Genomic DNA, 71,205 nt, shown 5'->3' on the forward strand with positions numbered 1-71,205 from the left:
AAGTATCAAGTTCAGCTTTATTAAAATCAATTAAGTATAGTTGACCCTCTAATACTCCCTTAAATGCTATTGAATCATCACTTCATCTAAAGACAGTAACACCTGAATCCGTAAAAAGACAGTTGTAGCCTATTTTACATAATTGAGAAACAGAAAGCAAATTGTAATCTAAAGAATCTACAAGAAAAACATTGGAAATAGAATGGTAAGGTGATATAGCAATTTTACTAAGTCCTTTGAGCAAACCTTGATTTCCATCCCCAAATATGATAGCTCGTTGGGGATCATCGTTTTTCTCATAGGAGGAGAACATTCTTTTCTCCCCTGTCATGTGGTTTGTGCATCCGCTATCAATAATCCAACTTGAGCCCCCAGATGCATAAACCTGCAAAACAATTTAGGCCTTGTTCTTAGGTACCCAAACGGTCTTGGGTCCTTTCACATTAGAAACAAGCACCTTGGGTACCCAAACACAAGTCTTTGACCCCTTGTGTTTGCCCCCAACATATTTGGCAACTACTTTGCCTGATTTGTTAGTAAGCACATAAGATGCATCAAAAGTCTTAAATGAAACATTAGTCTCATTTGATGCAGTAGGACTTTTCCTTTTAGGCATATTAAAATGGGTAGAATGCCTAGAGCTAGATGCCTCATTCTTGTACATAAAAGCATGATGGGAAACAGAATAAGACTTCCTAGCATGAATTCTCCTAATCTTGTGTTCAGGATAACCAGCAGGATATAAAATGTAACCTTCGTTATCCTGAGCCATGGGAGCCTTGCCCTTTACAAAGTTAGACAATCTTTTGGGGGCATTAAGTTTGACATTGCTTCCTTGTTGGAAACTGTCGGTACCCAGAATCAGGGGTACCCCTTACTACAGTATGAAGGTACGGTGTCCATGCGGCTATCTTTAGTCGCACGACAAACAGCGCCCAACCCCACCACGTGGGTGGCTCCGGGGCCACCACATGGCCAGAGGAGACAATCTACTCTATGGTATCAACGGTGGGTCCGGACCTCTACGGGAAGTGCCGGACCCCTAGATACACAAGTTTGAACTTCCTGGCGGGGTTCAAAACCTCCACAGATACAAACCAGATCCCTAGGACGGGTCCCGGACCCCTCAAGAGGGGTCCGGGCTACTCATAGTAGGGTCCCAGGATTCCAAGAAAGGAATACCCAGGCCTTAATCAAGGCTAGGCGGGGGTCCGGTGCTGACACGTGTCTGGACCATACCGCGAGCGCTCCCACTCCCCGCTTAGGCGGAGACCCGATGCTGCCACGTGGCCTACTGTCCGTGACGTAAGCCAGCGGGCGGAGCCAGACGTAAGGCCTCTGGGCCGCGCATTTATTGCGAAGGAGGCACGCCGCCTGTCAAGCTGGCAGGTGATGTGCCGCCTCAGCATTAAATATGCCCTGTCTACTCCACTGACAGGCGATGTGCCGTCTCAGCATTTAATGTGCCCTATCCACTCTGCTGACGGGCGGAGGCCAGGCCATCCTGCAGGCGGCGTGCCCGTCCGCTCCGATGGCAGGCAGTACGCCAGTGCCGCGGCATACACTATGCTCATCATCACTCGTACGTTGCTCCAAGTATTACATCCGGTATGTCCCTGGGCCCGCATGTCGGGGCTCAACACCCTTGTACGTGCCCCCTTCAGCTATAAAACGGGAGGCACACAACGTTAAAACTCAAGCTCACTTAGACTCAGACACACTTAGAAACTCACAAGTTCATACAAGCTCTCAAGCTCAATACAGCACACAGTGGAGTAGGGTATTACGCTCCGGAGGCCTGAACCACTCTAAATCCTTGTGTGTTCTTGTGTTCTTCCCGTTTCCACCTAACAGGCAAAACGCTTAGGCCCCTCCTCACCTAAGGATGTAGGGCGGGTGCATTCCGCCACCCGGTCGGAGATTTCCTCTCCGACATTTGGCGCGCCTGGTAGGGGGTTAGGCTTTAGGTTTTTGCTTGTTTTCTTGCTCGGCATGATGGTGCAAATCATTGAGCACCGCGCCGACACTTTGGAGGATTTCGTGGTGGAGGAAGAAGCTGCATCCAACCGCCCTGTGACTGTGGGCTGCTGTTGTGCACGTTGCGCGGCATCACACGCCTGCACAGGCGTCCCAGACTCCGTCAAGGGTAGCGCCCGGGGCGTTGTCCGTGGTCAGAGAGTTGCTGCGCCACCCTACAAGCTCCACAGCCTCATCGGGGGCCATGAAGCAGTGGTGTGACAACGTCGACCGGCTGCTCGGCATGGCACATTCTACCTTGATCAGGTCTAGGCCACGGTCATCCCGGCGCCAACATGCGGTGACGGCATCTGTGCGCTCACCCTCTGTGAGGGGTGCACAGACCGACGACCTCCGGGCAGAGCTCAATCGCAGGCGTGTGGGAGAGGATGCCCGGGTCTCTCTGGAGAGGGCGCGGGAGCCGACAAAACTTCGAGGGTCGCAAACACGCTCGAGTCTCTCTAGAGAGGGCGCGAGAGCGCCGGCAAAACATCGAGGGTCGCAACCTCGATCAAGACTTTGTTGCGGTACCACCGCAAACCTCAGTGGGCGCCCGGTTCCAAGCGGGTGTCCCTTGGCCGGTGTGGGTTGCGCCGCTCTCGCGGATCATCTCCATGCAGCGTCCTGGCCATCCAAGTTCCGGCCACAACTGCCGGAAAAGTACAACGGTACGTCAAATCCGTCGGAATTTCTGCAGGTGTACGTCACCGCTATCACAGCAGCAGGTGGAAACACCGCTGTGATGGCGACATATTTTCATGTCGCCTTGTCTGGGCCTGCCCAGACTTGGCTCATGAATCTTGCCCTAGGATCAATCTATTCCTGGGAAGAGCTCTGCGCACGGTTCACTGTGAACTTTGCCAGCGCTTACCAATAGCACGGTGTGGAGGCCCACCTCCACGCAGTGAGGCAGGAACCCGGGAAGACTCTCCGGACGTTTATCTCCCACTTCACCAAGGTGCAAGGTACTATACCTCGCATTTCCGATGCTTCCATCATCACGGCCTTCCGTCAGGGAGTACGTGATGAAAAAATGTTGGAGAAATTGGCCACGCATGACGTGGAGACTGTCCCCACACTCTTCGCTCTAGCCGACAAGTGCGCCAGAGCCGCCGAGGGCCGGGCATGGCACTCGGCCCCACAAACCAGGGTTGTCCAGACGGGTGGCTCAGGTGCCGTCTCCCGGGACGGTAAAAAGAAAAAGAAGAAGGGTCGCGGCCACGAGAGGTTGCAGTCTACCGTGTTGGTCGTCGCAGCTGCGACTGGGGGCCGGGGCAACCGCAACAAACGCCCACGGCCGCAGAGGGGTAGCAGCGGCTCATGCCCTGTGCACCCCAACAGTCGCCACAGCGCCGCGGAGTGTCGCGAGATCATCGGCCTCGCGAAACACGTCAGTGAGCGGCGCGAGCAGTCTTCCAAGGATGGCTCCCCACCTCGTCGCCGACCAGGCAAGGAAAAGGTCGACGACGGCGAGGTGGCCGCGGCTGAGCGGGGCCTCGGGTATCAGTCACCCGAGGGGTCCTGAAGGATGTCATCACCGGAGACTCCTACTCCGGTGGCGACAGCAAGACGGGCCACCGGGGGGACCCGTACTCCCCGGTCTATGGGACCAATCCACCGGAAGAAGCCTGAACAATCACCCAGCAAGAGCTTTATAGGATGTTTCCTTTCTTAGTCTTAATCGAGGTTCTTACAACGTGGCTTGATGCAGTGTAGATGTTTTGGTAGTCCAGTTCAGAGATATCAATATCACCGTTATGAGCGGTACGTTTCAACCAATTAAACTATAAGCCCAATCGGATCTCTACATGCCAGGAAGAGCGGACAGAAAGAGGAGACCCTTTGCTCTATCTCCTTCTTCCTCTTCCCGGGGCCCCGGAGGGCAAGCCCTATTAAAGAAGCTAAGTGACTTTCGTTCCATTCTTCTACCCTTTCCGGGTAGCCGATGGCTATTCACAGCTACTACCTTAACACCAAAGAAGAGTTCGACCCAATGCTTTATTTCTGTCTTAGTGAATCTCGATTCGACATTAAAAGTATATTGATTCTTTCCCAGTAAACGAAGACTCTTTTCTGTAAATACCCGAAGTCTGCCTTCCCCCGGAAACCCTTTTGGACTCCCCACGGGTCCAGTCTTTTTGATAAGTCTGTGCAGGAGTGGCCACAGCGTAAGGATGAGGACTCCATCGACGAACGCAAATGGCAAGCATCGATCTGAAATGCACGTTGCAATGAGGCACCTAGGCGCTACTAACGGTTCGTGCATAGTAGGGAACCCAGGGTCGGGACCTAGCCCTATGGCGAGTACTGAACCAAGAAGGGTTCCGTAAACGCTCCCCCAGCTAGGAGGAACCCTTCAACGTGACGAAAATGTGCCGACCCGGGGGTAACCACCTTGCTACAGCTGGAGTACCTCTACCTAACCCCTGGAGCACCTCTGTAAGTTCTATCCATAGAAGCAAGTCTGAGGGGTCGAGTTTCTCTCCCTTTTGTAACTAGGTAGTGCATACGTGCACGCCAGCCCGGTGAGGTCCGCCCTCATAAGCCCGGCATGTTGGTCTGCACCCATGCATGTCAAGTTATAAAGAGAAGACTTACCCCCTCAGATACACTCCTATGACAGTTTTATCCCCCTGCCTCCATGGTTTTATCCTGCAGTTTCTGGATATTATTTTTTATCTAACCCACCCGTGCAGTTCCATCCTGTCTGACATGATGACATCTGAATTGAATAGCTAGGCTTGCAGTTTAGGACCCCACTGCAAAAGCAGGAGGGTCCGATAGCCTAGGGGTCGGTTCTAAAGAATGGGAGCCCGTTCCATGGGGTGGTCCGAAACTGTGTGGCCGCTTAGCCTGGTTCCGTACCCAAAGCCTGCACACTCCACCACTCTGTGACGGGTACCCTAGTATTTGGAGCTATAGTCCTATGGGTCCGACAACCTGAGGTCCGACTCTAGAGAATGGACACTTGTCTCCTGGGGTGGTCCAGAGCCGTGTAACCGCTCAGCCTGGTCCTGTACCGTGAGCCTGCACGCTCACCACTCTGCGACGGGTGTCCTAGTATTTGGAACCGCGGTCCAGGGGGTTCGGACACACAACTTGGCTTCCCAGACTAAAACCTGCAGGTCCCATGCATATATCAAAGGACGACTAATGTCAGACGATGGGTCCTATGGGTGTACTTAGGACTGGGCATAAAACCCGAGCCCGAAGCCCGTTACCCAAAATACCCGAACCCGTACCCATTTAGCCCGAGGCCCGTTACCCGAACAACTCCAATGGGTAACAAAACTGAATACCCGAACTAAGTTCGGGCCTAATCGGGTATTAACTCGCGGTACCCGAAGTACCCATTTTACCCGAAATTCGTCAACACGCGCAGGCCGAGCGCTAGCCACTAGCCCAACTACGGCATAGCCCACGGGCCAGAGCCCAGTTGATAGCCTACTACGCAACCCAACCCTAGTTCCCTGACCATGGAGTCCCTAATCCCTAATTCCCTATCCAGCACTCCGTCGCATCAGCGGCGGCGCCCCCAGCGACGTCCTCCCAGGCGGCAAGAGCAGCCGGCTAGGCCGCTGCAGGCGCACCGTGCGCACCACCTACAGCTAGTCAGCAGGGCAGCAGGCGCAGGGCGGCAGCAGGGCACAGGGCGGCAGCCGCCAGTCGGCCAGGCGGCCAGCCAGTCCCAGGCGGCCAGCCGTGCGGCACTACAGCCACACGCCCATGCGTCGTCAAGCCTCCACGACTTGGTTTTTTCCTTGTTTGTTGTTGTTGTCGTCCTCCACGACTTGCTGCTTGGAGCCTTGCAGCCTTGGAGATGCTAGCCTGCTACGCCGAGACGTCGAGTTGCCTTAGCCCGTAAATCTTGTGCATGATTTATAATAGCGGGTACCCGAATTTTACCCAAACCCAAACCCGAATTTGCGGGTACCCGAAATTACGGGTACCCGAAATTTCGGGTACGAGTACGAGTTCAGCTGTTAGAAACCCGAAATATAAAAAACCCGAAAAACCCGACCCGAAATTTCGGGTAAACCCGAACGCCCAGCCCTAGGTGTACTACTAACGCTCCCTAGCCGAAGCTGTGTTCAGGTCCAGGTCCCAGTCGAGGCTGCCTCCTGGGGGTCGTTCCCAACTCTTTTAGGTATGCTGGTATCCAGTCTTGACACATTGAGCCTACATCCCAGGGGGGCCAGGTACCAGGGAGGAGTCGGCAACACCACACACAACAGGGGCAAATAGTATGCAGATAAGTGCTAATACTGCTCAATAAATAGTACTCAAAAGTACCTTACAAAACAAAGTTATTACATCCGCCTTCAAGCGGGGCCCTAGCCTTGTGTCTACAGGTATGACCTACTCATCATCAGTAGGGTCGCGCTGGAAGCCCGCGGCCGCCATCTCCGCCACGCTGGAAGTGCGCGGCCGCCATCTCCATGGCGTACGACGTCTTGTACGACCTCCTGGGTGGCGTCTTCGGCGGCCGGGCCAGCAGACACCATTGGAGGCGGCACCGAAGCCATCAAAGCCAAAGAGATGGAGCCGCAGCACGGCTCGCTTCCCACCCCATGGAGATGAAGCTCACGTGGGGGATGGAGCCGCAGCTCAGCCCGCTGTCCACCTTCACAAGGCTGGTGAACATCCTTTCCTCCGAATGCTGGAGGAAGAAGCGGGAAGAAGCGTCGCCTCCACAGACACCTTGCAGAGGTAGGCGATGATGGCTGCCTAAAGGATGAAGCAGGGTGTGAAGTGCTGAGGTTGGAGGCTAAGCTCATCCAGCAGCAGCACGAAGAAAGACGAAATCGGCAGCGCTAGACCGCTGGGGAGGTTGGAAACAAAGAGCGTGAACTCTCTAGCGGTGAGATCGTTGTGAGGAGAGACACCGACATAGATCCTTCCGGCGAACGCCGGCGCACCCCATCCGAGAAGGTTGCGCACCAAGTTGAGTGCCACCTCGGGCTGGAGACGCTCGGGAGGATCTAACAAGGCCATGGCGGCTAGGGCGGCAGAAGAGCCCCAAGACACCGCAGAAGATCTCGCCCGACGCGCGCCAGGGTGACCCAGCCTCTGACACGGGGGCCCGGGCCCACGAGTCATACTCCTTGGGCATCGTCCTCCGTGTGCGGAGAGGGTGAACCGCCGCGTGTGGAGCACGCTACCGTCTGCGGTAGTGCGCTTCTTCGTCTCCGCCGAAAGCAGCAGCATTGCCTCTTTGTCTCCACCGAATGCAGCGGCCTAGCCTATTTGTCTCCGCCGAATGCTGCGGTCCAACCTCTAACACGGGGGCCTGGGCCCACGAGTCATACTCCTTGGGCGTCGGCCTCCGTGTGCAGAGAGGGTGAACCAGCGCGTGAGGAGCACGCTACCGTCTGCGGTAGTGCGCTTCTTCGTCTCCGCCGAAATCAGTGGCCCGGCCTCTGACACGGGGGGCCCGGGCCCACGAGTCATACTCCTTGGGCGTCGACCTCCGTGTGCGGAAAGGGTGAACCGTCGCGTGAGGAGCACGCTACCGTCTGTGGTAGTGCGCTTCTTCGTCTCCGCCAAAAGTAGCGGACCAGTCTCTGACACGAGGACCCGGGCCCACGAGTCATACTCTTCGGGCGTCGGCCTCCGTGTGCGGAGAAGGCGAACCGCCGTGTGAGGAGCACGCCACCGCCTGCGGTAGTGTGCCTCTTCACCTCCACCGAAACCAACAGCCCAGTATATGACACGAGGGCCCAGGCCCACGAGTCATCCTCCTTGGGCGCCAGTTCCTGGGTGTAGAGAAGTCGAACCGCTGCTCGCGCCAGTATCGCGCCTCCTCGGGGCCACCGCAGAGGACAAAGAAGGTGAATTTCCAAAACCAATGCAGCGGTATCGAGGCACCCCGTGCATGGCCTAGCAAAGCCATTAAGTGTGGAGGTCACGGATCAGTCAGCTGCTGGGACAAGCGTGGCAGTTGGCGTGACCAAGGGCGGACTGGCAATAATTACGCCAGCGAGCGCACGGAAGCAGCGCGCCAATCAACAAAACCAGCTTTGGCCCCACCTATAGGCTCGTATCCTCCCCTGAGGCGGGCCCGGGGGCCACTGTCGGTACCTAGAATCAGGGATACCCCTTACTACAGTATGAAGGCACGGTGTCCATGCGACTATCTTTAGTCGCACGGCAAACAGCGCCCAACCCCACCATGTGGGCGGCTCCGGGGTCGCCACGTGGCCAGAGGAGACAATCTACTCTAAGGTATCAACGGTAGGTCCGGACCTCTACGGGAAGTGCCGGACCCCTAGATACACAAGTCTGGACTTCCTAGCGGGGTTCAAAACCTCCACAGGTACAAACCAGATCCCTAGGATGGGTCCCGAACCCCTCAGGAGGGGTCCGGGCTACTCATAGTAGGGTCCCAGGATAATAAGGAAAAGAATACCCAGGCCTTAATCAAGGCCAGGCGGGGGTCCGGTGCTGACACGTGTCCGGACCATACCGCGAGCGCTCCCACTCCCCACTCAGGCGGAGACCCGATGCTGCCACGTGGCCTACTGCCCGTGACATAAGCCAGCGGGCGGAGCCAGACGTAAGGCCTCTGGGCCGCGCATTTATTGTGAAGGAGGCACGCCGATGTCAAGCTGGCAGGTGATGTGTCGCCTCAACATTAAATACGCCCTGTCTACTCTACTGACAGGCGATGTGCCGTCTCAGCATTTAATGTGCCCTGTCCACTCTGTTGACGGGCGGTAGCCAGGCCATCCTGCAGGCGGCGTGCCCGTCCACTCCGATGGCAGACAGTACGCTAGTGCTGCGGCATACACTGTGCTCATCATCACTCGTACGTTGCCAGTGAAGCTTCCGCTGCACGCCAATACTACGTAGGCTGCGGATATCAGGGCGCAAGGAGATTGCACTGGCGACCAACATTAGTTGCTCCAAGTATTACATCCGTTATGTCCCTGGGCCCGCATGTCGGGGCTCAGCACCCTTGTACGTGCCCCTTCAGCTATAAAAGGGGAGGCACGCAGCGTTACAACTCAAGCTCACTTAGACTCAGACACACTTAGACACTCACAAGTTCATACAAGCTCTCAAGCTCAATACAGCACACAATGGAGTAGGGTATTACGCTCCGGCGGCCCAAACCACTCTAAATCCTTATGTGTTCTTGTGTTCTTCCTGTTTCCACCTAACAGGCAAAACACTTAGGCCCCTCCTCATCTAAGGATTTAGGGTGGGTGCATTCCGCCACCCGGCCAGAGATTTCCTCTCCGACAGAAACCAATGCCATCCTTGATGCTAGGGCATCTCCCACTATAGAGCATGCTTCTAGCAAATTTAAAATTTTCATTCTCTATCTCATGCTCATTGATTTTAGCAGTTAGTTGAGCTATGTGATCATTTTATTGTTTAATTAAAGCAAGGTGGTCATGAATAGCATCAACATTAATGTATCTACATCTAGTACAAATAGCAACATGTTCAACAGTGGATGTAGAGGGTTTGCAAGTATTTAATTCATCAATCTTAGCATGTAAAATAGCATTCTTATTTCTAAGATTGGAAATAGAAACATTGCAAACATTCAAGTCTTTAGCCTTAGAAATTAAACTAGCATTTTCAATTTTAAGGCTAGAAATTGATTCATTTAATTTATCAATCTTAGCAATTAGACTAGCATTATCATTTCTAAGATTGAAAATTGAATCATGACAAACATTTGATTTTTCAACCTTAGCAATTAAACTATCATTCTCAGTTCTACGGTTGGAGATAGTGTCATGGCAAATGCTAAGCTCCCTAGACAAATTTTCATTTTTCTCTACTTCCTGAGCATAAGCATTCTTTACCTTAACATGCTTTTTATTTTCCTTAATAAGGAATTCCTCTTGGCTATCCAAGAGTTCATCCTTTTCATGAATAACACTTATTAATTCATTTAATTTTTCCTTTTGTTGCATGTTAAGGTTGGCAAAAAGACTAAGCAAGTTATCTTCATCATCACTAGAACTACCCTCATCACTAGATGTAGAATATTTGGGGGTGGTTCTAGCTTGTACCTTCTTTTTCTTATCGTCCTTTGCCATGAAGCATTTGTGGCCGACGTTGGGGAAGAGAAGTCCCTTGTTGATGGCGAGGTTGGCGGCGTCCTCATCGGAGGAGGAGTCGGTGGAGCTCATGTCGGAGTCCCATTCCTGACACACGTGGGCATCGCCGCCCTTCTTCTTGTAGTACTTCTTCTTTTCCTTCTTCCTCCCCTTCTTGTAATTGTCCCTATCACTATCACTAGACATAGGGCATTTAGCGATAAAATGACCGGGCTTACCACATTTGTAGCACACCCTCTTGGAGCGGGGTTTGTAGTCCTTCCCCCTCCTTTGCTCAAGGATTTGGCTGAAGCTCTTGATGATGAGCGCCATCTCCTTGTTGTCGAGCTTGGAGGTGTCGATGGGGATTCTACTTGACGTAGATTCCTTTTTTTCTTCCTCTGTCGCCTTGAATGTGACGGGTTGCACCTCGGGTGTGGAGGTGCCGCCTTGCTCCAAGTTGACGATATGTTTGGAGCCTTTGATCATCAACTCAAAGCTCACAAACTTTCCTATTACTTCCTCGGGAGACATTAGTTTGTATCTAGGATCACCACGTATTAATTGAACTTGAGTAGGATTACGAAATACGAGTGATCTAAGAATAACCTTGACCATTTCATGGTCATCCCATTTGGTACTCTTGAGGTTGCGCACTTGGTTGACCAAGGTCTTGAGCCGGTTGTACATTGCTTGTGGCTCCTCTCCTTGGCTGAGGATGAATCGACCGAGCTCTCCCTCGATCGTCTCCCGCTTGGTGATCTTGGTCACCTCATCCCCTTCGTGTGCGGTCTTTAGTACATCCCAAATCTCTTTGGAACTTTTTAGCCCTTGCACCTTATTATACTCCTCTCGACACAAGGAGGCAAGGAGTATAGTAGTTGCTTGGGAGTCAAAGTGTCGGATCTAGGCGACCTCGTCCGAGTCATATCCTTCATCCCCTACGGATGGTACCTGTGCTCCAAACTCAACAATATCCCCTATGCTAGCGTGGAGTGAGGTTAGGTGATGCCTCATTTTATCACTCCACATACACTAATCTCCACCATAAAAAACCGGTGGTTTGCCTAATGGGACGGGAAGTAAAGGAGTGTGTTTAGAAATGCGGGGATAGCGTAGGGGGATCTTACTAAACTTCTTGCGTTCATGGCGCTTAGAAGTGACGGACGGTGTGTCGGAGCCGGAGGTGGAGGGCGACGAAGAATCGGTCTCGTAGTATACCACTTTCTTCATTTTCTTCTTATTGTTGCCACTCCAGTGCGACTTGATGCGGGGAGGTGATTCCTCCCTTCCTTTGGCGCTGTACTCCCTTGATGGAGCCTTCTCGTGGCTTGTGGCCGTTTCTATCTCCCTCTTGGCGTGATCTCCCGACATCACTTCGAGTGGTTAGACTCTAATGAAGTATCGGGCCCCGATACCAATTGAAAGTCGCCTAAAGGGAGGGTGGATAGGCGGAATCTGAAATTTACAACTTAAACACGCTACAAGCTGGGGTTACCGTTAGAATTAAATCTGAGACCGGGAGAGGGGAAAACAAATCAACCAAGAAAATAAAGCGGATGAACATGGTGATTTGTTTTATCGAGTTTCGGTTCCAAAGAACCTAGTCCCCATTGAGGTGGTCACAAAGACCGGGTCTCTTTCAACCCTTTCCCTCTCTCAAACGGTCACTTAGACCGAGTGAGGTTTCTCCTTAATCAAATGGTCACTCAGACCCCGCAAGGACCACCACACGCTTGGTGTCTCTTGCTTTGATTACAAGTCACTTGGGAATAAGAATGGGAGAAGAATAAAGCATGATTGCAAAAGCCAAGCGACAAGAGCGACAAATAACACATAGATCTCTCTCTCTCTCAAGTCACTAATCACTAATGGTCACTTGTCTCAATTGTGGAACTTAGAGAGATTGGAAGCTTTGATTGTGTCTTTGAATGGATTGCTAGCTCTTGTATTGAATGTGAAGGATTGGAGTGCTTGGGTGAAGTGAATGGAGGTGGTTGGGGTTGTATTTATAGCCCCCAACCACTTCCTAGCCGTTGCTCCTTTTCTGCCGACCGCGGACGGTCCGCCCCTGCACATCAACGACTGAAATAGCAACGGTCAGCAGTAACGGCTATATCAACGGCTATTATGCATTAAATGTGTCGTCAGATGTCAGATAAAGTAGTCGCGGACGGTCCGGTCGTGCACCCGGACGGTCCGCGAGGACACTAAAATTACATTTTACCGAACCCGTCACCTTTGGGGTTTTGTGGTTTTCACCGACCGGACGGTCCACGCTTGGTCTTGGACGGTGCTCGCTTCTCCGTCAGACGGTCCATAGTGTAGACTTGTGTTTTTGCAGTGTTCCTGTCCGAGGGTACCTTGGTGCCACGGACGGTCCGCCGCAAGGGCCCGGACGGTCCGTGCGTAGGTGTTTTTCCAAAAAACTTCTCATGTCCGGACAGTCGATTTAGAATAGTTGTAGATGAACTTATGCACCTGTGAAATGATCAACTAGGCAAACTGGTTAGTCCAAAAGGTTTGTGATGGTCGTCAAACACCAAAATCGATTATAGGAAATGTTTGAGACTATTTCCCTTTCACTTAGCTCTTTCGGGTTGCTTCCAGGTTCTCGCTTTGACACTGCTCTTCCTTCTAGTGACCTTGTTCAAGTCTTAAGCTTCATCTTGAGCCTTGTGACTTACACCACATAACCATAGTATTACCTCATTAGTTATAAGTCACGTTCTCAGGTCATGATCCTTGATGCACCATATTTCTTCTCAACTCGATCAACCTTGACTTTGCAAGTCTTCTTCTTCACCCCTGGATTTGGGTTCCTCGACCCCTTTGACCTTCTCTTATGCACTTCGTACCTCGAAGCTCTTCTTGCCTCCATCCTTGGCTTGATCAGTTGTCTCCTAGTTATGCACACCGAGTCTCACTTAAGCAATGTCCATCTTACTTGTGATGACCATTATCTATAGATATTCTAGTCTTTGGACCATCACACTTGTTCACTTGTGTTGAACCCTGTAAGCTTTGCATTAAGCACATGTTCAATACTTAGCACACATGTTAGTCCTTTAATTGAGTTGTTGAAAGGGAATTAGGCTTACACCTATTTTCCTAATTAATTTTGGTGGTTGAATTGCCCAACACAAATAATTGGACTAACTAGTTTGCTCTAGTGTATAAGTTATACAGGTGCCAAAGGTTCACACTTAGCCAATAAAAAGACCAAGAATTGGGTTCAACAAAGAAAGCAAGGGATAACCGAAGTGTGCCCTGGTCTGGCGCACCGGACTGTCCGGTGTGCCACCGGACTGTGTCCGGTGCACCGGGGACTTCACGCAAAACTCTTCACCTTTGGGAAAATCCAGAGGCGCTCCGCTATAATTCACCGGATTGTCCGGTGTACACCGGACAGTGTCCGGTGCCCCAGAGGAGAGCGACTCTGGAACTCGTCAGCTTCGGGAATTCACTCCGCTATAATTCACCGGACTGTCCGGTGAGCCAGCGGAGCAACGGCTACTTCGCGCCAACGGTCACCTGCAAAAGCATTAAATGCGCGCCAGAGCGCGCAGAAGTCAGGCACGCGCGAAGTGGCACACCAGACACTTTACAGTGCATGTCCGGTGTGCCACCGGACATCAAGGCGGACCCAGCAGTCAGTGCTCCAACGGTCGGAATCCAACGACCTGGTGACGTGGCTGGCGCACCGGACACTGTCCGGTGTGCACCGGACTGTCCGTTGCACCATGCGACAGACAGCCTCCACCAAACGGCTAGTTTGGTGGTTGGGGTTATAAATACCCCCAACCACCCCACATTCAAGTCATCCAAGTTTTCAACCTTCCAACCACTTACAAGAGCTAGGCATTCAATACAAGACACACCCAAGTGATCAAATCCTCTCCCAATTCCACAAAAGCTTTAGTGACTAGTGAGAGTGATTTGTTGTGTTCTTTTGAGCTCTTGCGCTTGGATCGCTTTCTTCTTTCTCATTCTTTCTTGTGATCAATACTCAATTGTAACCAAGGCAAGAGACACTAATTGTGTGGTGGTCCTTATGGGGAAGTTTTGTTCCCGGTTGATTTGAGAAGAGAAAGCTCACTCGGTCCGAGGGACCGTTTGAGAGAGGGAAGGGGTTGAAAAAGACCCGGTCTTTGTGGCCTCCTCAACGGGGAGTAGGTTTGCAAGAACCGAACCTCGGTAAAACAAATCCGCGTGTCACACTCTCTATTTGCTTGCGATTTGTTTTGCACCCTCTCTCGCGGACTTGATTATATTTCTAACGCTAACCCGGCTTGTAGTTGTGATTAACTTTGTAAATTTCAGTTTCGCCCTATTCACCCCCCCTCTAGGCGACTTTCAATTGGTATCACAGCCCGGTTCTTCATTAGAGCCTAACCGCTCGAAGTGATGTCGGGAGAACACGCCAAGAAGGAGATGGAGACCGGCGAAAAGCCCACTACAAGCCACGGGAAGGCTTCATCGGAAGAGTCCCGCAAAAAGGGAAAGGGGAAGGAGAAGAAAGCTTCTTCCCACAAGTCGCATCGGAGTGGCGACAAGAAAAAGAAGACGAGGAAGGTGGTCTACTACGAGACCGATACTTCATCACCTTCCACCTCCGGCTCCAACGCGCCCTCCGTAACTTCTAAGCGCCATGAGCACAAGAAGTTTAGTAAGATCCCCTTACACTACCCTCGCACTTCTAGACATACTCCATTACTTTCCGTTCCATTAGGCAAACCGCCAACCTTTGACGGTGAAGATTATGCTAGGTGGAGTGATTTAATGAAATTTCATCTAACCTCACTCCACAAAAGTATATGGAATGTTGTTGAGTTTGGAGCACAGGTACCATCCGTAGGGGATGAGGATTATGATGAGGACGAGGTGGCCCAAATCGAGCACTTCAACTCCCAAGCCACAACCATACTCCTCGCCTCTCTAAGTAGGGAGGAGTACAACAAGGTGCAAGGATTAAAGAGCGCCAAGGAAGTTTGGGACGTGCTCAAGACCGCGCACGAGGGTGATGAACTAACCAAGATCACCAAGAGGGAAACGATCGAGGGGGAGCTCGGTCGCTTCCGTCTTCGCCAAGGGGAGGAGCCACAAGACATGTACAACCGGCTCAAAACCTTGGTAAATCAAGTGTGCAACCTCGGAAGCAAGAAATGGGATGACCACGAGGTGGTTAAGGTTATTTTAAGATCACTTATTTTCCTTAACCCTACTCAAGTACAATTAATTCGTGTCAATCCAAGATATACACTAATGACTCCCGAGGAAGTAATCGGGAATTTTGTGAGCTTTGAGTTTATGATCAAGGGCTCACGAAAGATCAACGAGCTTGACGATCCCTCTACGTCCGAAGCACAACCAGTCGCATTTAAGGCGACGGAGGAGAAGAAGGAGGAGTCTACACTGAGTAGAACACCCATCGACGCCTCCAAGCTCGACAACGAGGAAATGGTGCTCGTCATCAAGAGCTTCCACCAAATCCTCAAGCAAAAAAGGGGGGAAAGATTACAAGCCCCGCTCCAAGAAGGTTTGCTACAAGTGTGGTAAGCCCGGTCACTTTATAGCAAAATGTCCTATTTCTAGTGACAGTGACAGGGGCGACGACAAGAAGGGGAGAAGAAAGGAGAAGAAGAGGTACTACAAGAAGAAGGGTGGCGATGCCCATGTTTATCGCGAGTGGGACTCCGACGAAAGCTCTAGCGACTCCTCCGACGACGAGGACGCCGCCAACATCGCCGTCACCAAGGGACTTCTCTTCCCCAACGTCGGTCACAAGTGCCTCATGGCAAAGGACGGCAAAAAGAAGAAGGTTAAATCCAAATCCTCCACTAGATATGAGTCTTCTAGCGATGATAATGCTAGTGATGAGGAAGATAATTTGCGTACCCTTTTTGCCAACTTGAACATGCAACAAAAAGAGAAATTGAATGAATTAATTAGTGACATCCATGAGAAGGATGATCTCTTGGACTCCCAAGAGGACTTCCTAATCACGGAAAACAAAAGGCATGTTAAAGTTAAAAATGCTTATGTTCTAGAAGTTGAAAAATATGAAAAATTATCTAGTGAACTAAGCACTTGCCATGAGACTATAGACAACCTTAGAAATGAGAATGCTAATTTGTTAGCTAAGGTTGATTCTATTGCTTGTAATGTTTCAACTCCCAATCTCAGAAATGATAATGATGATTTGCTTGCTAAGATTGAAGAATTGAACATTTCTCTTGCTAGCCTTAGAGATGAAAATGAAAAATTGCTTGCTAAGGCTAAAGATTTTGATGTTTGCAATGCTACCATTTCCGACCTTAGAAGTAAAAATGACATATTGCATGCTAAGGTTGTAGAATTAAAATTTTGCAAACCATCTACATCTACCGTTGAGCACACTTCTATTTGTACTAGATGTAGAGATGTTGATATTAATGCTATTCATGATCACATGGCTTTAATTAAACAACAAAATGATCATATAGCAAAGTTAGATGCTAAAATTGCCGAGCATGAACTTGAAAATGAAAATTTTAAATTTGCTCGTAGTATGCTTTATAGTGGGAGACGCCCTGGCATTATGGATGACATTGGCTTCCAAAAGGGGGACAATGTCAAACTTAATGCCCCTCCTAAGAAATTGTCTAACTTTGTTAAGGGCAAGGCTCCCATGCCTCAGGATAACGAGGGTTACATTTTGTACCCTGCCGGTTATCCTGAGAGCAAAATTAGGAGAATTCATTCTAGGAAGTCTCACTCTGGCCCTAACCATGCTTTTATGTATAAGGGTGAGACATCTAGTTCTAGGCAACCAACTCGTGCTAAGTTGCCTAAGAAGAAAACTCCTAGTGCATCAAATGATCATGACATTTCATTTAAAACTTTTGATGCATCATATGTGTTAACTAATAAATCCGGCAAGGTAGTTGCCAAATATGTTGGGGGCAAGCACAAGGGGTCAAAGACTTGTGTTTGGGTACCCAAAGTTCTTGTGTCTAATGCCAAAGGACCCAAAACCATTTAGGTACCTAAAGTCAAGAACTAAACATGTTTTGTAGGTTTATGCATCCGGGGGCTCAAGTTGGATAATCGACAGCGGGTGCACAAACCACATGACAGGGGAGAAGAAAATGTTCTCCTCCTATGAGAAAACCAAGATCCCCAACGAGTTATCACTTTCGGGGATGGAAACCAAGGTTTGGTCAAAGGATTGAGTAAAATTGCTATATCACCTGACCATTCCATTTCCAATGTTTTTCTTGTAGATTCTTTAGATTACAATTTGCTTTTCGTTTCTCAATTATGTCAAATGGGCTACAACTGTCTTTTTACTGATGTAGGTGTAACTGTCTTTAGGAGAAGTGATGATTCAATAGCATTTAAGGGAGTGTTAGAGGGTCAGCTATACTTGGTAGATTTTGATAGAGCTGAACTCAACACTTGCTTAATTGTTAAAACTAACATGGGCTGGCTCTGGCACCGCCGACTAGCACATGTTGGGATGAAGAACCTTCATAAGCTTCTAAAGGGAGAGCACATTTTAGGATTAACAAATGTTCATTTTGAGAAAGACAGGATTTGTAGCGCATGCCAAGCAGGGAAGCAAGTTGGTGCTCACCATCCACATAAGAACATCATGACGACTGACAGGCCACTGGAGCTCCTACACATGGACCTATTCGGCCCGATTGCTTACATAAGCATCGGCGGGAGTAAGTACTGTCTAGTTATTGTGGATGATTATTCTCGCTTCACTTGGGTATTCTTTTTTCAGGAAAAATCTCATACCCAAGAGACCTTAAAAGGATTCTTGAGACGGGCTCAAAACGAGTTCGGCTTAAGGATCAAGAAAATTAGAAGCGACAACGGGACGGAGTTCAAGAACTCTCAAATTGAAGGCTTCCTTGAGGAGGAGGGCATCAAGCATGAGTTCTCTTCTCCCTACACGCCACAATAAAATGGTGTAGTGGAGAGGAAGAATAGAACTCTATTGGACATGGCAAGAACCATGCTTGATGAGTACAAGACTTCAGATCGGTTTTGGGCCGAGGCGGTCAACACCGCCTGCTACGCCATCAACCGGTTATATCTACACCGAATCCTCAAGAAGACATCATACGAACTCCTTAGCAGTAAAAAGCCCAATATTTCATATTTTAGAGTCTTTGGTAGCAAATGCTTCATTCTTATTAAAAGAGGTAGAAAATCTAAATTTGCTCCTAAGACTGTAGAAGGCTTTTTACTAGGATATGATTCAAACAGAAGGGCATATAGAGTCTTTAACAAGTCCTCCGGACAAGTTGAAGTTTCTTGTGACGTTGTGTTTGATGAGACTAACGGCTCTCAAGTAGAGCAAGTTGATCTTGATGAGATAGGTGTTGAAGAGGCTCCGTGCATCGCGCTAAGGAACATGTCCATTGGGGATGTGTGTCCTAAGGAATCCGAAGAGCCTCCAAATGCACAAGATCAACCATCCTCCTCCACGCAAGCATCTCCACCAACTCAAAATGAGGATGAAGCTCAAATTGATGAAATAGAAGATCAAGCAAATGAGCCACCTCAAGATGACGACAATGATCAAGGGGGAGATGCAAATGATCAAGACAAGGAGGATGAAGAACAAAGACCACCACACCCAAGAGTCCACCAAGCAATCCAACGAGATCACCCCGTCGACACCATCCTCGGCGACATTCATAAGGGGGTAACCACTAGATCTCGTGTTGCACGTTTTTGTGAACATTACTCTTTTGTTTCCTCTATTGAGCCACACAAGGTAGAGGAAGCACTCCAAGATTCGGATCGGGTGGTGGCGATGCAAGAGGAGCTCAACAACTTCACTAGGAACGAGGTATGGCATTTGGTCCCACGTCCTAATCAAAATTTTGTAGGAACCAAGTGGGTTTTCCGCAACAAGCAAGATGAGCATGGTGTGGTGACAAGGAACAAAGCTCGACTTGTGGCCAAGGGATACTCCCAAGTCGAAGGTTTGGATTTCGGTGAAACCTATGCACCCGTAGCTAGGCTTGAGTCAATTCGTATATTATTGGCCTATGCTACTTACCATGGCTTCAAGCTTTACCAAATGGACGTGAAGAGTGCCTTCCTCAATGGACCAATCAAGGAAGAGGTCTATGTTGAGCAACCTCCCGGCTTTGAAGATAGTGAGTACCCTAACCATGTTTATAAACTCTCTAAGGCGCTTTATGGACTCAAGCAAGCCCCAAGAGCATGGTATGAATGCCTTAAAGATTTCCTTATCACTAATGGATTCAAAGTCGGAAAAGTCGATCCTAACTCTTCACTAAAACTCTTGAAAATGACTTGTTTGTATGTAAAATTTATGTTGATGGTATTATATTTGGGTCTACTAACGAGTCTACATGTGAAGAATTTAGTAGGATCATGACACAAAAATTCGAGATGTCTATGATGAGGGAGTTGAAGTATTTCTTAGGATTTAAAGTGAAGCAACTCCAAGAGGGCACCTTCCTAAGCCAAACGAAGTATACTCAAGATATTCTAAGCAAGTTTGGGATTAAGGATGCCAAACCCATCAAGACACCCATGGGGACCAATGGGCATCTCGACCTCGACGAAGGAGTTAAATCCGTCGATCAAAAGGTATATCGGTCGATGATAGGTTCTTTACTCTATTTATGTGCATCACGACCATATATTATGCTTTCCGTATGCATGTGTGCAAGATTCCAAGCCGACCATAAGGAAGCTCACCTTACGGTCGTAAAACGAATCTTGAGATATTTAGTTTATACTCCTAAGTTTGGGCTTTGGTATCCTAGGGGATCCACATTTGATTTGATTGGTTATTCCGATGCCGACTGGGCGGGGTGTAAAATTAATAGAAAGAGCACATCGGGGACTTGCCAGTTCTTGGGAAGATCCTTGGTGTCTTGGGCTTCAAAGAAGCAAAATTCCGTAGCTCTTTCTACCGTCGAGGCCGAGTACATTGCCGCAGGACACTGTTGCACGCAACTACTTTGGATGAGGCAAACCCTTAGGGACTACGGTTACAAATTAACCAAAGTTCCTCTTCTATGTGATAATGAGAGTGCAATCCGCATGGCAGATAATCCCGTTGAGCATAGCCGCACTAAGCACATAGCCATTCGGTATCACTTTCTAAGGGATCACCAACAAAAGGGAGATATCGAGATTTCATATATTAACACTAAAGATCAATTAGCCGATATCTTTACCAAGCCACTCGATGAACAAACCTTTAACAAACTTAGGCATGAGCTAAATATTCTTGATTCTAGAAACTTCTTTTGTTGATTTGCACACATAACTCATTAATATACCTTTGATCATGTCTCTTTTTTATATGCTATGACTAATGTGTTTTCAAGTCTATTTCAAACCAAGTCATAGGTGTATTGAAAGGGAATTGGAGTCTTCGGCGAAGACAAAGGCTTCCACTCCGTAACTCATCCTTCGCCGTCGCTCCGAGCCACTCTCCATCTTTGGGGGAGAAGGACTCCGTCTTTGGTATAATCTTCACTCATTTATTTATGACCAAAGGGGGAGAAAGTAATTCGAAGGGCTCTAATGACTCCGTTTTGGCGATTCATGCCAAAGGGGGAGAAAGTATTAGCCCAAAGCAAAAGGACCGCACCACCACCTAATTTTCAATTGGAAATTTCAAATTGGTATCTTATTGTGTTCAAAAGGGGGAGAAAAGTAGTATTTTCAAAATCTATCTCAAAACCCTCTTGAACACTAAGAGGAGATTTCATTTAAGGGGAATTTTGTTTAGTCAAAGGAAAAGCATTTGAAACAGGGGGAGAAAATTTCAAATCTTGAAAATGCTTTGCAAAATCTTATTCATTTACCTTTGACTATTTGCAAAAGAACTTTGAAAATGATTTACAAAAGAATTTGCAAAAACAAAACATATGGTGCAAGCGTGGTCCAAAATGTTAAAAAATGAAGAAACAATCCATGCGCATCTTATAAGTATTTATATTGGCTCAATTCCAAGCAACCTTTGCACTTACATTATGCAAACTAGTTCAATTATGCATTTGCTTTGGTTTGTGTTGGCATCAATCACCAAAAAGGGGGAGATTGAAAGGGAATTAGGCTTACACCTATTTTCCTAATTAATTTTGGTGGTTGAATTGCCCAACACAAATAATTGGACTAACTAGTTTGCTCTAGTGTATAAGTTATACAGGTGCCAAAGGTTCACACTTAGCCAATAAAAAGACCAAGAATTGGGTTCAACAAAGAGAGCAAGGGATAACCGAAGTGTGCCCTGATCTGGCACACCGGACTGTCCGGTGTGCCACCGGACAGTGTCCAGTGCACCACCGGACAGTGTCCGGTGCACCAGGGGACTTCACGCTGAACTCTTCACCTTCGGGAAAATCCAGAGGCGCTCCGCTATAATTCACAGGACTGTCCGGTGTACACCGGACAGTGTCCGGTGCCCCAGAGGAGAGCGACTCTGGAACTCGTCAGCTTCGGGAATTCGCTCCGCTATAATTCATCGGACATGTCCGGTGCACACCGGACTGTCCGGTGAGCCAGCGGAGCAACGACTACTTCGCGCCAACGGTCACCTGCAGAAGCATTAAATGCGCGCCAGAACGCGCAGAAGTCAGGCACGCGCGAAGTGGCACACCAGACACTCTACAGTGCATGTCCGGTGTGCCACCGGACATCAAGGCGGACCCAGCAGTCAGTGCTCCAACGGTCGGAACCCAACGACCTGGTGACGTGGCTGGCGCACCGGACTGTCCGTTGCATCATGCGACAGACAGCCTCCACCAAACGGCTAGTTTGGTGGTTGGGGTTATAAATACCCCCAACCACCCCACATTCAAGTCATCCAAGTTTTCAACCTTCCAACCACTTACAAGAGCTAGGCATTCAATGCAAGACACACCCAAGTGATCAAATCCTCTCCCAATTCCACAAAAGCTTTAGTGACTAGTGAGAGTGATTTGTTGTGTTCTTTTGAGCTCTTGCGCTTGGATCGCTTTCTTCTTTCTCATTCTTTCTTGTGATCAATACTCAATTGTAACCAAGGCAAGAGACACTAATTGTGTGGTGGTCCTTGCGGGGAAGTTTTGTTCCCGGTTGATTTGAGAAGAGAAAGCTCACTCGGTCCGAGGGACCGTTTGAGAGAGGGAAGGGGTTGAAAAAGACCCGGCCTTTGTGGCCTCCTCAACGGGGAGTAGGTTTGCAAGAACCGAACCTCGGTAAAACAAATCCGCGTGTCACACTCTCTATTTGCTTGCGATTTGTTTTGCACCCTCTCTGGCGGACTTGATTATATTTCTAACGCTAACCCGGCTTGTAGTTGTGATTAACTTTGTAAATTTCAGTTTCGCCCTATTCACCCCCTCTAGGCGACTTTCAGTTGTCATCCAAACCACCAAAACCCAAAAGAGAGCTTTCACACACGCGAACAAGAATTGTCGCATGGCCTTGGGATCACGGAGTCTGGAGAAGTCTAGGCCAGGACATAGATCATCTTCTGCCTCGGAGCCTACGTAATTTGAGTTGGGAGAGGTTGCAAGCAGATCTAATGTCGACCGCATATGAAGACCTAGGAGTTCCTAATACACACTAGTGTAGGTGCTTGTTGTATGGGGGTAGTCTGGAGGATCAAAGCTAAACCGGAAGGGGATGGGATTGAATACCGATGGTTCCTACCAATCTATTGGTGGAGTTGGCACCTCCTGACCCATAGGAGGGGGAGCTAGTGGAGTCGATGTTAGAGTAATGTATGTTGATGTCGACGCTCTGGGCGCGAAGCTAACGTACAACATCTCCCTCATGAGGGAGTCTGTGTCGTCAGCTTTCCTGGAAGCATCGGCTGGTCGACCCAAAGCGTGGTTGTGATTGTTCCATCTACGTCTCCTCTAGCGAGAAGGACGACAACGGAGGTCTGGATGTCCCTCCTCCAGCCAGGGGAGCAGGCATGGTCGTGATCCCTGGTTGGGAGAAAAGGTAGTCGACGTCAGATGGGTGTCTAGATGGGAGGAGCACCATGTCATAGCCGAAGCCAAGGGACATGAACTCGAGACTCCCGAACCAGATCACCGTGCCGAGCTGCAAAGGGTGCCCATGATTGTCCATCTAGAGTCTTGGTGGGAACGTGGTGTCAACATGCAGCGACCCCCTACCTGGCGTGCCATCTATCGGTGTTTTGACCCGGGAGTCCTAACCAACTAGTGAATTAGTGATGTGTGTCCCGGTCTAGATGGGTGATGCAAGAAGACACAAAGTTTATCCTAGTTCTGGCAAGAGAAGGCCCTACTTCCAGCGGAGGGGGATGAGACTTATATTATCTTGCACCTAAGTGCTCATAGTAGGGGGTACAAGCTAGTCGAGAGAGGGAGTGGATCCCAAGTCTCTACGAATGATTGAAGCAAGTGCCAATATCGATCGTGGAGGGAAAACTGGTGAAGTGTTCTCTCCCTGTAAGCCATGGACACCTCCTTTTATAGCCTCAAGGAGGGTACCGAGGAGCACCAAGGTTGTCGCAATGTGGAGAGGAGGTGAGCCTGAGTCCATGTAGTAGTATGGCCACCAGAATGGCTCCTGTCCTTGCTATTGTCTTTGATCAGGAAAAGGAAGTATGGTTCTTGTGTCCTGTATCTTGACCAAGTAGGGAGTCGAGGCCGGGGTCAGGGGCTCGGATGCATACCCAAGCCCATCTTGTGGACGTGTTGTCTGAGTCACAGTTGTTAAAATAATGATAAGCATGGTGAAAAGTGCATGGTAATTCGTCTCGTATGGCGTAAAGTAGACTGATCTCAGGCGAGGTAGAGTTCCTCCTGAGGCCGAAGCTGACTTCGGGCGAGGCAGAACTCTCTTCCGAGGGTGAGGTTGTGCCTAGACGTTGCATGCCCATTTGGTGTTTGTTCAAGAATAATGATCGGAGTGGGTGAGTAGTGCCCGGTATTTGCGGGCATGCATCATCATAGTCGGTGAAAGTAGATGGTCCCGTGGTCCCATCGTCCTCTATTGATTGTGGTGTCACACGGAGCAGATATTCGTATCGCCACATTTAATGCGCATGTCTTAATGGTTCTCGAGAACTTTGGCCGATACTAGGCTCGAGGTTGTCCTTCGTCCAAGATGAGCTCGGGCGAGACAGAAATTGCCTTTCGTAAAATGGGGCCCTCGAGCGAGTCTAGGATTTAACGTGGGCGCAACCTTCGCCCGAGGATGGGCTCGGGCAAGACGTAGTTTTGAGCAACCATTGAGCGGGGCGTCGGGCGAAGTGCGTTTTATTATTTCTGGTTATCCAACTACCAGGTATGCTTAGGGACATGATCTGGGTACCCCTAATTACGATACCCGACAGTAGCCCCCTGAGCCCCCAAGGGAGTGTAGGCGCTTGCTTGGGGGGTTCTGCTGACCTCGCGTAGGCGTGTTGCTCTAACCCTTTGAAAGGTGGTAGACTTATTTCTGATGGGTGCTCCCGAGCGCACCCGTCGGGTGTAGCCCCCGAGTCCTCAGAGGAGTGGTTACTCCGCCGAGGTCTTTATGTTTCCCTTTGCGGATATCGTTGGCCTGTCCATTGTACGTCACCCGGTGTAGCCTGGGTGCAGAGGCAGCCCCTAAGACTTCGCATTGGGTTGTTGGTGCTTACAACATTTCTGCGCTGTATAGGTGCAAGGGCAGCCCCCAAGCCTCTACGTAGGGCGAGAGGACGATCAAGGAATGCCTTGAATTTGATGATATGCCTCTTCATCGCCTTTTTGCAAGGAGGAAAAGGGGAAAGTGCCAAGCTACCCATGGTGGGCAACGAGCATGATGTCTCCTATGAGTTGTTGGCGGGTAATCCGAGTGGAGGCCCGAGCCCTGTTTGATAGGGTTCGGGTAGCGGTCCAAAGACGTGTCCCAATATACATGCAGATGATTCACCTGGTCCCGGACCCGTTTGATGGGATCCGAGGGCTTGATGCCTCCCTTTGATGGGATATCGATACGAATCATTCCCGGGGGTCTTAGATATGTCTTAGGGTACCTCGGGATTGTAGCCCGAGCCTCGACCGTGTATGAACGTACCCATGGTCATCCCTGACTCTATTCTCTAGGGCGGTTGTCGAACCCCCACCGAGGGGCCAACCTTCGAACCCCTGATCAGTAGGAAGCTCGGGGCTCCTTTCCTTTGTTTGGAAGGCGATCTGAAGTGATGTCTCTTTCCTGCCACCTGTGGAGAAAGAGAAGAGGAGAGAGATACACATTTTTAGGCGCCTACCTTGAGGAGGTGGAGTGACGCCCGTTGCCTGTGTCAAATGGATGGGACGTGTGGCTCCCAAGTGGGAGTTAATGTGATGGGCTGTAGGGGTCGCGGGCTATCCATTGCTGCATGCGTGCGCGCATAATTTGAAGAGACGAGATCTGTTTCTAGATTTGATTTTTCAATGCTAGGGGGTCGACCTTGACCTCACCGAGTCCGCCGCTCCCCATATATATATCCAAGGGAGTCCCTCCCGACTCTTACCTTGCTCTTGCCTTCCCAGCCCTAGCTACTATCGCTCTTTCCAATCGCGGCCGAGAATCGCGCTTTAAGACGAGGAGAGCCAAAAAGCCCGCATACCTTTTCACCGTCGCCTTCCTTTTTTGCCATGGTCGAGAAGTTGAACATTCTCGATCCCCGCTACCCGTGGCCCTACTCCTCCGTGACTGATGAAGACCTATAGGACCTGGTTGACGGGGGGCTGCTCCACCCCCACACCTTCGGGGCGCACCCAAGTGGCTTGCCCCTAGGGACGAGGAGGAGCCGACCCCGCTCGCAGGCTATGTCGTTAGCTTCGTGTCCTTCCATGAGCGGGGGTTCAGAGTGCCGGCGAGCCGCTTCATGCGGGCGCTCCCCCACTACTACGGGGTGGAGCTTCACATCTTCAACCCCAACTCCATAGCCCAGGCGATGATCTATGCGGCGGTCTACGAGGGGTACCTCGGGATCGAGCCCCACTGGGATCTGTGGCTACTCTTCCACACGGAGTCGTTCTCTCTCCCTTCGAAGGTGAAGAAGGTACGCCATGCGGTGAGGGCAGGTGGCCTCACGCTCCATATGCGCTTGGATCGGGCGAAGTTATACATCTCTACCTCCCTTACCTATTCTAACAAGGGTTGGCAGAGCTGCTGGTTTTACCTTCGCAATGACGATGGGAGTCTGCCTGCATACACCAAGCGGGTTGTAACCGCCGCGGGGGAACACCGGCGGTGGGGCGCACCGTGGGAGCATCAGTCCCATCTGTAGTCCTCCTGGATGCCCTGCAGAAGCTCCGCGACCGAGGGCTTACTGCGGATGGGGTCATCGCCACCTTCCACCACCAAAGGGTGCTGTCGTTGGTGGAGCGACGCCTGCGCCTGGACGAGATGATGCCGAGGCCTCGATGGAGGGTTCTCGGATGGCGTCAGCCACCCTCACCACCGACGACCTCCTCAAGCGGGTTAAGGGCGCGGTGGGGAAGGCTGATTACAACGCCCATATCTTGATGTGTCCGAGCATGGCTACATATCCCTGTTAAGTCATGGATTCTACTTCTGTTTTTGTCCTCATTTCTTTATCTCAACCTGACTTCCCGTTCATTCATAGGGGCTATGGGTTTACCGAACCGCCCTGCCCCCGATCCCGAAAGATGTGACTGGTTGGGCGACATGTAGGTTGGCTATAGAGCAACAAAAGAAGAAGGACAAGGAGAAGAAGCGGATCCACGAGAAAAGGGCAGCTCACGATGCCCTTGAGAGGCACCACCGAGCGCAGGAGAGGGAGGGGCTACCGCTAGAGGCATCCCCAAGCACGATCGGCGGCGGCAGCGGCGACGACGACGAGGGGATGGAGGTCTGGCTTGGCTTCAACCCCAAGGTTAGGCTCTGGTCCGAGCCATCCTTAGTGGGCCCGTCCATTGGTCCGGACGTGTCGGTGCTCAGGCTTGAGGTGTCTGCACCTCTACCCAAGACACAAACGTCTGTCGAGACAGGGTCTATCCCCACAACCGAGGAGGAGGCGGCAGAGCGACCTGTCGATCCACTCTCGGCGCCAACCATGGGGGCCAAGTGCACGAGGAGCCTAGGACCAAGAATGCTAGGCCTGCCCCGGCCTAGGTAAGTTGTAGCGAGATATATGAAACTTAGTTTTTTCATTGAGTATTTCGCATGATTTTCCGCTCCTGCATACTTCAGCCTGAAGCGCAAAGCGGGTGCGCTGATCCTTACCCCCGCGGAGGTCGTGAAGTGCTTAGCCTCATTACCTTTGAAGTGCTTAGCCTCACACGTACTCTCACTGCCTTTGAAGTGTTTAGCCTCCAAAGTCTCTCCTGTAACCTATATTCGGACATCATGTGCTCATTTAGAAGGTATTTTTGTAACCTAGTTGAAATGGTAATGAAAGTGAATGCTTATAGTCCACTTGCTTAGTAATTGTTTGTATATTTACCTCATTCACTTATTTTTCAATGCATTCATCCTTCTCGTATTGCCCCTTCTTCATTTTATGGCAAGAGGGGAAGTATCCTAGCTTTAATTCTGTTGCCTTGTTGTGGTTCCTTTTAGGAGCTTCAAGAGGTGACCAACATTCGGTTCTTGAGGGCTATTCGAAATAGTTCTTGCATAGGTGGTCAAAGCAAAGGTGGTGTGAAGTGGCATGAAGTGAAAGCAGATTCAGATGAATACATTGTGAAAGCAATGCACACTAACACGCTACAATGTTTTTAAAGTATGAGCTCTTGTTCGCTTGCAAATCCTACCCCTTGAAATTTTTAATGTGCTAAGCATGATGGACGCTAATGTTAACCTTGGATCGAACAAATGAGTGATGGGAGTGAAAAACAATCGAAAGAGTACAAATTGGCCAGACCCTTCCAATCTCTCATCTCTCCTTTTATAGGAAAGGTGCGTGGAGGTTTTCATTATTTCTTCTAGTGGAGTTTGTATCTACCAATGAGATTCTAGGGCTACAAATAATCTTTAATCATTATTTTACAAGCCTCTTTACTATGTAACTAGGTTATTATATGGACTTACTAATGGAAGTTCCTAACATACAATGCATTCCCAACACAAAACTCAAAACATTTACGAGTAGCGTACATTGAATTATGGAGGGTCAAAGATGTTAGAAAGAAAAAAGATGAAAAAGAAAAGGGAAAAAGATAATATGGACTTTTATTTGGTGGCCCATCTAAAAGCTTATTAGTTCAGCACAAAATAAGTTCCACCAGACCCGCACGTTTCTTTAACCTAACCTTTTTTTTACTGCTCCAGCGAAGGCACAGCCGCCGCCATTACTTCATCTTCCTCGCAGCGCCGGCGCCCCATCCTGCGGCCCTCGTGATCGGGCTCTCAGCGACGGCGTCAGCGGCTTCCCCTTCCGCCTCTCGCCAGTCGCCTCGCGCCCTCGCCTCCGGCCCTCCACACACCGGCCTGCGACCTTGCGTGCCTGCCTCTCTCTCTCTCCTCCTTCCGGTGGAACGGCGCCCGGCTGCGCCGCGCGCGCCTTGAGGGTAGCGGGAGCCAACAGCCGCTGCTCCACCAAGGCGGTCGCGCCGCTTTGGGAGCGCTTATGCCCCAAAGCGAAGCGTCACCCGTCCGCTTAGCGCGCTGAAGCGCGCGCTTAGTGCCGCTTCTTGGAACCCTAACGGCTGTACCTGGCAAAAAGAGGGCAATTATTGTGTGTGCAACAGAGCACATGCAGAAAGATCTGATTCAAGTGTGGAAACTTTGTGAGACGGCTATCTTTTTTTTCAAAGTCAGCGTCTTTTCGGGTAGGTTATAGTAAATTCGGCTTTTAATTTCCTTCGCTTCATGAATCTGGCTCTGGTGGCACTGACGTTATTTGGCAAGTTTTAGGTAATTAAAGTGGTGTAGATTTGCGGTGTTATTTGGTTGCTTAGAACTTCAGATCTCATGATTGCAGTTGGTTTCATTTTGACGATGCGATTTGCAAAAAATTAGATTGTCGCTGCAATACTCGTACTCCTGTTTGTGGCACGTGCGTCGTTGTGATCATCTTGTTTGCATGAACTGTTGAATAAGGAAGTACAAGTGGAATGACACATAAGTTATCACAACTCAATTGTGTCCTGATACTGTAGAACGGCAAAACATGAGATACATTTTTTTTCTTGCACACCCAGGCAAGCTATTTAGATACAAATTTGTATAGCGAATTGGATGTCTATTGCTGCTTTATCTTATGATGTTCATTCACATGCTTTTAAAATGGTTGCTGTACCAGGCAAGAAGACATAATGTGTATAGTTATAGTGAAAATTGTTGGATGTTATCATGTATTTGCTATGGTGTTGTTCTCTTGTGGTTGATGTTCTAGATTTTTATGTCCTGTTACTAATTAAAGGTTTTTTTCTTTTACTTTTTAGTGGATCTGTAGAGGACTTTAATTCTCTGAAGGAGTGCAATGGTCAAGTTGCCTGCACTGAGAATGAAGAGGATGTTTCATGGTGATGATTGTGCTAATGAGTTCAAAATCAGGACCATGAAATCCATGAAAGTTTCACACTTTCATGTCAGCGAGTTAGAGCAGTCAGCTATGTCGAACTTATCAGATAAAACTCCTCAAGATGGTAAGTAATTATATGACTGGATGTTCATAGACTTGGCTATATTTCTTGGAATGTGGTCGATTGCTATTTTGTTTTGCATGAAGTTTGTTTTCCTTTTCTTGCAAGGACACCTTTAAATTAGCTCAATTTTTTGTTGGTTATCTTTGATGCCGTGTCACTGGGAATGCATTTATCATTTATGATACATTTAGAAAGTCTACAAACGGTCACACAATGTTTAGCTTGATAATCTCATTAATAATTTTCCTCAAAAAAATCTCATTAATATTTCACAGTTTTTTCTTTTAAAATTGTTACCAGAAATTTGCTACAACAACAAAGCCTGTTCCGAACAATGTATTTACATCATGCATTGTTAGCAACATCCCTAGGCATGTGCTGATGTGTATATTTTATGGATTAACAGCATCTCCTTGTTCTGCAGAGCCAGACCCAACCATTCAACTTGCTGACCAGGATATTAGGGTAACAGAAGCTTCTGGCTTGCATGATCTGATTGGAGGAAAATCCATGCTCGAGGTGCTTCAACGCCATCTAGTCTCATTAATCAGTGATAGCTGATAACTCACTGTGCACTTATACTTAATTTATCTTGATTTTTTATTATGATAGTTGCCTCCTTTGTTCCACTCTTTAAGGATCAAACTACATTAGCACTGCAGTATTGCTGCATTGATGTGCCTTGGTTGCAGTCGGGTGCTTAAATGTTTCCATACACTTCCAAGTTTCATAGTTTATGCTTCTATTATTTTCCAAATTGAAGCCCAATGGTCATAATGACACTTCATTTTATATTTCAAAGTGAATGCATGGATAAATTATTCATCCTAATTCTCACCATTAGGTTCTCACCTTGATAAGCTCGCAGTCTTGATTTCCATGTTAATGAACATGTGAAAAAGGATGGAAATGATACATAATGTATGAAGCAATTAACTGATCAAGATATAGCTATTGTAATTTCTGCTTGTTATAAAAAAATGGCCTTTGGCTTCAACTTGTTGTAAATAGGTAATTATGCGGCCACATAGGGATTTCCTTTCTCATTGTTGAAAGTTTAATCTAAACTAATGTTGAATGCTGGGTACATTCTGTATTATTACGTGTAGTTTTTGCTGTTTCATTTACTTTTTTTAGGGTGTGAAAATTTCATATCAGATTCTCTTGCGATCTAAGATCATCCTTCTGTATTATTATGTGCAGTTTCTGCTGTTTCATTTTCTTTTAGGGTGTGAAAATCAGCTTCCCTTGTGATCTAAGATCATCCTTTTCTACTTTCAGGATTTAACATCCGAAGTGATAGATTCACCAAATTCAGAGGGTGACTCCTCTGCTAATTATGATGACAACAAATCTGTGTTACATGCAGTGAATTATGTTGGCAAAGGTAAGGAGCAGCCCTTTCTGGTACAATGATTATCTATGTTGGCATTAAATATCGAAGTGGGTCTAGGAACACAATTCTACAGAGAGAAGTTTATTAGATATTAGTTCACTTCCATGAGTTTGATTATTTATGTTTTAATAAATACATGATACGTGGTATGGTGCTATAGATTCTGCCACTCTGGACCTATCTGAAATTCAATGCTGTCAAGGTGTCTAAAGTTGGAGACAGAACCATGTTATGCAGGTTGCCCAATTTGTTTAGGAAATGCTTTATTGTAATGAATGATGAATCATATTGTATGCTCAATGGTTTGCTATTATGCCATGGCTTCTTATCATTATTTTACCATTTCCATTCGTCTAGTTCTATGCATGAGGCGAATCTATTAGTTTTGGTGTATGTCTGTACGGTCAATTTGTTTTCACTTGGCATGTTACACCAGTTGCTTTGCTTGCAGCTCTGTCACCAGCATAAAGCAATTTTTTACTGCTCATATTATGCTGATTCACGCATCTGGGGAACAAACTTCTAGACTTCAAAATTCAGTTAGTAAGCACACCAAATATACCATGCTCATCGAAGGACATCAGCATTTAATATCAATCAACCCAGGGTTCTGGCCATGCACTCGAAGGGCAAAAGTTTGGTCCTTAAAACCCAAAAATAAGACTCTTAGATTGTTTTTAAAGAAAAAGCATGGATTTTTGTCACCTAGCCCAGGGCATGGCTCATTCCCCTTGAATCACAAGCTACATGGTTACAAAAAGTACTAGTGACTGTCAGTTATATGTTTCCTTGATTTATGCACATGTGAATTCATTCATTTATTTTTCTATTACAGAGTTTGCAGATGATGGTGTAGATTCTTCATTCCAGAATTTCTGTTTTAGTGATCATGAGGCGAACTGGGGTTTGAATGAGTGTTGCAGACTGATGGATATTTATAGTCCAGATGACGATTTCTCTTATTTGCTTGATAGTCCACCTGATCTTCTGCCTAGTTATACTGGATTTTGTGATGAATTTGTATCAATAGATGCATTGATGAATATGAGTAGCAGATGTGGAATCTTCCCACTTATTGAGAGCGCTACGGAAGCCAGTGTTGATAATAAGCCATGCTCATCTGAGGTGGATTTGTGCTTTAATAATTCTGAGGTATTAGAGTGGCTCAACCCTAATCTATTGGAGGGGGATTTACCAGATCTTGTTGATTTTGCTGAGTTAAATTCAAATGCTACCCCTGCAAAAAAAGAGCAATGGACCAGGAATGTTACTCTCGTGCTTGATTTGGATGGTATGCAGCTAAGCATAATAGAAATTAGTATCTTTGATAACCTTATAGCATGTCCCTAAGGATAATGAATTGTCTTTGTCCTTAATTCTTTATTGCAGAAACCCTTGTTCATTCAACTATGAAGCATTGTGATGACGCTGATTTCACATTTTCTATGTTCTATGATATGAAAGAGCATGTTGTATACGTGAAAAAGAGACCGCATGTCCATATGTTCCTCCAAAGGATGGTTGAAATGTTTGAGGTAGTGATATTTACTGCCAGTCAAAGTGTTTATGCAGACCAGTTGCTTGACATGCTGGATCCAGAGAAGAAACTTTTCTCCAAGCGTTTCTTCCGGGAATCGTGTTTGATCACAGACAGCGGCTACAGAAAAGATCTGACTGTTGTTGGAGTCGACCTTGCCAAGGTTGCCATAATTGACAACACTCCACAGGTAAAGTCAATGTAGATTCTTTTTGTGCTCTTGATTGAGCTGAAACTGTTTATGGTCTTTAAGTGCGGTGAACTTACAGTTGTGTTTCAGAACTTTTATGCCGTATTTTGCGCCACATGCTTGCTTTGCTGCTTCTTTGGCACTTTGCAGCTGACAAGCATCTAAATTATTCTGTGTTTAATCAGGTTTTTGAGCTGCAAGTGAACAATGGTATACCAATAGAGAGTTGGTATAGCAACCCCTTGGACGAGGCGTTACCTCAGTTGATCCCATTCTTGGAGACCCTCGCTGTAGCAGATGATGTCCGGCCTATCATTGCCAAGAAGTTTGGCAATATAATAGATAATCGCTAAGGTTCTTAAATAAGTATAGGGTTAGTCTTGTTTACTGGAAGAACCTAGATGACATCTTTAACTGGTCAAGGTGGGGGCATTTTTCTCTTAAGGGCTAGTTTGGGAACCCTATTTTCCTAAGTTTTTTTTTTCCATTTTCCCAAGTAAAATTAGTTCATTTTTTCTTGGGAAAATATAAATCCCTTGGAAAATGAAGTTCTCAAACCAACTCTAAGGGCTAGTTTGGGAGTCACTTCCGGTTTTGTGGCTCCCAAACTAGCCCTAAAAGGCAGGTTGGCCCGTAGGAATTAAGAGTAGGAATTAAGAGTTTCGGTGATGGGGCTATTCCTTAGAAGAACTGTACATATCCTAAATTTTGTTTTGCAACTTTGTACATAGGATGGTTGGAATTGAAAGACAAACATCTATGCAAAGTTTCTTTGCATTTTGCTCAATGTGGTTTAATGTTCGCAGCTGTACGATGTTTGTATCCGTTTGGCTCCTTGATTGTTTGGATATTGCTGTGTAGTTTCATCATGCAATGATGCAAACAAGAGTCTGATAAACACAAGGTTGAGGTAACCGATTTTGTGAAACCGCTCGTCAATTCTACTGGAGACGGACTATGAACGTGGCTATGCAGGTTTCTTTAGCTGTTTTAATTGTATGTAGTCTTAGAGTTCTATAATCCAATTCCTTGATAGCCTCTTCTGAGCGAGAGCGTGGTAACCAGAACCTCAACTCTGTAACCAGAACATCTCCAAACTTCACTAGTAGTCAGTGGTTGGTATTTCAAAGACCAATTCGAGTCTAAGTTGAATTGTAATAAAAATAAATTGATCTCATGTCGCTGAGGAATTACTTATTAAAACTGGCTGTTTAGATTGTTGCAATTGTAATCTATACTGTAGAAACCGGTACGGGTTAAAGTCTAGCGTTCAGAACCATCATTAATTTAACTTAAAAGAAGCATGACATTGTTTTTAAAACTTCCCACTCCACGCAACGCGTCTCAGGTCTCCTGTTGTTGTAGTTTACAGTTTTTTAAGGCGCCTGTAGTTCGCCTGGAGTGCAGAAATATTTACTCATTGTTGACGGTCAATGTAGCCGATGGAACTGGATAAAGGGAAATGGAGGATGACGGCTTGATGGTAATTTTCATTTCTAATCTAGTCGTAATATACAAACACAGAGGTAAAGAGGGCAAAATAAACGAACGTCTGTATCAATCTGAGCTGCCTATGGTATTTAGGCCAAAACTCCATAGCTTTGAATTAAAGAAGCGTGTTTCACCAGCCGTAATAGTACATATAAAATCAAGTCACTTTATATACAGAGCTAAACGTAGGCTCACTACTTATTCCCACATGTTTCCCTCCTTGCAAAGTACATAATTTTACCTGTAAAAATCGTCGTCTCTGCCCCCTTTGCTTCTTTATAAGCAGCAATCAACTGACAGTACTGCATTTTTTTTTCTCCTTTTATTTTACCGTTTCCGCGGGGCGATGGCATTGCTTCCCGAAAAGCTAGGTCCAATGGACAGAACCATGACTGCTGCCCAGTATCTGTTTTCAATCTGACGGACACGTCCTCGATCCGAGATCCGTATTCCATGTTTTCTATCTTTGGCTCAGAGCCGGTATGGCAGTTCTTCGGTACCTACATCTGGTCTTCGCCATGTTATTACTTCAACTCATCAGCTGAGGAATTCGGAGATGGCCAATGCAACTAGAACTAGTACATCCTAGAAACTCCATACTGAACTGCATTGACCTTGTTGTAGCCACCTCCAACAGCTGCAATGCCACTGAAAGGGGCGATCCCATGAATCATGCTAGAATGCAGAGCGGTTCTATCTGCGGGATCAGCCTTTGGGACACCTTTTGGTATGTAGTAGGAAGACCTCAAGTCAGGGGACATCTGTGATACTACCTTGGCGTCCATGAACCGCTGTGCTGGCTGGTACTGCATGCGGTCCTTTTCCAGCTCCTGTTGGAGCTCTCTGTCTGAGTTGTCTGACTTCCGGTGGTAGGCATAGGCTGACATGTTCGACGTGGTTGGAGGAAGTACTGGATTCCTTGAGACCCTACGTTGGCTGTATGGATCAACTGCAGCTGCGTTCTCAAATGGTATTACTGGACCAACCACTCTTCCTGGTCTACCTGATTTTTTTTCCAGCAAATAACATTATATTAGATTAGTGGTGTCTGGAGAACGTAACATTTCATTAGGAGAAATTCCCACCTGTGGGAATCTTTTGAGGAACCTGGGAGGTTCCATTTGGAGGGATTGGATTAGAATGAACTGTGGTTGTCCTGCAAATAGAAGGGAGTAAAGGTCAGAAGCCAATTTCGACGGGAAATTCTAGTTAGTAGTATAAGCCAACAATAACCCAACAAGTAGTAAAGTTGCTAGCCTCTGATTTCGCAGTATCACGAGGTAATCAAACATCAGTTCTTTTAAACATGCAAATGTAAGCTAATTCCTTTTATTCCCAAAAAACTAGAAGCTGTGGAATCCAATTTAATTTATTCAGACAAAAGAAGAATTTTACAAAAAAAGCAGAACATAGTAGCCTAAATCATAGAAATAGAACTCAGAAAAATCTGTCACCTTGGGAGCGAAACATGCTTCCTGTCTGATGAAGCGGCGTGTGCCCCACTCTTTCCTCCATTTTCCTCCAAGTTTGCAAATTGCCTCCTGAAATGGTCAACAGCACTGCACAATAACAATTAGAAACAGTTAACACATTGGTATGTAGCAGGTGCAGTACACATAAATAAATGAAAGATTCAAGCTCCATTTCTGTTCCAGGCAGAATAAATACCTAGGATATAGAAAGTTTGTTTTCTCAGTCCCATTCATGTAATCCTTGAGAAGTTGAGGATGATACTCCAATATCTCCCTGAATATAAGTTCCTTGACATCCTCTTTGGTCGCCTTTTTTCGCTCAAACTCGAACTCCATTTTTGTTATTGGCTGGCATGATGGTTCTCTCTCTACTTTTGCGAGGCCTTTAAAATACGGATCAGCCAATGCCTGGTTGTACATGAATGACAAAAGAAACATCACTTGAGTGAATTTTAAGATATAATAATGGCTGGAGCACTAAGCAAATACAAGTACAAAATGTGGAATTGGATTCTACAGTTCAAACACTTGCCTCTTCAGCAGTTGGCCTATCCTTGGGATCAAATGCCAAAAGCCTCTGCAAAAGTTTGAGTGCAGCAGGATCTGCTTTAGGAAACTTTTCAGTAAATGGTACTGGCTGTTTTTTCCTCATGCTACTCAAGTACCTCCTTGCCTTCTCATTCCGAATCTACATTAGTCAAAAGGTCAATGCTTGCCATTTGTGAGCAGTTTAGTTTGGAACATTAGGCATGAATAAGGCATACCCTGGAAACTGTATCAAGTGATGGAGTACCCAAGAGATCAGTCATCAAATCTAACTGGTGGACCACATTTTTTCCAGGAAATAAAGGCTTCCCAGTTAAGATCTCCGCAAAAATGCAACCGATACTCCATATGTCAATAGCTGGCGAATACTGCATAGAACAGTGAAATGAGATACTGAATTCAACAGCACAAAAAAGAAAGAAAAGGGATAGTAAAAAGCTGAAAATAACATTAGTCCCTAAGGAGAACTGTAAATGCTAATTCCCGCACCTAACCAAACATTGCTACAGTCAATATGTGATTTTCTAAGAAGGCAATACCTACTAAAAGGCAGCAAGCCCATCTAGAAATACTAAGTTCTGAAGAAAAATGCAGCTTCTGAACAAACAGTTTGGAAGGAATACTCCTTTGGCGTGCCGCCTGGTAATTGGCGAAATGGGAATCAGATGAGATGAAACACAAAAAATAACAGTCAGCTATGGAACACTGGGTGTTAAAGGCATGCGGCACGGAACAGCACAATTTAGTATGAAACAAAGTACATCCAGTGCTGCCATAATGAATGCTCTGAAATAAGGACTGCTAAGTGACCCTATCCAGGAATGTGAGAATTGTTTACCTTGGAAAAGAAAGACCCACACAGTTCAGGGGCCCTATACCATCTTGTAGCAACATAATCCTGAAAAATTTGCAAAACATATTATTATAGTTAAAAGGTGAAACAGGAGTATGAATATATCCTGTTAAATAAAGTGCTACGTTAAATCTGTGAGGCAGTATCTTACATACCGTCCAGAATACTGTTGTAGGAGTGTCATTGAATGCCACTCTTGCCAATCCAAAATCACATATTTTAAGTTTACAGTTAGCATTAGCCAATATATTCTTTGGCTTCAAATCACGATGATAAACATTAGCTGCAATCACATAAACACACATGTATCAGTTCTGTTTTTTTCTGGAAGATATAGCTAATGAGCATGCAGATAGAAACTAATGTTGTTGATGGTTCAACTACTAAAAATGAATGGCACCAAGTAATTATCATAGCTTTGAAGGCATTGTAAATACTAAAGTGGGGAGTCTATGTATGAGATGAGTGTTCAAATATATTTGTAATAAAAGGTACATCAAATAGGAAGAACAGAAACAATCAACAATAACAGATTTAGTTAATAGATTAATGCTAAAGTGATATTATTGTGTGAACACATGTTGTGAACTGTGATGCACTCGCAAGATAGTCCCGGTACTCAGCCCTCTCGTAGGAGGTCCTAGGAGTAAACCAGATCTATTCTTCTTGCTTATCTCAACTAACACCCTGCCCCTCCTTATATAGAGAGGTAACCCTAACTTAATAGCTAAGCCTTTTAACATTGGTCGCGGCTAACCTAACTATACTGACCTAGATAATGGGCTTAAGGCCCATAACATTCCATCCCTCCTTAAAAACAGCTCGTCTGCGAGCTGTAGTCAAGAAGAATTGACCCATACTAAATTAGCACTTAATGACTCAATACTAAGTCTTTTACATCTCGACTTAGTATTTTATTCACCTAGAAAAAAAATTGAAACACGTCAGTAGTCGGATCTACCGAAGGAGGACGCGTCGGCGGCCAAATCGACCGATGACGGACGAGGCTGCGGTGGCGCAAAGGGCTCCCTGCGCCTGGCGAAGGTCGGTGGCACCCTCCGGTGTTGTAGCTCAGGTGACCACGCCGCGGCGGTGGCCAAGGTGGCTGACGTCGACCACAGCTGCGACGACGCAGCAGATGGTTGTCTGTGGTGCAAAAGATTGATGGCCACGACGCAGAGGATTGGTAGCTGTGGCGTGAAGGGTTATCCCGCAACATCACCTCTACAAGTTGGGCCACCATGGTGGCCGATTGTTGTAGATTGGGCGAGCAGATCCGCGCACAGTCGGGCCACGCCTGGACCTCCACTAGCACGGAGGCGGGCTGCAGCAGTGGCACAACCACCTCAACGTAGAATGCCGCCTCCACCTCCTCCCTGGGTGTGTCAGGTTGCAGCCCATCGACCCCATCGTCCTCGACCCGGCCGCCTGTGCCCAGGCCGCCCTCGCTCGCGTCCAGGCAGCCCGCGGTAGAAGAAGAGGGGCTGACCCACGCCTGCTCGAGCTTGGCCAGACGAGCGTCGTGGGAATCCAAACAGGCATTGATGGCGGTGAGTTGCTCGAGGATGAGGTCCATCTTGGCGGAGTAGGTCACAAGATCGTCGTGCGCGCTGGCCATGGTGGCGATGCGCGCGTACTGGCTCTGATACCATTTTGTTGTGAACTGTGATGCACTCGCAAGATAGTCCTGGTACTCAGCCCTCTCGTAGGAGGTCCTAGGAGTAAACCAGATCTATTCTTCTTGCTTATCTCAACTAACACCCTGCCCCTCCTTATATAGAGAGGTAACCCTAACTTAATAGCTAAGCAACATAACAAACCCTACCTAGCCGGCACTGTTCACGCGCTACAGTAACCGCATGTGAACAGTGGTCGCGGCTAGCCTAGCTATACTGACATAGATAATGGGCTTAAGGCCCATAACAACACATTACTCTGATCCTCCATTCAAATAATACTTGTCCCAGTATTTTTCAAGAGAAATGATTCCAAGACATGTGAAAATCATCACGATAAAAAACTGAACTCTAAGACATCAATTTCTAAGGGCAGACATATCAATTTCTAATGGCAGATCCAATGCTGGAGGCTCCCACATGAGTAGAGTTTGGGGAAGACATAAACCGAGGCAAGCCTTTCCCAGCAAATGTCGAGAGACTGCTTCGAACTTACAGTCTAGTGACTCAATGAGACAACTCTCACCACTATACCAGGCCTACCCTTCTAAGACATCAGTTTCTAAAAGAAAAAAACATACCGGTATGAATGTATTTCAGTGCACGGAGCATCTGATAGAGAAAGAATTGATGATGCTCTCGGGTTAAATCATCATTTGCCTTGATGACTTGGTGGAGGTCTGTATCCATCAGCTCAAATACAACATAGATATCTTTGAAGTCCCTCCTTGATGGAGGCAGCATTATATGCTTGATCTCAACTATATCAGGATGGCGTAATAGCCGAAGCAGTTTGATCTCACGTAGGATCCGGGCAGCATCAGATAAGTGCTCAAAGATATTGTGTATTTTCTTGATTGCCACCTTGTCACCAGTATGTTGGTCAACAGCTGAGCAAACAACGCCATAACTTCCTTTGCCAATGACCTCTTGGATTTTGTATCTGTTCGCATCGCCGTATTCACTGAAGAAGTCCATCTCTGACGAACCCTGAGCAAAGTTTAACATACTGAGTTAACTCTGTTCAGCAAAGCGCTACTAATAAACAAAAAACATATAGACTTATGATCAAATGGGAGGGACCAATTCAACTGAGTAGAAATGTGGAATCTGCTTGTAGAACTAAACCCAATGTCAGATCCCAAGATTACGATGGTGTGGACAGAAGGAATAGCACTAGAGAAATTTAGATTGTTCCTTGGATGATCCTAGGGTAGTAATTGCAAGAAACAACTTTCATGAGAATAGCAGATTTCAGAAGTATAATTAGAATACTCAAGAGAACAGTGAACGAGAAAAGCCAGCTATGTGAATCTTGGCACCCAAGCTTTCTTCCTAATTCCTACCCAAATGACCACTGAAAGATTATGTCACAGCCAGGAACTGGGCACTAGTAGTTTATATTACACTACACCTACCCTCCAGCGCAAACCTTCCTTTGCCTCCAGCAATGAGCAGAGCAGGGCTGGTCAAGCGTGAAAGACAAAATGAGAAGTCGAAGAATGACCCTTTAAGTGAGGGTTCTTGCGCATAGAACCATCTCAATCAACATGCCTACTGAGTGGGCATAGAATATATCGATAAGCTAATCCGCTGGAACAGATTAATCTTTTTTTTTTCTTCAAAGGGAAAGAAGGCGAGAGAGGCCACAGAATGGATTAAGATAAACACGAACTACTCAGCGAATCTAATTCCTCATTTGCGATACCTCTAGGACCCAACTGAAACCAGCTTTTTTTTTCTGCCAAGGAGCGATTTGTATTCGACACAGTTGGAAAAGTCGCGAATGATGCCATTTCCTTTGGAGGGCAGAAAACAGAACGTGGCCCAACACCGGAAGAAGAGAGTTTCAGATATTACCAAATCCAACAGAGAACCTCCCGGTAATGATTCAGAAAGGCTCTGATCCAGGAAAACCATGAACCGAGAATTCTCTTTGGCAGGCGCACGAACCTGAACTGTGTCGACTCCACAACTCAAATTCAAATCCAAGTACAGCTCCACGCGACCGTCTTCCCGCAACGAAGACGAGGGACGATTGCGGATAAGGAAAAGAACGGCACGAGTAACAAATCCTTACGGCTGACGTGCACATCCAGGACCAGGAAAACTCGAGGCGAAGAACGCTCCTTTTTGTTTCACATGTATTTCAGAGCCGCCATCTTCTTGCAAGGTCCAAGCCGGCAGGCCAACCGATCTGAAACGCCAACAACAACCCAGACGACCGCGCGTCCACCCGCACCCCAACCACCCCCACGAGAAAGAAACCAAACTCCTACCGACGACGAGACTGCGAAACGAGAGCCCTGCCCCTCACCTTCCTCCGCTGCTGCTGCTGCTGCGGCTGCTGCTCCGGCGCCTGCATCGCTCCCCGGCCGCCGCCTCAGCGTGAGCGCTCCTCCGCCCGTGAGGCTACCAGCATTTGCCCCGGCGCGCCGCCGCATGCGACGCCCGCGCTCCCGCACGGACGAGAGTGGAGATCCCTGGCCCCTCCTCCCTACCTCCCCGTCCCAACCCGATCGAGCCCGCGACCGCGACGCTGCCCACCCGGGACGCTCGCCTCGCCCCGCGCTGAGTGAGGCCCCCGCCTCGCTCGCTGCGAGTCTGCGACTGAGCAACTCGCGGCGAGGGTGGAGGTGGGGAGCTGTGGTGGTGGTGTAGCGTCCCGCGTCCGATTCCTGATGGTGTAGCACGGTAGCAGTAGCACCGCAGCGGTGGGGGTTGGGGGCCGCGTCGCGAGGTGGCGTTAAAACGGAAGACGAGCCAAGAGGCCGAGAGCCGGATATCGGATAGATAGCGATATTATTTGTTCTATATTTATTTTATATTTGTCTTTGGATATGCATTCGTTTTCGTTGCATCGATTTTGATCCGCACTAATATCGAAATAAAAGAAGGGATCTAAGGAATAACGAAGGCTAAACTTTTTGTTTTTTTATTAGTAAAAAACTAAATGCTTTATTTGGACATAAGAAACTTGCGATATCGAGAAGATATACACCAACTAATCAATAGACAATCCATAAAGCAATTAATCATGACCAAATTTGTAAGCCCACCTGGATATTGAGCATTTAAGCATAAGAATATGATTCTTTTTCAATGAGTAGTTTTGGATAGGATAATATCGAGTTATTTTGAATAAGACTTAAATAAATATTAATGTCTTAAGTATCTAACTTTAATTGTATGGATATGGATATGGATATAGGTTAGGTACTAATCAGATACTAATAAATACTAGAAGATGGATCGGATTTCACCTATCTAATTCAAAACGAACAAACAATATGCATATTATTTTATTTAGAAGGTTGTATGATTTATAGAGACTAATTTGTAATTTCTATATTTTATTCTATTTTAGTCCCTAATTTTCCAAATAGAGAAACTAAATTTTATTTTAGTTTTAATATTTTACAATTTAGAAACTAAATTAGAATAAAATTAAGAAACTAAAAATTATTCTCTAGAAACCATTAAACCAAACAGTGTGTACAACTGTTTACCTATATAATTATTTGATATATTATTTTATATAATAGACTGTGCTCTTTATATAGTGAAGTTTAAAAATAAATATAGATATAAGTAAGATGTACGTCTCTCTCTCAAAGTCTCAAATCGACCGACCTCGTGCCGTGCGATGGATGCGCAGGGAGGCGGCTCTGGTCGGGTTCGCCTCGCCGGGCGATTCCGTGATTGCCGTCCGTGACTCTGCGGCTCCGGCTCCGGCTCAGCGCCGCCGCTACTGCAGTTTTTTTTTTCGCTTCTTTTGGTTGATGTATGGAAGCGGGGCTGTGGAGTTACGTTCCTTGGCCCCGCCATGTGATATGCGAGCCAGGACAAGCACGCCAGGCTTGTTTTGGTTGCGCACGGTACGGGCTGCGGTGCGCTGACGGGGGTCGGTGGCCGACTCCTACCGCCGAGCCTGCAGCCTGGTGTGGTGGCCGACTGGCCGCTGCGGCTGCGGATGGACGGGCAGCTTGCCCCGAGTTTTATTGGGTTTTTTTGCTGTGGATTTTGCGTTTTCGGTTTCGGGGTTTGACGTTGGCGCACCGTTTGGTTTTGGTCGGTGCGGCGGCGAGACCGGTAGCCCGGCAGGCAGAGCAGGCTGCAGCTGCAGGCCAGACGCGCTTTCTTTCAGAGCCTGCATGCCTCGCCTAGTCGCCTCGTCACTCATTTTTTTTCCGTCTGTCGCATGGGTGTGCTAGTGGACCGAATTGTTCTTCAGTATAACCGTATAGGATAGGAAGCTTCGCGTGCTTCGGGACTTGGGTGTGGACGTCTGCCTGCTGCCATGATATAGCCACGCAGTTATCGTATGGTAGTAGATCTGGGCCGCGAGCTACCTTTTCCACAGAATAATAATAATAATACGCTACCGTGGATCGGTAGGGTTCAGCCTCCGTTGCGTGCATGGCATGTGCGCGCGGCTGATCATACACGCAAGTTGTATTATTGTTTCCAGTGCAGAGGAACGCGCATCATCGCATGCATTAACTAAATCCATCGTGGATTAAGAGTTCGCGGAGCTAAGTTTTTTTTTAATTATCTCCCTTGTCATATTCTGAACATACCTAGACGTGTGTGTCATTTCACTCTCTTTGAACAATTAGTACTCCCTCCGTTTCGTTTTAGTTGTCGCTGAATAGTGCAAAATTGAACTATCCAGCAACAACTTAAAAAATGTAGGGAGTAATACAGAATCGCCAGGAGATATCCGTCCGGCGATGATCATTTTCCTCCCAATGACGACTATGCATTAATGGCAGCTGAATAATAATGTACGTACTCCCTCCAGTACAGTAAAGGTAGTCGTTTAGGACATGATTGTGCATACCAAGGAGTGATTAATTATCATAGAGTTTTCCCTGTTTGCCCCTATTAAATAAGGATATGGGTGCATTAACGTCACTAAAACAATCAAGCTTGATTGGTTGCTGCAGCAGCTCCAAGGCATTCTAGACTAGAGGTCTCAAGTTCGATTCCTCTTAAATGCATCTTTTTTTGTGCAATTACTAGGGGCAACAACGTCCAAATCCCAGACACACGCGCGCTATGACTTCTTTTTGTGCACGCTCGGTCACGCGCAGGATGACTTCTTTTACTGCACCGGAGGGAGTATGTCGCTCGGTCTCTTTTTTCTCTCCAGAAAACTAGTTGCAAATTAAATGAGAGAGCTCTCAATAATGCGTGTCACACGCGGTGCATTATTGTGAAGGCGCGGGAGAGCCAATCATCTAAACAATTATTGCACTCGTTTGATGATTGCTGAACAAAATTATTCTCACGGTGTTGTTTTCTTCGTGACCTGTTCCTGTGGTTCGGTCGGTATATATCTCCGGAACAATATGCTTACTACTACGCAAGGCACTACAAATCGCCTCCCCGCGTGTACGTATGACGGGAAAAAACAGTGACGTGGCTCATCGTCAGCCATTGGATCGGTACCGGAGGACTGAGCCACACGTCGATCGGGGTGTGCCTGTGCCTGTACGATCCGCGTTCCCAAGTTCTCTCTGCGTTTCCATCTTGTCTGAGTCGCTCGTGTGATCGTGTCCACTTGTTTAAGCACGCAACATGTGCATGTATTTGTAACGTGTGGCGTAGATGGCAGCTCAAAGTATCCGTCCACACAACACACGTACGGCCGGTGCGCGGTTTTCGTGCCTTGCATTTGCATTTTGCACAGTAGTTTGCACGCATCGTCAACTTCAATAATAATAATATTAGTAATGCAGTTTTTTCTGCGCGCGTGCTTCTCACACTCTCATAGCCAATAGCGTAGTATTGATTGCCGTGGCTTCCATGGCACAGGTTGCACCTGTTTGACATCGTCTACCGTGCGCCCCTGGTTCACATCTCTGATCTCCCGTGAGTGGATCACCGCCGCCGCACATCGTTGCACCTGTTTCGATGCCACGCACAGTACATTTTCGCTTTCGGTAAAACCTGTGCCTGTCACGTGATGGCCGGCTGGTCGGCAGGCTAGCTATCACGATTCGCCAACTTTTCCTTCTTTTCCCCCCTATCCAGTGTCACATGCACATGCTGCAGCAACGCGCCAGTAGCGAAGCGGACAAACCTGTGCACGAGCTGTCGCTCTCACTGAAAAGCGGCGTCCCCCATCTCTAGGCTCAAAGCCTCAAACCCATCCGGACCGCCCGGCGCAGTTGGTTCGCATCATCGGTTCATGAACGCGCGACCTGGACCTGGAGTGTCCGCCGCTCCTACGGTACAAGTCAGCAACTGCGAGTCTGCCTTGCTTCTCCGTCGTGCATTTGCAACAAAAAAAAAAACTGCATTCGCCGTTGATCCGCAGGCGATGCGACGGTGTGATGTGACGCGATACGATGTGATCGAGCGAGCAGCACACACAACTTCGCACGCTGAGACAGAACAGAAGAGGAAACCGTGAGGGCGCCGTTTTCCAGGTTGTTAGATAGTACTCTGTCTATATCATTAAAAATAATTAAATTTTTAATAAATAATAATATCTAGATACTATATCAACGTCATTACATTATTTATTAATTAAAAATTTTACAATATATTTATTACATGTTATAATATTTTATATTTTTTCTATAGAATTGGTTAAAGAATATAGCGTACACACGTACAGAGAAGACAGATAATAAATATGAGTAAGAGTATATATAGTGGTGTTTAATATAAAAAGTTCATGAGGTGTTTAAATAAGGTATTTGCAAAAAAAAATCGTGCAAGCGTCTCTCCGTGGAGAGATGTCTCCGACTCGTAACACAAGTAGCAACAGACGACTCAATTCTCACTGTACGACTTTATTGTCTGTTCTATCGATCTGCTACTGTACAGACACATTTACTTTTATATTTATTAATAAAGCTTCCTTTAGAATGAAGGAATTTTAGAGAAGTTATACATAAATTTCATAGGAATCAATTTATTTCCATAGAAAAAAACATATGAAACAGAAAAAAAACCGCAGTCCAAAGGAGAATTAAATAGAGCCAACACTGCTATACTTTTTTTTTGCATGACCCTACAGTTGCTTGCGCACTGGCAAAGAGCACGTACAACCGAGCAGGTCAAAGCACCAGGGGCCTCAGGCTCTAAGGTAAAGACACGAAGAAGCAACTGAATGCTACTACTTAGAACAAGTTTAATAATATAAGTCAACATCGGGTTTTATAAAAAAAATGTCATATTACATGTAGCCAACTAAAAGTATACATATATAATAACTCTCCAATAGTATAATTTTGGTCCACCTCTTTGGTTCACAAAATGTCTTGGAGTGTCTAAACAACAAGCTTTAATTTCCTTGTTGCTCCATTTCTCTTTTTTTTTCATGTCATTATAATTTGATGTGGCACCTCTTACATACACCTTGTTATATTTGCTCTACACAGACATGATGTGGACAGGGCGTAGCGACACTCCATCTAATAATTGAGGATGGAATTAATTAATCGAATGGTTGCCCCCACGCATGCCTCGATCTGTCGGTCACAGTTTTATGATTGGCCGATAGTGGTGACACAAACGCAAGAGACGCTGCACCACTGAAGTGCGCGATCGAGCCCCTTTATTTCATCCACCATAACAATGCGCGCCTTGTCAGTGGACATGATCGAGAACATGCGAAGAATAATATAGTAGTAGTAATAATATGGTAGCAGAGCCCTGCAACCGCTCTGGTCCACTGTGTTTCGAAGTTTGAACGGTATAAGTGCTTCTTGTTGCTGAATAGTGTATAGCCGTATGCCCATATATATAGTTACTCACACCAGATGAGCTATTTCTTAATTACAAAAAAAATGATATAGGGACTCGCTGTTTAATTTTATTGTCTATTTTAAACTTTACTTTATAAATAAAAATGTAGAATAATATTTTGTACGACATATGTAACGATATTTTACGTTACTCTCGTGGTCTATATATGGCATTTGTAAACCAGCCGGCGCCAAAGGAAATGCTGCCAAGTAGATGATTGGTCTCCTCGGTCGATCGATCGATCGATCGCTCACGTACGCTAGCTGCCAGCTAGTGGGTCGCGCGCGGCATGGAATAATCCGGCACGTGGTCCGCACGTACGCCCTTGGCACGGAATTATATATCCAGTTGTTGACAGGCACACGGTGGGGGCCGCGTGCATGCATGATTGACTCGGAAGCTTCAATCACGCAGCGCGCTGGCATGGCACGTACGGTGGAATTTCCCGTACCGTCGTTCGAGACATTAGAGGCAGCAAAAGAGCTTGTGTGCAGAGATTTGTAGCTAGTGCATGCAGCTGTAGCAGACGACGACGAGTCGACGACAAGTGGCCCGTGCCGCGTGGGCGTGGACTCCATTTCCGGAAACCGGAAGCTCTAGAAATCATCGCAACCGGCGACTCGAGGCAGGCAGCAGGGTCACTGTACGTGTGTCTTATTAATTGATCGATCGATCGATTGGATCCAATAATGAATGGATGCGTCGACGTACTCCCAACAACAATTATACTCTGATCCCCACCACACACACCTTCAAAGCTACTGCTACAAAAGCATCGTCGATCGAGCACATATTTTATCTCCCCCTTTCTCAGCGAGAAGACAGAAAAAATAAAATAAAAAGGACCTTAGCTTGTTGTATATGCTTTCGGTGATATGTATGCATGATTCCGTAAAGTTCATAAATTAAAGCAGCAGCAGTCTTGTGCTAAGCCTACCTAGCTAACCGAAATGGGTGCAGACCAGCGTGGCATGCATGCAGCGCTCCACCCTTTTTTCTTCTGGGCTAAGGAATACCCTACTACTATACCGGCCCCGTATGAGTTGAAGTAACCGGAGTCGATCTCTACTACGGCAGCAACTCACATGGTATTTCCCAGAGTTGCTGCCGTAGCCGTAGGTTTGGAGGTGCCATGGCGGCAAGTGCAAACAACAGCTCCACTAATCAATGCATGCAGTGGATGGATGGAGTACAGTTCAATGCCAGTAGTAGTGACCGATGGTGTAGTTCTGTTGCTCTACAGCACAGAGCACCGTGCACCATGCATCTTCCTATAAACTGTACTACTACTAGTATCTGATGAGGTTATTATTGTTATTTATGTTTCGATTTAATGTGAAAGCTGTCCTCTCTCTCACTCTCGACGAGAGACGGACCTCAAAGAGCTACTACTACTACCATTGGTAGAGCTAAACAGTACTCCGGCCGACAGCAACAGCAGCAGCAGCAGCTTGTTGTTTTCCGTTTCCGGGCTGCCCGCACGCACGGGCATGCACGGCAGCCGCGACAGCAACGGGGTCCATATCTACGTCGGCGCCGGCCGGCAAGCCTATCCACAAACCACGCACAAGCTGGCTGCACGTATGGACAGCCTTGCATTTGGCTTGCGCGCCTGCCGGGCGGCCATCCCTGACCCTGAGGCAGACAGGACCACTGGGCTGGGCTTGTAGGTACTGTATGTAATGCTCTTGGAAAGGTAAGAGACTGAGGCACTGTGCTTTGCCCTCCTGCATGCTTGCCCGCCCCCTTCCTCCCTTTTCCAGGGCACTGTTGCCTCTACTAGGAGCTAGAGCCAGCAGATCTCGGTTTTCATCCCGTGGCACTTGCGGGTGTGCCACTTGCCCACTTGACTCGCTGTTCCTGAGCTATTGTTTCATTCTCTTGCTTAGCGTATGTTAGAAATATAGACATTTTCCGTACCATTTTAATTCCATAAATTAACATTATGATGATGACATATAATAGATAATCAAACATAGATAACATGATCTAAAAAATATCAATAATAATATGGATCATGAGAACACAAAGCATATGAAGCATGTAAATCATATAAATAAAATAAGTATATAAACATGGTTCATGGATTATTGCGGAACAACTGGAAATAAACAGATAACAATATAAACAGGATGACTGTAAAATTAAGACAGACAGATATAACATATTATAATACGATAGAACAAAGCTACATACGACATATATAATATGCAGAATATAAAATTGTAATGAAACTGAATTGATCATACCCTCTCATGCGCTCCGAGGATCCTGATCCTTGTCCAACTTCTCTTGTCATCCGATCGAGATGAAGACGCCAAGAACCAGCGATGAAGACAACGACAAACGTTGGGCAGTCGCGTAGACGCTCCCCAAAAACCTAATTGCCGATCCCTCGTGCAAGGTCTCGAACGGCACCAGCTTCGGAGGCACCCGCTCTCTCGCTTCTCTGTGCGTGCAGAGTCACGAGATGGAAATACCCTCACTCGGCGGCTGGACTGTGAGACTAAAAGTGTTTCTCGCGTGTACCGAGTGACAGGGGTGCTCCTCTATTTAACCTCTCGCAGAGGGAAGCTGAAGGAGAAAGGTCGCCGAGTCACGCCAAGAGTCGGCCAGCTCTCGCCGAGTCACGCCATGAGTGGCTGACGTACGCGGTTAGTGAGTGCTAAAAATTAACACAACCCCGCCCGCCCGCCCGCCGGCCTGCCTGCCTGCCTGCCTCGCCACGCCACGCCACGCCCGGCCCGACCGGCGGCGGCGGCGGCGGAGGCGCGCGCGTGTGGCACGCCCTTATCCATTTCTTGACTTCTCAAGTTAAGTGGAATAAATCCCACCATATAAGTCAAGGCAAAAGACCCTTGGACTTTCAATATAATACTATTGGTATTCTCCACCATTACACACTATAGAATTTATTCAATAAATGGGCCAAGCCCATAAAAGATCCAACAGCGTACTGATTCATTTGTTGTTGTCCCAGTGATGGATGGATCATCTTCCCGGGCACGGCGGCCACTTGCCTGGACGTCGTGTCGTGTGTGATCTCTGTGCCGAGAACGCTAGGAATCGTGACGCTCCTGTGCCTGGCTATCCATCTCTGTCCATGGATCTCCACTGGACACGGCACCACCCTATTGCTTTCCTTGATTAAATGGAGGACGACATGTGTTCCCTACCATCGTCACGCGCGTTAGTTGCCTTTCTCCCTTTGCCTTTGGTACCATAATACCATGCCCAGGTTTCGCCCCATCATCAGTCAGTCAGTACATGGGGTTTTCTCCTATAATATATAATATGGCAGGCTGTAGCTTGGGAACCTCCGCCCATTTCTTCATTATTCATGGTTACTCGTCTCATTCGCAGCACATGGTTCGAATGATGGTTACCCGGAAGCAGCTACAAACACAAGAGGCTACAATTACCATCTGTGCGCTGTGCTAGAGGCTACAATTACCATCTGTCGTCACTGCAATCTAACCGACGGTAACGCGCTGGAAAACCAACAGCTCGGCGCACGCACGCAGGCAGACCATGGTTATGACGGGAGAATCCATAAAACAACACCGGTTTGAGAAGATGTTCAGAAAATAGCATCCGTTTTCAAGTAATTCATAGAATAGTATCAGTTTCACCAAATTAATTCGGAAAACAACACTCCATCTATATTTTACATTCTTTTATTGCTTACACCACATATAGATAGACTAAATTACCCCTATTCATTTTACAATCCATTTTTATCTCTTTTGTCCATAAGAAAAACATAAATAGATAAAACATACAACCTCTATTTTTATAGTGTTAAACATACAAATAGACACATATTTTTTTTGCGAAGGAAGAAGTTTAGATTTAACTGTTCAACTTCAAACCTATGTATCTTCAACATCGAGCTATTAAAATTTAGACATACTTGGTTCACCGAAAGGTCTTCAAATGTACTTCCTCCGTTCCTTTTTATTTTGACGTGTTTTTTTCAAAAACTTCAATCATTTGTCTTATTAAAAAATAATATGTTCTATAAAACTACTCCATCGATCCCAGAATATAGATTTAAAGTTCAATTGTTAAATCTAAACTTCCCCCTTTACATATATGTGTTTATTTATATGTTTAACACTACTCTTCATAATATAAAAATAGTGCTCATATATTTGTATGTATTTATGTTGTTCTTATGACTGAATAGATAAATAAATAAGGCTGGGAAAAATGATAGGGGCAATTTGGTCTATTTTCTTGTGAGCTGAGAAATAAAAGAATAAAAAATATAGGTGGAGTGCTCTTTTCTGAATTCATTTGATGAATCTGATGTTGTTCTTTGAGTTGCTTAAAAATGAGTGCTATTTTCTGAACATTGTCATAAAGTAGTGCTGTTTTGTGGATTCCCCCTGGTTATGACCGATCACGCCGTCTCTGGTAATGGAGCGTGTCTTTGGTGCGAGGCGACGTGGAGTCTTTGTCTGCCAATCGAAAAGGGAAAGAGGGGCACGCACCAGCGAAAAAAGAGTTCCTTTGTCACCAAGACAAGAGTGCGCACCCGCATTGTGTCATTGATTGGCTTCTCTTTCTCCTCCCTCCCGTGGTGTGCTCCGCGACGCAACTTGCCTGGAATCACACCACTTGGATGTGCGCAAGAGTTGGGTATAGACAAGGGCTTCTAGTTGTAGAGCCCAAAACGGTTTACTTCTCATCACATACAGTGAACGAAAGAACATGCAAACAATGGCGACTTGGCGAGTGGTAATGGACTGCGATTCAAATATTTCTTTATAATTTATTTATGCTCTTATCAAATTTTAATTTTAGTTATGTTCAAAATAAAATAGAAATAGAGCTAGATCATAATTCGATCTGATCCTTAAATTTTATAGTGTAAAGTTTAGACACTATTACCACCTCTAGGTAGGGCTGACAATGAGCTATAAATTTTGCACTATAAGATTTGTGAAGAACCATTTAGATCATTACCACCCCTAGGCGACGCCAAGAGCACCACACGGCACGGCATGGTTGCATATGCAGTTTTGAACTTCCTGCCACGAAGGCCACTGGGCTAAGCTGTGAGCACAGCCTATGATTCCAGATGGGCCTCAGCTCTCGAGGCATTTCGCGGCCCAAACACATGCTGCCATAGTAACCACTTTTTAGCGGTACTCAGGACGAGACACGTCTAGAGACTCAGCGGTCGCCAGAAATCAGCCGCTGAGTTTTGATAAAGCAAGCGTCCCGTCAGATATCGTCCGATTTTTAAGTTCTCACATCGGATTGCGATGGTGTTGTTTTTTCATGGAACCCCCATAATTCACCAACAAAAAAACAAGAATGCCCGAGCACAGCACGGCTGATTTCTACTCGGCCACTGTCAGAGCATCCCCCGGCACCACCCCACAAATGAACTTAAGGGCTAGTTTGGAAGCACAAAAACAGAAGGGATTAAAGGGGCTAAAATCATTTTGAATAAGAAGAGGATTTTAGCCCCTCTAGTCCGGCTCATGATGGATTTATTTCGTGAACCAAAGCACCAGTACAAGTAATCGAACATCAACGAGCGTATTGGACAGATTCGAAACAATGGATTTGCACAAATGGCAATATTCACATGGCATCATGTATTCATCCAACAAACTGAAGGTACTAATATGGCCAAGTAAATGCAAATGCAATCACCACAACTCAAATCACAGTAAACAGAACTGGCAATCCACAACATGTGAGTCTTGGAAAGTGCAATATAGTTTGAGGATTCCATTTAAGTCCAGCCATAAGGACACATAAAGGGAACACAACTCAAGATTCAGCGAACAATAATAGCATAACCTTCGATGGTAGAAACATCAAACCTGTATCCAGATGCCCATGATTGTAGTAGATAGCTAGCCAAGGTAACCTTATTCAAGGTCCGAAAAAGACCTCTTCAGGTTGTAGCCACCGCCTTCACACAGCAGCGACATCACCACTCTTCTCAGCGCCTGCAGTTGTTCCAGTAGCCTCCGCTTCTGCGGCAGCATCCATTTCCTTCGCGCTGGCATCAACATCCTCGGAGAAGGGACGCACTTGCTCTTCCTCAGGGAGTGGTTCCTCAACGTAGTCATTCTCGAATGCATCATTTGGCACTTCATAAAGCCGGACCTGTGGTTTCACTGGGTCCTTCACAAGCACATACTTCCCCTCTCCAAGCTTCATGCAGACATCCACAATAGACTTCACGATCCCCCACATATTTGCGGTGTTGAGATTGATCTGTGCAGCGAAATCCCTTGGCTTGTACCCGATCACACTGAGAATGGAATGGTTGTACTGGTCGCGTGGGTGCAGCCGTGACACATAACCCAACTTCATCATGTCTGCGCCGGCAAGCAGCGCCTGGGCAGTCCAGCGTGCAAGCTTGTTGGCATTGTTCTTGAGCTCAGTGGCAAGCACAGCACCCCGCTGGGTCTCAAGCTTCTTCCTCCAGTCAACACCAGTGACCTTGGGATCGAACTCGTTGAGGGCGTTGAGTGTAAGGAACTGGCGCTCGCCGCGTAGATCAACGCTCACGGCATGAACCTCGCACCGAGCAACCAAGCTTGTCTCCTCATCAAGCTTCCAGCGGCGGTAGCGGTAAGCAACGGAAGCAGCTTCCTCCCCTTCAGTGGCAAACGGGTTAGGCTCGTCGAACGTGACCTTCTCACCATTGCGGAGCAGCACCTGCTGCGAGAAGTTCTGATTGACGTATGTGGCTTCAACCGCCAGCGAATGCGCGGAGTTGATGTCTTCCTTGGCCTCAGGGAGTGCCTCCTGGGCGGTTTCGTTGACGGTGAGAAGATCAAGCTGAGAGCCATCACGCTTGTCGAAGAACAACTTGTTGCCAACACGCTGAATTACGATATCCCAGGACTGGACGCTACGGGGCGCACACATGAGTGCGGCCAGGATGGTGTCATTGGCGAAGACCGTGGCCGTGTCATTCTCAGCAAGACGGCGGATGACGGGGTCGTCGGTAGTGGTGACCTTGAAGAAGTTCCGCGACTTGAAGCGCTCGAGGCGACGCTCGGCCCTGGGGGTGACGCGATCGTAGGTCCGGTCGTAGTACTCGACTGCGCCACAGACGAGGAGATCCTCGGGCTGGTCGGCGACGGCGAAGGAGAGCTTGGAGAAGGATGAGAAAGGGATCTGCTCCTTCACCGACCACTCGGGCTGGATGTCAACGGACGGTTTGGCAGACGACGAGGAGGGCCCGCCGCGGTTGAACTGGTGGTGCGTGCGGCGGTTCTGCTGCCAGTGGCGGTCGCGGCGGGCGCGCTCCTTCTCGGCCTCGCGACGCCGAGCCTCGACCTCTTCGTCGCGGCGCTGCGGGAGTTGGGGCCGCTGCTGGAAGCGCCAGCGAGGTCCAAACCGCGGGTGCCGCGGCGGCGGTTTGCCATCGACGAGGCGGAAGGACGAGTCGTCCGCGGACGCGAGCCCGATGGAGTCCTCGAGCCCCGCGAAATCGAAGACGGCGTCGCGAGCTGCGGCGAAAGCCCCGGGGCCCGGCGGGTTGCGCGTCCAGTCGGCGATGCGGCCCAGCTTGTCGGAGCGGGAGAAGGGAGCGAAGGGGACAGACGAGGAGCCACCACCGAGGGAAGGCGGCGCGGCGGCAACTTCAGGTGGACCCCACCCGTCGGGGTTGTAGGGGACGAGGCCCACGTCGAAGCCCATCTTGGGCGGCGGCGGCGGAGGAGGAGGAGGATGGGCGGTGGTGTTCAGAGGGCTTGGTCAGATCAGATTGGGTGTAGGAAAATGCTAGACGGCGGCGGTGGCGGCGCGAGGGTTCGGGAAGGAAGAACTAGGGTATGGTGTGCTGGATGGATGTAGATCGTGACTTCAGGCACGGGCCAAGGCAATCATACGCATTAAGCCCACTTAAGCCTACAGTGCCAGTTCGGCCCAGAAAGATTTCATCCATAATGATATACCATCAACCCAAGATCAACGATAAAAACTATAACACTGAATTTCAAATCCTAGAAAATTTGAAGTATAGTCATTATAAGGGGTTTTGACCGAATTAAAACCGTGTAACGAATTGTACATGTAGACTGATGTCTTACACAAGAGAGCAGAGAAAATCCTGCGCAGTATTGAAGACCTCAAACACGTTTATTATAGTTGTGCAGGTGAGCCGTGACGCCCGTGAGCAGTGAGGTGGCACAAGCACCTACAGCCGAATGCTTCCATCACGGACCGGATAGCTAGTGAGAAATGTTTAACAGATCAATGTGACATCATAACCTAAATTAACAGAAAGTGTACATCTCTCTCGTGCAGAAGCGAAGCTATAAGAAATTAGAGGGTAATGTGCTTCTCTTGTAGATATAATAGTGGTTTTTAATGTTTTTGTGGGTGTATCAACACTAGCTGTTTGATTCAGATTAAAGTCAGTTGTTTGGTCTGATGCAGCTGCAATCTATAGAGACAAAAACATTGTAGAAGCATTAGAAACCATTACGAATCAAAACCAAGTAAACAAGCCATCTTCAACCACCTTTGGAGGGGCTTCCTTTAGTTAGGGGGCATCGAAACACTTTTGCCTGTTTAATTCACGTTTTGCCTATTCCTCTACTACGGTTACTTTGTGTTTTCTTTTGACCCTAGTTTCATCATCTTTAGCGAAGTTTGCATAATATGGGTATAGGGAGAGAGAGAGAGTGCATATCGTCTCTCCGTGGAGCCGCAGGGTGTCTGTCTGTTGCCTCTCTGTTGGGCGCCAAGTCTTCCTAGACACCTCGGTGCGAAAGAAAAGTTAAAAAAATATTTACAATTGGGTTCGTACTTCTCGTTGGTGGGGTGGTAGACCATATTTCTACAATATTTTAGTGTAAAGTATAGTTTTAAATTTTTAAAAAATATTGTAGGGGAGGCCCGGGCGGACAGGGTCTGCGCTTCGGCTTCGCTCGCGCACGCACGGTGGCCGGATGCTGGCCGTGCTGGGCTGGTTATGTGGCCATGAACGGGCTAACATTTTATGGCGGGCTTCGTTAAGAGTCCGGACTGGGCCGACCAGTAGTCCAAAATAATTGAGGTCACATGACGTGGTCCAAGGATGAAGAGAGAGAGTTCCCTAAACTAAAAATCACGAGACGATTAGATGGTGCGTGCCCGAGGGGTCAAGGTCAATTTTCTAAATAAAGCGTACACAATTCTGCCTGCGCAGCCGAAATTATATATATAATCCTGAAGCTAGTACTGCTACCCTACCCCTGCCTGAAGCTTTTGTTTTTGTAAGCTCAACTGGCACATAACAAACTCTGCGCTACCTAACGAAAAGTGGGCATGTCACATGTGACGACGGCGCGGCGACATCCGCGGGGACGCTGAGAAATTCTGCCGCCACATGCACACACACACACATCCAATCTCATCTGCCCCCCTCCCCCCCTCACCTACTCCGTCCAAGCCATACTAGTTTGGTGCACACGGAGAATGTACACGCGTGCTTGATTGATGTTTCTCAGTTTCCCGGTCGCCTGAGATATCATCTCAGGCAACGATCGAGTTCATTCGCGCACTGGCTGTGGCTACCGCTTTCTACGTACTGCTTGCTGATCAGCTAACCTAGCTAATTAAGCACCTAGAGAAGCATGCAATGCAACCTTCCCCTAATATTTTCTAGGGCACTACTGGAATCAGTTGCTTTACCGAGTGACTGAAGCACTCGGCAAAGCCTGAAAAACACTCGGCACAGACTTTGCCGACTGTTGCACTCGGTAAATAGGGCTCGGCGAACAGTACATCGGTAAAGGCTTTTTTGCTGAATACTTTTTCTCGGGCACTCGTCACAGAGTTTGTCGAATGCCAGACAGTACCCGGCAAAGAAAATCCACCGTCACGGTGTCGGGGTGACGGAGACGGTATCTTTGCCGAGTGTATCCTAATACACTCGACACAGAATCCGTCAGCGGGTCCCCATGTCAGGTTTTTTGACGAGTGTTGTATATGGCACTCGGTAAAGCGTGCATCTTTGCGGAGTGCCAGAGCCATCGCACTCGACAAAAAACCTATACCGGTGCCCAGGTCTTGGTTCTTTGTCGAGTGCTATGGTTCTGACACTCGACAAAGAATCTTATTTGCCGAGTGCCAACGCTCGGCCCTCGGCAAAGGTTAACGACCATCAGCTCTAGACGGCCGCTGACGGCCTTTTGTCGAGCGCCGCCGTCGCCGAGTGTTCGACACTCGCCGAGTGTATTTCTGTGCCGATAGTGCTACGCTCGGTAAACGAGCTCGTTACCGAGAGCAGTACTTTGTTGAGTGCGACACTCGGCAAAGGCTTCTTTGTCGGGTGCCCGATTGTCGGCGTTTCGAGACCGGGGGGTCCTTGAGCCGATGAGTGAATGTCGCCGCGTGCCCCAGCCCAGATGGGTCGAGCGCGAGGCCGAGCGCGAAGGGGGAGAGCGAGGCGGCCGGAGACCGGCGTGAGAGAGGTGGGAATCCCGCGGCCTTCGTGTTCGTCCCGCGCCCAGGTCGGGTGCGCTTGCAGTAGGGGGTTACAAGCGTCCACGCGGGAGAGGGAGCGAGCGGCTCCAAGCGAGCGCCTGTCTCGTCCTCGTCCCCGCGCGGCCAGCCTTCTCTAAGAGGGCCCTGGTCCTTCCTTTTATAGGCGTAAGGAGAGGATACAGGTGTACAATGGGGGGTGTAGCAGAGTGCTACGTGTCTAGCGGAGGAGAGCTAGCGCCCTAAGTACATGCCGTTGTGGCAGCCGGAGAGATTTTGACACCCAGCTGGTGTGATGTCGTGGCCGTCGGAGGAGCGATAGAGCCTGGCGGAGGGACAGCTGTCGGAGCGGTTGAGTCCTTGCTGACGTCCTCTTGCTTCCGTAAGGGGGCTGAGAGCCGCCGTCGTCACAGAGTATGCGGGGCGCCATCATTGCCTATCTGGCGGAGCGAGCCAGATGGGACGCCGGTCTTGTTTCCTGCGGCCCGAGTCAGCTCGGGGTAGGGTGATGATGGCGCCTCCTGTTGACGTGGCTGGTCTGCGCCCTAGGTTGGGCGATGTGGAAGCTCCTCCGAAGCCGAGGTCGAGTCTGTCTTCCGTGGCCGAGGTCGAGTCCGAGCCCCTGGGTCGGGTGAAGCGGAGTTCGCCGTCTTCCGGGACTTAGCCCGAGTCCGAGCCCTGGGTCGGGCGGAGCGGAGTTCGCCGTCTTCCGGGACTTAGCCCGAGTCCGAGCCCTGGGTCGGGCGGAGCGGAGTTCGCCGTCTTCCGAAACTTAGCCCGTGTCCGAGCCCTGGGTCGGGCGGAGCGGAGTTCGTCGTCTTCCGGGACTTAGCCCGTGTCCGAGCCCTGGGTCGGGCGGAGCGGAGTTCGCCGTCTTCCGGGACTTAGCCCGAGTCCGAGCCCTGGGTCGGGCGGAGCAGAGCTTCCTATGGTGCCTTCGGCAGGGCCTGACTGCCTGTCAGTCTCACTCTGTCAAGGGGCACCGCAGTCGGAGTGGCGCAGGCGGCGCTGTCCTTCTGTCAGGTCGGTCAGTAGAGTGGCGAAGTGACGGCGGTCACTTCGGCTCTGCCGGCTGGGGGACGCACGTCAGGATAAAGGTGTCAGGCCACCTTTGCATTAAGTGCTCCTGTGATTTGGTCGGTCGGTGCGGCGATTTGGTCAGGGTTGCTTCTTGGCGAAGGCTGGGCCTTGGGCGAGCCGGAAATATATTCGCCGCTGGAGGGGGGCCTCGGGCGAGACAGAAATCCTCCGGGGTCGGCTGCCCTTGTCCGAGGCCAGGCTCGGGCGAGGCGTGATCGGGTCCCTCGAATGGACCGATCCCTGACTTAATCGCACCCATCAGGCCTCTGCAGCTTTATGCTGATGGGGGTTACCAGCTGAGAATTAGGAGCCTTGAGGGTACCCCTAATTATGGTCCCCGACAGTAGCCCCGAGCCTCGAAGGGAGTGTTAGCACTCGCTTGGAGGCTTTCGTCGCACTTTTTTTGCAAGGGGACCAGCCTTTCTCGGTTGCGTTTTGTTCCGGTGGGTGCGCACGAGCGCACCCGCCGGGTGTAGCCCCCGAGGCCTCGGAGGAGTGGTTTCACTCCTTCGAGGTCTTAATGCCTCGCGTAATGCTTCGGCTGGTCTGGTCGTTCCCTCATGCGAGCTGGCCGTAGCCCGGGTGTACAGTCGGGTCCCAAGTTCTCGGGCTGTTATGTTGACGCTGTCTGATAGACGCCTAGAGGGGGGGTGAATAGGGCGAAACTGAAATTCTCAAAAATAATCACAACTACAAGCCGGGTTAGCGTTAGAAATATAATCGAGTCCACGAGAGAGGGCGGAAAACAAATCGCAAGCGAATAATGAAGTGAGACACGCGGATTTGTTTTACCGAGGTTCGGTTCTCTCAAACCTACTCCCCGTTGAGGAGGCCACAAAGGCCGGGTCTCTTTCAACCCTTCCCTCTCTCAAACGGTCCCTCGGACCGAGTGAGCTTCTCTTCTCAAATCAAAGCCGGGAATAAAACTTCCCCGCAAGGGCCACCACACAATTGGTGCCTCTTGCCTTGATTACAATTGAGTGTTGATCACAAGAGCAAGTGAGAAAGAAAAGAAGCAATCCAAGCGCAAGAGCTCAAAAGAACACGGCAAATCTCTCTCGCTAATCACTAAAGTCTTTTGTGGAATTGGAGAGGATTTGATCTCTTTGGTGTGTCTAGAATTGAATGCCTAGCTCTTGTAAGTGGTTGTGAAAGGGAATTAGGCTTACACCTAGTCCCTAATTAATTTTGGTGGTTGAATTGCCCAACACAAATAATTGGACTAACTAGTTTGCTCAAGTGTATAGATTATACAGGTGTAAAAGGTTCACACTTAGCCAATAAAAAGATCAAGTTTTTGGATTCAACAAAGGAGCAAAGAGGCAACCGAAGGCACCTCTGGTCTGGGGGCACCGGACTGTCCGGTGTACACCGGACAGTGTCCGGTGCACCACCGGACAGTGTCCGGTGCACCAGAGGACTCCAACTCAAACTCGTCACCTTCGGGAAATTCCAGAGGCGACTCCGCTATAATTCACCGAACAGTGTCCGGTGCTCCAAGGGAGAGCCGCCCCAGGAACTCGCCAGCCTCGGGAATTCACTTCAGCCGCTCCGCTATAATTCACCGGACTGTCCGGTGCACACCGGGCTGTCCGGTGTAACAGCGGAGCAACGGCTATTTCGGCGCCAACGGCTACCTGCGTCGCATTAAATGCGCGCGCAGCGCGCGCAGATGTCAGACTCGCCCATACTGGCGCACCGGACATCCAACAGTACATGTCCGGTGTGCACCGGACATCCAGGCGGGCCCACAAGTCAGAAGCTCCAACGGTCAGAATCCAACGGCAGTGATGACGTGGCGGGGGCACCGGACTGTCCGGTGTGCACCGGACTGTCCGGTGCGCCATCGAACAGACAGCCTCCCAACGGCCACTTTTGGTGGTTGGGGCTATAAATACCCCAACCACCCCACCATTCATTGCATCCAAGTTTTCCACTTCTCAACCACTTACAAGAGCTAGGCATTCAATTCTAGACACACTAAAGAGATCAAATCCTCTCCAATTCCACAAAAGACTTTAGTGATTAGCGAGAGAGATTTGCCGTGTTCTTTTGAGCTCTTGCGCTTGGATTGCTTCTTTTCTTTCTCACTTGCTCTTGTGATCAACACTCAATTGTAATCAAGGCAAGAGGCACCAATTGTGTGGTGGCCCTTGCGGGGAAGTTTTATTCCCGGCTTTGATTTGAGAAGAGAAGCTCACTCGGTCCGAGGGACCGTTTGAGAGAGGAAAGGGTTGAAAGAGACCCGACCTTTGTGGCCTCCTCAACGGGGAGTAGGTTTGAGAGAACCGAACCTCGGTAAAACAAATCCGCGTGTCTCACTTCATTATTCGCTTGCGATTTGTTTTCCGCCCTCTCTCGTGGACTCGATTATATTTCTAACGCTAACCCGGCTTGTAGTTGTGATTATTTTTGAGAATTTCAGTTTCGCCCTATTCACCCCCCCCTCTAGGCGTCTATCAATTGGTATCGGAGCCCGGTGCTTCATTAGAGCCTAACCGCTCGAAGTGATGTCGGGAGATCACGCCAAGAAGGAGATGGAGACCGGCGAAAAGCCCACTACAAGCCACGGGAGCACTTCATCGGAAGAATCCCGCACCAAGAGGAAGGAGAAGAAGAAGAGCTCCTCCAACAAAGGGAAGGAGAAGAAAACTTCTTCTCACCACAAAGAGAAGAAGGAGAAATCTTCTTCTCACAAGCCGCATCGGAGAGGGGACAAGCACAAAAGGATGAGGAAAGTGGTCTACTACGAGACCGACACTTCATCAACTTCGACCTCCGGCTCCGATGCGCCCTCCGTAACTTCTAAACGCCAAGAGCGTAAGAAGTTTAGTAAGATCCCCCTACATTACCCTCGCATTTCTAAAAATGCACCTTTACTTTCCGTCCCATTAGGCAAACCACCAACTTTTGATGGTGAAGATTATGCTAGGTGGAGTGATTTAATGCGATTTCATCTAACCTCACTCCACAAAAGTATATGGGATGTTGTTGAGTTTGGTGCACAGGTACCGTCCATAGGGGATGAAAACTATGATAAGGATGAGGTGGCCCAAATCGAGCACTTCAACTCTCAAGCAACAACAATACTCCTCGCATCTTTAAGTAGAGAGGAGTATAACAAAGTTCAAGGGTTGAAGAGCGCCAAGGAGGTTTGGGATGTGCTCAAAACCGCGCACGAGGGAGATGAGCTCACAAAGATCACCAAGCGGGAAACGATCGAGGGGGAGCTCGGTCGGTTCCGGCTTCGCAAAGGGGAAGAGCCACAACACATGTACAACCGGCTCAAGACTTTGGTGAACCAAGTGCGCAACCTCGGGAGCACGAAGTGGGATGACCATGAAGTGGTTAAGGTTATTTTAAGATCTCTTATTTTCCTTAACCCCACTCAAGTTCAATTAATTCGTGGTAATCCTAGATATACTAAAATGACCCCCGAGGAAGTTATCGGGAATTTTGTAAGTTTTGAGTGCATGATCGAAGGCTCGAGGAAGATCAACGAGCTTGATGATTCCACCACATCCGAAGCTCAACCCGTCGCATTCAAGGCAACGGAGGAAAAGAAGGAGGAGGCTACACCAAGTCGACAACCAATCGACGCCTCCAAGCTTGACAATGAGGAGATGGCGCTCGTCATCAAGAGCTTCCGCCAAATCCTCAAACAAAGGAGGGGGAAAGACTACAAGTCCCGCTCCAAGAAGGTTTGCTACAAATGTGGTAAGCCCGGTCATTTTATTGCTAAATGTCCTATATCAAGTGACAGTGACCGAGGCGACGACAAGAAGGGGAGAAGAAAGGAGAAAAAGAAGTACTACAAGAAGAAGGGCGGCGATGCCCATGTTTGTCGGGAGTGGGATTCCGACGAAAGCTCAAGCGACTCCTCCGACGACGAGGACGCTGCCAACATCGCCGTCACCAAGGGACTTCTTTTCCCCAACGTCGGCCACAAGTGCCTCATGGCAAAGGACGGCAAACGGAAGAAGGTTAAATCTAACTCCTCCACTAAATATGAGTCTTCTAGTGATGATAATGATAGTGATGAGGAGGATAATTTGCGTGTTCTCTTTGCCAATCTTAACATGGAGCAAAAAGAAAAATTAAATGAATTGATTAGTGCTATTCATGAAAAGGATGACCTTTTGGACTCCCAAGAGGATTGTCTAATTAAAGAAAACAAGAAACATGTTAAGGTTAAAAAGGCTTATGCTCTAGAAGTAGAAAAATGTGAAAAATTATCTAGTGAGCTAAGCACTTGCCGTAAAATGATTGACAACCTTAGGAATGAAAATGCTAGTTTAAGTGCTAAGGTTGATTCTCATGTTTGCATTGTTTCAACTTCCAATCCTAAAGATAATAATGATGATTTGCTTGCTAGGATTGAAGAATTGAATATTTATCTTGCTAGCCTTAGAGTAGAAAATAAAAATTTAATTGCTAAGGCTAAAGATTATGATGTTTGCAAAGTTACAATTTCCGATCTTAGAGATAAAAATGATATTCTTCATGCTAAGATTGTTGAACTTAATTCTTGCAAACCCTCTACATCTATTGTTGAGCATGTATCTATTTGCACTAGATGTAGAGATGTTGATGTTAATGCTATTCATGATCATATGGCTTTAATTAAACAACAAAATGATCATATAGCAAAACTAGATGCTAAAATTGCCGAGCACAACTTAGAAAATGAGAAATTTAAATTTGCTCGTAGCATGCTTTATAATGGGAGACGCCCGGGCATCAAGGATGGCATTGGCTTCCAAAGGGGAGACAATGTCAAAATTAGTGCCCCTCCTAAAAGATTGTCTAATTTTGTTAAAGGCAAGGCTCCCATGCCTCAGGATAACGAGGGTTACATTTTATACCCTGCCGGTTATCCCGAGAGCAAAATTAGGAGAATTCATTCTAGGAAGTCTCACTCTGGCCCTAATCATGCTTTTATGTATAAGGGTGAGACATCTAGCTCTAGGCAACCAACCCATGCTAAGTTGCCTAGAAAGAAAACTCCTAGTGCTTCAAATGATCATAATATTTCATTTAAAACTTTTGATGCATCTTATGTTTTGACTAACAAATCCGGCAAGATAGTTGCCAAATATGTTGGGGGCAAGCACAAGGGCTCCAAGACTTGTGTTTGGGTACCCAAAGTTCTTGTGTCTAATGCCAAAGGACCCAAAACCATTTGGGTACCTAAAGTCAAGAACTAAACTTGTTTTGTAGGTTTATGCATCCGGGGGCTCAAGTTGGATACTCGACAGCGGGTGCACAAACCACATGACAGGGGAGAAAAGGATGTTCTCCTCATATGAGAAAAACCAAGATCCCCAAAGAGCTATCACATTCGAGGATGGAAATCAAGGTTTGGTCAAAGGTCTTGGTAAAATTGCTATATCTCCTGACCATTCCATTTCAAATGTTTTTCTCGTTGATTCATTAGATTACAATTTGCTTTCCGTATCCCAATTATGTCAAATGGGCTACAACTGTCTATTCCCTGATGTAGGTGTCACTGTCTTTAGAAGAAGTGATGATTCAATAGCATTTAAGGGAGTGTTAGAGGGTCAGCTATACTTGGTAGATTTTGATAGAGCTGAACTCGACACTTGCTTAATTGCTAAAACTAACATGGGTTGGCTCTGGCACCGCCGACTAGCCCATGTTGGGATGAAGAATCTTCATAAGCTTCTAAAGGGAGAACACATTTTAGGATTAACAAATGTTCATTTTGAGAAAGACAGGATTTGTAGCGCATGCCAAGCCGGGAAGCAAGTTGGAACCCAACATCCACACAAGAACATCATGACGACCGACAGGCCGCTTGAGCTACTCCACATGGATCTTTTCGGCCCGATTGCTTACATAAGCATCGGCGGGAGTAAGTATTGTCTTGTAATAGTGGATGATTATTCTCGCTTCACTTGGGTGTTCTTTTTGCAGGAAAAATCTCAAACCCAAGAGACCTTAAAGGGATTCTTGAGACGGGCTCAAAATGAGTTCGGCTTAAGGATCAAGAAAATTAGAAGCGACAACGGGACGGAGTTCAAGAACTCTCAAATTGAAGGCTTCCTTGAGGAGGAGGGCATCAAGCATGAGTTCTCTTCTCCCTACACTCCACAACAAAATGGTGTAGTGGAGAGGAAGAATCGAACTCTATTGGACATGGCAAGAACCATGCTTGATGAGTACAAGACTTCGGATCGGTTTTGGGCCGAGGCGGTCAACACCGCTTGCTACGCCATCAACCGGTTGTATCTACACCGAATCCTCAAGAAGACATCCTATGAACTCCTAACCGGTAAAAAGCCAAATATTTCATATTTTAGAGTTTTTGGTAGCAAATGCTTTATTCTTGTTAAGAGAGGTAGAAAATCTAAATTTGCTCCTAAAACTGTAGAAGGCTTTTTATTAGGATATGACTCAAACACAAGGGCATATAGAGTCTTTAACAAGTCCTCAGGACTTGTTGAAGTTTCTTGTGACGTTGTGTTTGACGAGACTAACGGCTCTCAAGTAGAGCAAGTTGATCTTGATGAGATAGGTGAAGAACAGGCTCCATGCATAGCGCTAAGGAACATGTCCATTGGGGATGTGTGTCCTAAGGAATCCGAAGAGCCTCCACATGCACAAGATCAACCATCCTCCTCCACGCTAGCATCTCCACCGACTCAAAATGAGGATGAAGCTCAAGTTGATGAAGTAGAAGATCAAGCAAATGAGCCACCTCAAGATGACGGCAATGATCAAGGGGGAGATGCAAATGATCAAGACAAGGAGGATGAAGAGCAAAGGCCGCCACACCCAAGAGTCCACCAAGCAATCCAACGAGATCACCCTGTTGACACCATCCTCGGCGACATTCATAAGGGGGTAACTACTAGATCTCGTATTGCACATTTTTGTGAACATTACTCGTTTGTTTCCTCTATTGAGCCACACAGGGTAGAGGAAGCACTACAAGATTCGGATTGGGTGGTAGCAATGCAAGAGGAGCTCAACAACTTCACTAGAAATGAGGTATGGCATTTGGTTCCACGTCCTAATCAAAATGTTGTAGGAACAAAATGGGTCTTCCGCAACAAGCAAGATGAGCATGGTGTGGTGACAAGGAACAAAGCTCGACTTGTAGCCAAGGGATACTCCCAAGTCGAAGGTTTGGATTTCGGTGAAACCTATGCACCCGTAGCTAGGCTTGAGTCAATTCGCATATTATTAGCCTATGCTACTTACCATGGCTTTAAGCTTTATCAAATGGACGTGAAAAGTGCCTTCCTCAATGGACCAATCAAGGAAGAGGTCTATGTTGAGCAACCTCTCGGCTTTGAAGACAGTAAGTATCCTAACCATGTCTATAAGCTCTCTAAGGCGCTTTATGGGCTCAAGCAAGCCCCAAGAGCATGGTATGAATGCCTTAGAGACTTTCTCATTGCTAATGGCTTCAAAGTCGGAAAAGCCGATCCTACACTCTTTACTAAAACTCTTGAAAATGACTTGTTTGTATGCCAAATTTATGTTGATGATATTATATTTGGGTCTACTAACGAGTCTACATGTGAAGAGTTTAGTAGGATTATGACACAGAAATTCGAGATGTCTATGATGGGGGAGTTGAAGTATTTCTTAGGATTCCAAGTAAAGCAACTCCAAGAGGGCACCTTCCTTAGCCAAACGAAGTATACTCAAGATATTCTAAGCAAGTTTGGGATGAAGGATGCCAAGCCCATCAAGACACCCATGGGAACCAATGGGCATCTCGACCTCGACACGGGAGGTAAGTCCGTGGATCAAAAGGTATACCGGTCGATGATAGGTTCCTTACTCTATTTATGTGCTTCTCGACCGGACATTATGCTTTCCGTTTGCATGTGTGCAAGATTCCAATCCGACCCTAAGGAATCCCACCTTACGGCCGTAAAACGAATCTTGAGATATTTGGCTTATACTCCTAAGTTTGGGCTTTGGTATCCTAGGGGATCCACATTTGATTTGATTGGTTATTCGGATGCCGATTGGGCGGGGTGCAAAATCAATAGGAAGAGCACATCGGGGACTTGCCAGTTCTTGGGAAGATCCTTGGTGTCTTGGGCTTCAAAGAAGCAAAATTCGGTCGCTCTTTCCACCGCCGAAGCCGAGTACATTGCCGCAGGACATTGTTGCGCGCAATTGCTTTGGATGAGGCAAACCCTGCGGGACTACGGTTACAAATTAACCAAAGTCCCTTTGCTATGTGATAATGAGAGTGCAATCAAGATGGCGGATAATCCCGTCGAGCATAGTCGCACTAAACACATAGCCATTCAGTATCATTTTCTTAGGGATCACCAACAAAAGGGAGATATCGAGATTTCATACATTAATACTAAAGATCAATTAGCCGATATCTTTACCAAGCCTCTTGATGAACAATCTTTTAACAAACTTAGGCATGAGCTCAATATTCTTGATTCTAGGAACTTCTTTTGTTAAATTGCACACATTGCTCTTCTATATACCTTTGATCATGTCTCTTTCCTATGCTATGACTAATGTATTCTTCAAGTCTATTTCAAACCAAGTCATAGGTGTATTGAAAGGGAATTGGAGTCTTCGGCGAAGACAAAGGCTTCCACTCCGTAACTCATCCTTCGCCGTCGCTCCAAGAGACTCTCCATCTTTGGGGGAGAGAACAAAAGGACTTCGTCTTTGGTATAATATTAACTCATCTATTTATGACCAAAGGGGGAGATAGCACTTCGAGGGCTCTAATGCTTCCGTTTTTGGCGATTCATGCCAAAGGGGGAGAAAGTATGAGCCCAAAGCAAAAGGACCGCACCACCACCAATTTCAAAAACTTCGTGTTTCCAAGAATATTATCAATTAGTATCTTATTGTGTTCAAAAGGGGGAGAAAGTAGTATTTCAAAAAGGATATATCAAAACCCTCTTGAACACTAAGAGGAGGATCTCATCTAGGGAGAGTTTTGTTTGGTCAAAGGAAAAGCATTTGAAACAGGGGGAGAAAATTTCAAATCTTGAAAATGTTTCTCAAAATCTTATTCATTTGCCTTTGACTATTTGCAAAAGAACTTTGAAAAGGATTTACAAAAGAGTTTTGCAAAAACAAAACATGTGGTGCAATCGTGGTCCAAAATGTTAAATAAGAAAGAAACGATCCATGCATATCTTGTAAGTATTTAGATTGGCTCAATTCCAAGCAACATTTACACTTACATTATGCAAACTAGTTCAGTTATGCACTTCTATATTTGCTTTGGTTTGTGTTGGCATCAATCACCAAAAAGGGGGAGATTGAAAGGGAATTAGGCTTACACCTAGTCCCTAATTAATTTTGGTGGTTGAATTGCCCAACACAAATAATTGGACTAACTAGTTTGCTCAAGTGTATAGATTATACAGGTGTAAAAGGTTCACACTTAGCCAATAAAAAGATCAAGTTTTTGGATTCAACAAAGGAGCAAAGAGGCAACCGAAGGCACCTCTGGTCTGGGGGCACCGGACTGTCCGGTGTACACCGGACAGTGTCCGGTGCACCACCGGACAGTGTCCGGTGCACCAGAGGACTCCAACTCGAACTCGTCACCTTCGGGAAATTCCAGAGGCGACTCCGCTATGATTCACCGGACTGTCCGGTGTACACCGGACAGTGTCCGGTGCTCCAAGGGAGAGCCGCCCCAGGAACTCGCCAGCCTCGGGAATTCACTTCAGCCGCTCCGCTATAATTCACCGGACTGTCCGGTGCGCACCGGACTGTCCGGTGTAACAGCGGAGCAACGGCTATTTCGGCGCCAACGGCTACCTGCGTCGCATTAAATGCGCGCGCAGCGCGCGCAGATGTCAGACTCGCCCATACTGGCGCACCGGACATCCAACAGTACATGTCCGGTGTGCACCGGACATCCAGGCGGGCCCACAAGTCAGAAGCTCCAACGGTCAGAATCCAACGGCAGTGATGACGTGGCGGGGGCACCGGACTGTCCGGTGTGCACCGGACTGTCCGGTGCGCCATCGAACAGACAGCCTCCCAACGGCCACTTTTGGTGGTTGGGGCTATAAATACCCCAACCACCCCACCATTCATTGCATCCAAGTTTTCCACTTCTCAACCACTTACAAGAGCTAGGCATTCAATTCTAGACACACCAAAGAGATCAAATCCTCTCCAATTCCACAAAAGACTTAAGTGATTAGCGAGAGAGATTTGCCGTGTTCTTTTGAGCTCTTGCGCTTGGATTGCTTCTTTTCTTTCTCACTTGCTCTTGTGATCAACACTCAATTGTAATCAAGGCAAGAGGCACCAATTGTGTGGTGGCCCTTGCGGGGAAGTTTTATTCCCGGCTTTGATTTGAGAAGAGAAGCTCACTCGGTCCGAGGGACCGTTTGAGAGAGGGAAGGGTTGAAAGAGACCCGACCTTTGTGGCCTCCTCAACGGGGAGTAGGTTTGAGAGAACCGAACCTCGGTAAAACAAATCCGCGTGTCTCACTTCATTATTCGCTTGCGATTTGTTTTCCGCCCTCTCTCGTGGACTCGATTATATTTCTAACGCTAACCCGGCTTGTAGTTGTGATTATTTTTGAGAATTTCAGTTTCGCCCTATTCACCCCCCTCTAGGCGTCTATCAGGTTGAGAAGTGGAAAACTTGGATGCAATGAATGGTGGGGTGGTTGGGGTATTTATAGCCCCAACCACCAAAAGTGGCCGTTTGGAGGCTGTCTGTTTGATGGCGCACCGGACAGTCCGGTGCACACCGGACAGTCCGGTGCCCCCGCCACGTCATCACTGCCGTTGGATTCTGACCGTTGGAGCTTCTAACTTGTGGGCCCGCCTGGATGTCCGGTGCACACCGGACATGTACTGTTGGATGTCCGGTGCGCCAGTATGGGCGAGTCTGACATCTGCGCGCGCTGCGCGCGCATTAAATGCGCCTGCAGGTGACCGTTGGCGCGAAGTAGCCGTTGCCCTGAGGTTGCACCGGACAGTCCGGTATACACCGGACAGTCCGGTGAATTTTAGCGGAGCAGCTGAAGTTATAGGTGTACATTTGGGCCGGGCCAGATGGGCCGGCCCGAAGCACGGAAAAAAAAGCACGGCCCAGGCACGGCACGGCCCGAAATAATTTAGTGCCGGGCCGGCACGGCCCGTTATATCGGGCCGGGTTTGGGCCGAGGTCACGGCCCATGGGCGGGCACGGGCACGACCCGTTTAAGGCAGGCACGAAATGGCCCATATAGAGGCACGAAAAGGCTCATATATTTATTAAAACCACACTTCATTCCACATTTTCATATACTTGATAAAGAACACAAAGCTAGAGATAATGCTAGTTAGATGTTATTTGTAGCTTTGAATTAGAGTGTGTGATGTAATTTTGCTTTTGTTATGAACATTAGACAATAAACTGAACTTACAAACTTTGTATAGAGCTGGTTATACTCTTTTTCTTTCTAACAAAATGATTTATAAACGAGATAGTGTGGTAACTTGAATTAATACAAATATTAAGTTTGATTTTGTTCAAATTTATTTGTCTTATCTTTTATTTGTTTTATTATTATTTTTTGAATTTAGGGCTCTAATGTGAATCTTGGGCCAAAAACTGAATTTCGTGCCAAAAATTGAATTTCAGGCCAAAAATTGAATTTCGGGCTTTTATAATTTCGGGCCGCCCGAAATGAGCCCGACACGTTTAAGCAATTACGGGCCGGGCCGTGGGCCGAGGGCTAGGCCCATGGGCCGGCCCGGCACGGCCCGAAATTCAAACGGGTCGGGCCGGCCCGAAATTCAAACAATACGGGCCTTTTTGGGCTTGGGCCGGGCCGGGTCGGGCGGCCCGAATGTACACCTATAGCTGAAGTGAAAACCCGAGGCTGGCGAGTTCCGGAGGCCGCCCTTCCTTGGAGCACCGGACATGTCCGGTGTACACCGGACAGTCCGGTGAATTATAGCGGAGTTGCCTCTGGAAATTCCCGAAGGTGGCGAGTTTGTATTGAAGTCCTCTGGTGCACCGGACATGTCCGGTGGTGCACCGGACACTGTCCGGTATACACCGGACAGTCCGGTGCCTCCAGACCAGATGTGCCTTCGGTTGCCTCTTTGCTCCTTTGTTGAATCCAAAACTTGATCTTTTTATTGGCTGAGTGTGAACCTTTTGCACCTGTATAACTCATACACTAGAACAAACTAGTTAGTCCAATTATTTGTGTTGAGCAATTCAACCACCAAAATTAATTAGGGACTAGGTGTAAGCCTAATTCCCTTTCAATCTCCCCCTTTTTGGTGATTGATGCCAACACAAGCCAAAGCAAATATGGAAGTGCATAATTGAACTAGTTTGCATAATGTAAGTGCAAAGGTTGCTTGGAATTGAGCCAATATAAATACTTACAAGATATACATGGATTGTTTCTTCATCTTTAACATTTTGGACCACGCTTGCACCACATGTTTTGTTTTTGCAAAAATCTTTTGTAAATCTTTTCAAGGTTCTTTTGCAAATAGTCAAAGGTAAATGAATAAGAGTTTGCAAGGCATTTTCAAGTTTTGAAATTTTCTCCCCCTGTTTCAAATGCCTTTCCTTTGGTATCAAAGCTCCCCCTAAATGAAATCATCCTCTTAGTGTTCAAGAGGGTTTTGATGATTCAAATTGAAAAACTATTTTCTCCCCCTTTTGAACTCAATAAGATACCAATTGAAAAATACTCTTGGAAAACACTAAGTTTTTGAAATTGGTGGTGGTGCGGTCCTTTTGCTTTGGGCTCATACTTTCTCCCCCTTTGGCATGAATCGCCAAAAACGGAATCATTAGAGCCCTTTGAAGTATTTTCTCCTCCTTTGGTCATAAAATAAATGAATGAAGAGTATACCAAAGTTGGAGAGATGCTCGGAGTGACGGCGAAGGATGAGTAGTGGAGTGGAGTGGAAGCCTTTGTCTTCGCCGAAGACTCCAATTCCCTTTTAATATACCTATGACTTGGTTTAAAATACTCTTGAAAACACATTAGTCATAGCATATAAAAAAGAGATGTGATCAAAGGTATACTTATGAGCTATGTGTGTAAGTTAGCAAAAGAAATTTCTAGAATCAAGAATATTGAGCCCATG

General features: G+C 47.4%; 3 protein-coding genes across 7 annotated transcripts; 1 reads left to right on the forward strand and 2 right to left on the reverse strand.

The window, feature by feature from the left end:
- Positions 1-27,988: 27,988 nt before the first annotated feature.
- Positions 27,989-33,583, forward strand: LOC103651391 (SCP1-like small phosphatase 4b). 2 transcript variants are annotated; one of them, XM_020550525.1, is made up of 7 exons: positions 27,989-28,834; positions 29,450-29,653; positions 30,060-30,172; positions 30,935-31,040; positions 31,885-32,340; positions 32,439-32,776; positions 32,962-33,583. In XM_020550525.1, the coding sequence occupies exons 2-7, from the start codon at positions 29,488-29,490 to the stop codon at positions 33,127-33,129; spliced, it is 1,347 nt and encodes a 448-aa protein (XP_020406114.1). In that variant the 5' UTR covers positions 27,989-28,834; positions 29,450-29,487; the 3' UTR covers positions 33,130-33,583. The 2 variants fall into 2 exon arrangements, with proteins under 2 accessions (XP_020406114.1, XP_008675250.1); XM_008677028.2 differs by having other exon boundaries at positions 30,078-30,172.
- Positions 33,584-34,329: 746 nt separating this feature from the next.
- LOC100279919 (uncharacterized) lies at positions 34,330-41,561 on the reverse strand. 4 transcript variants are annotated; one of them, XM_008674505.4, is made up of 10 exons: positions 40,895-41,561; positions 39,396-39,804; positions 37,294-37,421; positions 37,124-37,183; positions 36,504-36,653; positions 36,272-36,427; positions 35,936-36,147; positions 35,722-35,826; positions 35,353-35,423; positions 34,330-35,270 (listed from the first exon to the last, which is right to left on the reverse strand). In XM_008674505.4, exons 1-10 carry the CDS (start codon positions 40,907-40,909, stop codon positions 34,843-34,845), a joined length of 1,734 nt encoding a protein of 577 aa, XP_008672727.1. In that variant the 5' UTR covers positions 40,910-41,561; the 3' UTR covers positions 34,330-34,842. The 4 variants fall into 4 exon arrangements, with proteins under 4 accessions (XP_008672727.1, XP_020405263.1, XP_008672728.1 ...); XM_020549674.2 differs by having other exon boundaries at positions 40,768-40,969; XM_008674506.4 differs by lacking the exon at positions 40,895-41,561 and adding an exon at positions 40,233-40,532.
- Positions 41,562-52,113: 10,552 nt separating this feature from the next.
- Positions 52,114-54,321, reverse strand: LOC100273610 (uncharacterized). The gene has a single exon (NM_001148026.1). It carries the CDS (start codon positions 54,256-54,258, stop codon positions 52,516-52,518), a length of 1,743 nt encoding a protein of 580 aa, NP_001141498.1. The 5' UTR covers positions 54,259-54,321; the 3' UTR covers positions 52,114-52,515.
- Between the last annotated feature and the right edge of the window lie 16,884 nt (positions 54,322-71,205).

Source organism: Zea mays, chromosome 3 (assembly GCF_902167145.1).
Source record: "Zea mays cultivar B73 chromosome 3, Zm-B73-REFERENCE-NAM-5.0, whole genome shotgun sequence".
NCBI classification, from domain to species: Eukaryota; Viridiplantae; Streptophyta; class Magnoliopsida; order Poales; family Poaceae; genus Zea; species Zea mays.

Coding starts and splice junctions, on each gene's coding strand:
- LOC103651391 (XM_020550525.1), top strand. CDS start 29,488: ATGGTCAAGTTGCCTGCACTGAGAATGAAGAGGATGTTTCATGGTGAT. Junction 30,173..30,934: donor GAGGAAAATCCATGCTCGAG/GTGCTTCAACGC, acceptor TTCTACTTTCAG/GATTTAACATCCGAAGTGAT. Junction 32,777..32,961: donor TAATTGACAACACTCCACAG/GTAAAGTCAATG, acceptor GTGTTTAATCAG/GTTTTTGAGCTGCAAGTGAA.
- LOC100279919 (NM_001367119.1), bottom strand. CDS start 41,179: ATGCAGGCGCCGGAGCAGCAGCCGCAGCAGCAGCAGCAGCGGAGGAAG. Junction 36,428..36,503: donor CACTTGATACAGTTTCCAGG/GTATGCCTTATT, acceptor TGACTAATGTAG/ATTCGGAATGAGAAGGCAAG. Junction 35,827..35,935: donor ACAAACTTTCTATATCCTAG/GTATTTATTCTG, acceptor GTTATTGTGCAG/TGCTGTTGACCATTTCAGGA.
- LOC100273610 (NM_001148026.1), bottom strand. CDS start 54,258: ATGGGCTTCGACGTGGGCCTCGTCCCCTACAACCCCGACGGGTGGGGT.